This window comes from Cynocephalus volans, chromosome 5 (genome assembly GCF_027409185.1).
Source record: "Cynocephalus volans isolate mCynVol1 chromosome 5, mCynVol1.pri, whole genome shotgun sequence".
In the NCBI taxonomy this organism is placed as follows: Eukaryota; Metazoa; Chordata; class Mammalia; order Dermoptera; family Cynocephalidae; genus Cynocephalus; species Cynocephalus volans.
The window spans coordinates 41,823,303-41,884,594 of NC_084464.1; the positions used below are offsets into that span (position 1 = coordinate 41,823,303).

The window sequence follows — 61,292 nt, forward strand, 5'->3', positions numbered from 1 at the left end:
ATCATAATAAATAATAATGCATTGTATATTTCGAAATTTTTAAAAGAGTAGATTTCATATGTTTTCATTACAAAAATCCAGTCTAGTTGTTAAGTAATGTATTCCGATGTAATACAAGGGAGGTGAGGATATGCTTTGTATGTGAGGTGATGGATTTACTAATTAGCCTGATTTAATCATTCTGCATTGTAAACGTATATCAAAATGTCACATTGTACTACATAAATATATACAAATATTATTTTTAATTAAAAATACAATTTAAACACCAAGGTCCAAGGTTTGGATCCCCATACTGGCCAGCTGCCAAAATACATATATATATATTTTTTGGCAATATATATATATACACACACACACACAATTATACACTATATATATACACACACACACACACACAATTTTAAAAATTAAAGGGCTTTTTTGTTCCTTTAAATACTTTGTTTTTCCCTGTCTGTTTTTCTAAAGTTAAAATCCTTCAGGTGGCTTCTTACTAGGTCAAGAGATAGCAGAGTTATGAAATACTTTAAAAATTACCCCCTGGTAGAGGTGACTTAAGATATTAAAGGAGTTGTACCAGAATGTAGATGCTCACAACCAGAGAAAATGGTAGGCTGGCAATATGCTCATAATCCCTCGGACAAAGAAAAACATTAAGGATAAATCTAACTTTAAAAACGGTTGATGCACAGTCAAAATAGGCATGTATCCCTAATATTTACCAGTCTAATGACCAAAAAATATTGTACAACTTCTGAGGCTGGGATCATGTAAAACAAGAATAGTATCCTTAGAAATATTTTGGTCTTGATTAGAAAATGCTGGGCTGAGAGGACTCATTCTCATTAGGGATAATGTTCCCTGTATTCTCTTGTCATTTTTCTAAGTGATGCTGAATCAGACCTCAGTAACTGAATTTCTCCTTTTGGGAGTGACAGACATCCAAGAACTGCAGCCTTTTCTCTTTGTGGTTTTCCTCACCATCTACTTTGCCAATGTGTCTGGAAATGGAGCCATCCTGATGATTGCCATCTTTGATCCAAGACTCCATTCACCTATGTATTTCTTCCTGGGGAACCTATCATGTCTGGATATCTGCTACTCCACAGTGACACTGCCAAAGATGCTGGAGAACTTCCTCTCTACACATAAAGCAGTTTCTTTCTCAGGATGCATAAGCCAGCTGCATTTTTTCCACTTCCTGGGCAGCACAGAGTCTATGTTGTTGGCTGTTATGGCATTTGACCGCTTTGTAGCTATCTGCAAACCACTTCATTACACTGTCATAATGAATCATCAGCTCTGTACCCAGATGGTTGTTGCAGTCTGGATCACTGGGTTTTTCCATGCCCTGTTGCACTCCACAATGACCTCCTACTTGAATTTCTGTGGTTCCAACCATATCCATCACTTCTTCTGTGACGTTAAGCCACTGTTGAAGCTGGCCTGTGGGAACACTGAGCTCAATCAGTGGCTACTCAATACTGTCACAGGGACCATCGCCATGGGCCCCTTCTTTCTGACACTTCTCTCCTATTTCTACATTATCGCCTATCTCTTCTTCAAGACCCATTCTTGCAGCATGCTTCACAAAGCACTGTCCACTTGTGCTTCGCACATCATGGTAGTTATTCTCTTCTATGTGCCTGTTCTCCTCACCTACGTTCGTCCTACCTCAGAGAGCTCCATGGACCAGGACCGGATCATTGCTATCATGTACAGTGTGGTCACTCCTGTACTAAATCCACTGATCTATACTTTGAGAAACAAGGAAGTAAAGGGGGCCTTGGGTAGAGTAATCAGAAGGAATCTGACTTGAAGAAATCTAAAAAGCACTTATGAGGCACAAATAACCAGGCAATGAGAATGATGAGATGTGAAATTGTACTGCTTCTCAAATTGTTCAGAATATGTATAAAAGAGGAAACTAGATAAAAGAAAAATACATGGGAAGATCTAGTCTAGTTGTTACACACTGTATTCCTAGGTAATATAAGGGAAATTTGAGCAAGTGGAACACTAGCAATAGAACCCTAATGCTGAATTTGTCTGGGGAATATCAGCTGATAAAATTAATTTCTTATGTGTTCTTGTATAAAATCAGGCACACAAATATGCCTATGTTACCCATGTATTGAGTAGATAAATACTATTTAGGTATATTTATCTGTATGGTACCTCTAGATTAACACATTATAATGCGATCAATAAAATCATGCTTTTCTATTTTGAGAATTCTAATTTAGTGTCATGGTTACTCAATTGGAAAAGTCAATGCTAACTCACATATGAGTTAAGAAAAATTTTTAAGAAGCATGTCAGGATTTCTTGTTTTGGTCAAATGTTTTCATCACAAAGAAATGATTAAGTTTTGTGATGACGGCTAACTACCTTGATTTGATCATCACACATTGTATACATGTATTAAAATATAATTCTGTACCCCATAAATATGTACAATAAATACATTTCAATTAAAGATAAATTCCTTAAAGAAAAGATTTCTTGTTCTCCAAACAGGGGTGCAAATAAGTAATTAGAACAAAGGACATTGTAATCACTAATTAACAGAAATAGAATAACCAGTGACTCATCTAAAAAGTTCTAGAAGCTCTATCTCAAGAGATCTTTTAGAAGTCAGCTGGCCTTACTGTCAAAGATTACTGTAAAACATTACTAAGACTGGAGGTAGGTTGAAAAAGTTCTCAAGAATCTCTATCTCATTAATATGGTTTTTTCCCCTCAGTCTTTGGGTCATGAAAAGTGATGGCTTTCAAAACCCCAGTTCCTACTTTTGCATTTTCTTTTCCTAGTTCTATAATTATTTTTGACAGATTTTAATGTGATAGAATGTGATTACAGGTAAAATATAAAGAATTCATCAAAAATTTGTTTTGTTTTCCTTACTTGGCACCAAGCTCATATTAAGCGAAAGCATAGAAGTTGTAATTGCTAAAGTATTCCTGAAGCTAATAGACAAGAGGTGCTAAATTCCTCACTTTCTAAGTTTCTGCAAGTGTCTGCTTGCCTTGAAAAGATGGTGGATGTGAGAATTTATAAATATTTAGAGTTTCAGACAAAAAAGACTATGAAGAGATGTGTTGAGCTGGCAAACTAACTGTTCAAAGTCTCTGCATTCACTTTTTTAAACCCAAACAATTTGATTTTGACCTCTCTCATTCTTCCTTTATCTTCCAACACTACCTTTTTTTGGTTCCTCAATTCCAATTTAGTTCATTAAAATGTGTGTGTGGAGAAGGCACCTCCCACTCTAAACTGTCTCATACTAGGAGTAATACATCATTTCTGCTCTCATTTCTCTTGGTGAGAACTTGTAACAATCCAATCTGCATACAGTTTGTGAACTGTAGAGGAACACATGGGGTTCTGGTAATCTATTGCTACATAATACACTAGGATCCTAAAACTTAGTAGCTTAAATCACTTATTTAATTAAATTGCATGCTTCTGTGGGTGGGAAACTGGGAAGAACACAGCAGAGACAGGTTGACTCTGCTCTCTAAAATCTGGGGCTTTGACTGGGATGTGAACATCTAAGCATGGAATAGCTGGGAGCTGACACAGTCAGTATCTCTTTCTCTTTCTCTTCCAGGATTCCTCAAGTGGCCATCATGTACTTCGTCAGCAGTGAAACGTCAGAGCAGAATTTTTTAGGGGGGCCAACAGACCAAGGCAAAAGGTGCCAGTTGTCTCGAAGTCAAAGCCAAGAATCATCCTTAACATAACTTCAACCATACTTTATTGGTCAGGGCAGTCAAAGGACAACCTAGCTTCATGAGGAAAGAAAATAGTTTCCATCTCTTCATGGAAAGGGTGTCAAAGATTTTCATAGCTATTTTTAACCCATCATTATCCAACATCTGACTACTAATAATTTATAATGTTCTCACATTCAAAGTACACTTACTTCCCCTCCCAATAATTACAAAATCTCATGTTATTAAGGATAAGCTCAAAGTCTGGGTCTTTTCAACTAAATCAGGACAAGGTACAGATGGGGCTTCTTCGGTATGTTTCGTCAAGTATAATTCCTCCTGCTCTGAAGACCTTTTAGTTTCTTTTTTCTTTTTTTGTTCATTCTTTTTAAAAAATTTATCTGAAGACCTTTGAACTAAGGAGTCAAGTTATCTTCCCTTCACACACTCAATACATGATGATAAGATGGATATAGGATTCCCATAGAAAATATCATTCAAGAAGGTAAAAATGAGAGGCACATAACAGTCACATAACAGTCATGAAATCCATCTGGGGACACTCTTCTTATGCTGTCCTCTATAGACCAAGTTGAAGAAATGGAAATGGATGATACCAATGAAATTATTTTTAAAAGTGTTTTAGGGTCTTAGGATGTTTATTTGGGTTTAATCAGTTAGACAAGTACCGTGCTCACAAATCTCCTTGATGCAAACCTCTCTCTGGCTTGGGCTGAAAGTCAGGGTATTGTGAAACAACATCCCTAAGATTCCTAGCTGTCTGTCTTCATGCCAGAACCATATTGTTTTATTTACTGTAGCTTTGTAACATATTTTGAAATTAAGGAGTATGATTCCTTCCACTTTGTTCTTCTTTCTAAATATTGTATTGGTTACTCAGCATCTTTCTTGGATCCATATGAATTTTGATCGTTTTTTTCTATTTCTAAAAAAAAAATGCTATTGAAATTTGGATACAGATTGCATTGACTCTGTGGAGTACTTTGTGTAGTATGGACATTTTAACAATATTTTTAAAATTTATTTATTTTTATTTTTATTTTTTTACATTCTAAGATGTAGAAAAGAAGTTGGGGTCGGGGGATAAGGTGGGAAGAGGAGGAAGGAGGGGTGCATAGTTAAGGCCTGTAGCATCCCCCCTCATTCCAGCAGGAAAGCCCAGAGGGCTTCTGCAGTGGCTCAGTGGTCATTACTGGGCTGGGTGCAGGCATTGGGGTACAGGGCTGAGGCCCTTGTCTCCCCACCTCCCCAGCTCAGGATCCCAGGGTACTTCCAGTGGCACTCAGTGGTCATCACTGGGCTGGGTGCAAATGTTGGGAGGTGTGGCTGAGGCCCTTGGCCCTCCACTGCCCTGGCTTGGGAGCCTGGGTGCTTCCCACAGCAGCTAGGTGCTCATTGCTGGGCTGGGTGTGGACAACAGGGGGCTGTGGCTGAGGCCTCAGCCTCCCCAGCCCAGCTTGGAAGTTCGGGGTGCTTTGGCTCCTTCCAGGTTTTGTAGGTGTTCTTTGGTGGTATTAGATCTGGTTAATATCAGAACTTTGTCTCTGATCTGTAGGATTTTTTATTTTACTTTCAGTTCTGTGTTGGGTTATTTGCTATTTCCCTCACGTAACTCTGTACTGAAGCTAATTTGTTGTCCTTTGCTTACATCTAGAATGGGGAAACTTCCTATGAGAACCAACACTTGAGCCCTGTGGTTGAGCTAAATTGCTACTTTGCAGCTGATTCGCCGGGGAAAGATTTTTGTGCAGCTCAAATTTTAATAGTTGACCTTATAAGCACTTCTGGGTCTTGTGAAGTCTGGTACACCTGGATTGTATGGAAACTCTGGTCTGGGCCTGAGTCTTCTCAGCAAACTGTACATCCTGCAGTTCTGCCTTTCTGACCAGTCTCCACGGAGTGGTCCTGTACTAATTGGAGGGCAGATCAACTGTCCATGCTGTGCCTCAATGTTCTCCCAGTGGGCCCATCTCCCCTACCGCCTGCTCCCCAAGCACTTCCCACAGGACAGGCCATGTGCGAGTCCCTTCCAATGACACACTGGCCTCTGAGTGGCTCCTTTTTTCAGTTGTCTGTGGCTCCTTGCTCCTATGTGGGTCCATGGGAACCCTGTTAGTGGGTTCCACCAAGGCCCTCTTCTTCCCTACAGCCTCCAAGCAACTTCATACAAAGGGCACAGCTGTGGCTTTTGCTGGGATCTTTTGCCATGTGCTCACCAGAGCCAGACTTGAAGTGGTTGGTCTCAAAATGGTCTGAGCAGTCCATCCTTTCTCTCATCATGGCTTCTCCTGCCTTCATGAACTCCGACGGTTTCTCCTCCTCTTCCCCTGAGCTCTAGCCCGTTTTAACAATATTAATTCTTCCAGTCCAGAACATAGTATGTTTTTCCATTTATTTGTGTTTTCTTTAATTTCTTTCATCAGTGATTTACAGATTTTACTGAACAAGTCTTTCACATATTTGGTTAAATTTATTTCTAAGTTTATTCTTTCCAATGCTATTGTAAATAGGATTGTTTTCTTAATTTTATTTTTCAATAGTTCATTATTAGTGTATAGAAAATCATCCGGTATTTGTATGCTGATGTTGTATCCTGCAAATTTACTGAATTAGTTCTCACAGTTTTGGGGGGGATTCTTGAAGATTTTCTGAATATAAGATCATGTCATAGATAAGTGGGACTACACTAAACTAAAAAGTTTCTTCACAGCAAAGGAAGCAGTCAATAAAATTAAAAAACCACCTACACACTGGGAAAAAATGTTGGCAAACCATCTATCTGATAACTGGTTAGTATATAAAATATATAAGGATCTCCTACAACTCAATAGCAACAAAAAACAAACAACCTAATTTAAAATTGAGCAAAGGATCTGAATAGACATTTCTCAAAAGAAGACATGCAAATGACCAAAAGTATATGAGAAAATACTCAACAACACTAATTGTCAGGTAAATGCAAATTAAAACCACAATAAGATATTACCTCATGCCTGTTAGAATGGCTTTTAGTAAAAGACAAAAAATAACAAGCACTAATGAGATTGTGGAGAAAAGAGGAACACTTGTACAGTGTTGGGAAGAATGTAAATTAGTACAGCCATTATGGAAAACAGTATGGAGGTTCTTCAAAAACTTAGATATTAAACTATGATGTGATCTAGCCAGTCCACTCCTGGGTATATATCCAAAGGAAGTGAAATCAGTATGTGGAACAAATATCTGCACTATCACGTTCATTAAAGCATTATTCACAGTAGCCAAGATATAGAATCAACATATATGTCCACCAACAGAAAAATGGATAAGAAATTTATATATAAACACACACACACACACGCACACACATACATACATACATAATAGAATCAGCCTTTAAAAAGAAGGAAATCCTGTCATTTGTGACATGAATAAGCCTGGAAGATATTCTGCTAAGTGAAATAAACCAGGCACAGGAAAACAAATATGATATGATCCCACTTACATGTAGAATCTTAAAAGTCAAACTTACAGAAGCAGAGAGTACAATGATGGTTTCCAGGTGCAGGGAATGGAGGAAATGGAGAGATATTAGTTAAAAGGTACAATGTATCAGTTATATAGGATAAATGAGTTCTGGATTTCTAATATACAGTATGGTGACTGTAGTGAGTTGAATGTCCCCACAAGCTCATTAAAGTCTGAATTGTGTCCCCCAAGTTTTATCTATTAGAAACTTGGCCCCCACTGTGACTGGTGGGAGAGTGCGAAATCGTATTATGGTAATTGAAAAGTGGAGCCTTGGGGAGACGTTTGGATTGTAGGACCATGCCATAATGAATGGGGTAATAGTGGTGGTTAGGGGCATGGTTCTTAGGGTCTTGAAAGAAGAGCACATTAAAGGTTAGTCTCTCTCTCTGTTCCACCATTTTGCAATGTGACACCCTGCTGTCACTTTTGCCACCACCAAGGCCTTCACCAAATGTGTTCCCTGGACTTTGGACTTACCAGACTCAGAAACTGCAAACAATAAATTCATTTTCTTTATAAAATACCTAATTCCATGTATTTTGCTATAAGCAACAGAAACAGACTAATACAGTGACTACAGTTAATAATATTGCATTGTACCTTTAAAATCTGCTAAATTAGTATATCTTAAATGTTCTCCCCACACACAAAACAAATGGCAACTATGTGAGGTGAAGGGTATGTTAATGACTTGATCACGGTAATTGTTTCACATTTTATATGTATGTCAAAACATCACATTGTACACTGTAAATATATAAAATTTTTATTTGTCAATTATACGTTAATAAAGCTGGGGGTAAGAAAACTACAGTAAAAAAAGAACCTCTGAGCTTGAGGATATACCAATAGAAATTTAAAAACTGAAAAAACAAAGAAAACAAAGAAGAATAAAATAACAAAATAATAAAAGCAGAATAGAATATCCAAAGACTCTGGGACCACTTCAAAAAGTTGAATAAATGTAATAGGAATACAGAAGAAAAAAAAGGAAAGAAACAGAAGAAATATTTGAAACAATAATTACTGAAAATTCCCCAAAATTAATGTGAGATACCAAACCAAAGATCCAGGAAGTTTAAAGAACTCCGAGAAGTATAAATGCCAAAAAAAATAAAATAAACTACCCCAGGCACATAATTTTTAAACTACAGAAAATCAAAAATAAAGAAAAAAATCCTGAAAGAAATCATAGGATAAAAATATCTTACCTACAGAAGAGCAAAGATAAGAATCACATCTGACTTCAATTCAGAAATTATGCAAGCAATAAGAAAGTGGAGTAAAATATATAGTGTTGAAAGAAAAAAATTTACCAACCTAGAATTCTGTATCATGTGAAATTATTCTTCAAAAGTGCATCCATGTTGCTGCAAATGGTAGTATTTCACTTTCTTTTAATAGCGGAGTAGTATTCCATTGTGTAGATATACCACATTTTCCTTATCCACTGATCTGATGATGTGTATTTAGGCTGGTTCCAACTCTTGGCTACTGTAAATAGAGCTGCAATAAACATGGGAGTGCAGGTATCCCTTTGAAATGATGATTTCCATTCCTCTGCAGTTGGATACTTAGAGAAAATTATATTAAGTGAAATAAGTCAGGCACAGAAAGAGAAATACCACATGTTCTCACTTATTTGTGGGAGCTAATAAAAATAAATAAATAAATATACAAACAAATAAATGGGTGGGGAGAAGAAACAACAATTGCAACAATTTCTTGAACTTGTTAAGGCAAGTGAACAGATATGATGTTGATGTGAGGGAGAAAGAGGAGGGAAAAGGAACACAAAAATCAACTACACTGTATATTGATAAATTAAAATTTTAAATAATAGAAAATAAAGAAATTATTCTTCAAAAGTGAAGAAGAAATGCTTCCTCAAACAAAAAATTGAAAAAACTTATTGCCAATAGACCTGCCTTGCAAGAAATGTTAAAAAAATTCTTTAGAGAGAAAGAAAATTATATAAGTCAGAAATCTGGATCTACATAAAGAAGGAAGAGCATCAAAGAAGGAATAAATGAAAGTAAATAAAAACTTTAATTTTTCTTCTCTTTAGTTGATCTAACAGATAATGGTTTGTTCAAAGTAACACTAGCAACAATGTATTTGACGATGTATATGTATATGTCATGTATATGTCATCTATGTGTGTACTCACATGCTTGTGTGTGCTTAGAAGTGAAGTGAATGACAGCAATAATAAAAGGGACAAGAGTGAGGGATTAGGGTTATTTTGTTATTACATGATGCTCATACTACCTGTGAAGTAGTATATTGTTATTCGAAAGTGAACTTTGATTAGCTGTAAATGTATATTGCAAAATCTAGGGCAACCACTAAACAAAGGTTAAAATATATATAACTGATATGCTAACACAGAAGAGAAAATGGAATCATATAAAATGCTCATTAAAACCACAAAAGGCATAAAAAGTGTAGAAGACAAAAATAGAAATAAAAAAACATGAACAACAAATAGAAAATAGTAACAAACATGGTAGGTATTAATCCAACCCTTTCAATAATCACTTTGAACATCAATGGTCTAAATGCACCAATTGAAAGACAGAGATTGTCAGAGTAAATTTAAAAACAAGACCCAACTACATGTTGCCTACAAAAAACCTACTTTATATATAAAGACACATGTAGATTAAAAGTAAATAGATGGAGACATGGGGTTTTCCAACACAGCAGTGGTGGTGCTGCAGGGTGGCTGGTGCCGCTGTCAGTGGTGATGCATCGGCAGTGGAGTCCAGTTTCTTACCAGCTGCTACTGACCCTATGGCTCGACCTATAAGATACACGGGCCAGGTGGAGAACTGCATCTGTCCAAATCGTATTCTTCAGGAAACAGAAAATGCTTTCTGTCCAACTTGCTAGATAATATCAGACAAGAATTAGCCAAAAACCAAGAAATTAAAGTACAAAAAAATTCCAAGATGAGGCCAAGAAACTGGAAGAGTCAGATGTGCTCCAGGAAGCCAGAAGGAAATATAAAACCATTGAACTGGAAACTATGTGGACCAGCAAAGTGATGAAGAAGAAACTTGGGGAGTTAACGGGGATGGTGAAGGAGAGTCTTGATGAAGTCAGAAATAACTACCTCCACTGGAAAATGAAGGAAGGTATGGAAGAAGCTGCCAAGACAGCCAAGCAGTTGACCAAGACAGTGTCCAGGGGTAGGGAGAAGTTGGGCAAGACCTTGGCCTTCAAAGCCATCTCCCAGGGGGTGGAGACCATGAAGAAGGAAATCAACTATACTACCACAGGCCCAAGAGACTCAGGAAAAGGACAGAGATTGCTGGAGAGAAATTCAAGGAAGAGAATATGTTTGAGACTAATGAGGAAGCCCCGGGGGGCGTGCTGCACAAGGACTCCAGGTGGTACCAGCAATGGAAGGACCTCAAGGAAAAAATGTGGTATTCAATCAGTTCTTCGAAATGAAGATGAAGTATGATGAAAGTGACAACCTGCTCATCTGGGCATCCTGGGACCTGACAGCCAAGGTTACTGATTTTCTGGGGTTTCTGTTTTCGAAGACGGAAATGTTGGAGGTGCTCATAGAGATCCTCCTGGTGGACCTGGCCTTTGACAAAGACTGGTTTCTGCAGCAGTGTGGGAACGACATCATCCCCAATGTCCTGGAGGCCATGATTTCTGGAGAGCTTGACATTCTCAAAGACTGGTGCTGTGAAGCTACCTACAGCCAGCTGGCCCACCCAATCCAGCAGGCCAACGCCCTGAGCCTCCAGTTCCACTCCCATATCCTTGACATTGACAACGTCAACCTGGCCATGGGCAAGATGATGGAGCAGGGGCTGGTGCTGATCATCAGCTTCCAGGCCCAGCTGGTGATGGTGGTGAAGAACCCCAAAGACAAGGTAATCGAGGGCAATCTGGACAAGGTGCTGTGTATACAGTACGTGTGAGAACCCTGCTGAGACCAGGTCAAGCTCAAACCCTCCACAGCCTGGTGGCTCCTGGACATCTTCTCCTCCAGCACAGAGCAAATTCTCTGAGCATGGTAGCTGACACCAGAGCTCCAGGTCTGGATCAAGTGGCAGATGTGCAGGGGCAGCATCTGTGGCAACTCTAGCCCTCTGGAGACAAGACTGTGCAGTCTGTCCTGAGCTCTGCCAGGGCAGCTGCAAAACCAGCTGGATGGGGAAGGGGCCTCTGGCTATTGAGGGTCCCTGGTGGCTGGAGAAGTTCCCAAGTGCTGGACCATGCACCATCCCTCTGCCACTTGGGGGCTGTGGGTGGCTGTTCACCAGGGACACACAGGTTACACAGTACCAAGAAACCCCCAGGACCAGGAACTCCCCCTAGGGGCAGGGTGGTGGTGCCTGGGCCCTGCTACTCAGAGAGGCTCACTGACTGTGCTAAGCCAGGCCATCTTAGTTCCACTTTTTATTTTAACAGTGCTCTTATATACTGTACATAAGCCTGAAATTTTAAAATAATAAAATACCAAAGTGCAGAAAAGAAAAAAGTAAATGGATGGAGAGATATACACCATTCTAACTAATCAAAAGAAAGGAGGAGTAGCTCTATTAATTTCAGGCAGAGCAGACTTCAAAGCAAGGAAATTTATTAGGAATAAAGAAGGGCATTAATAATAAATGGGTCAATTCTCCAAGAAGACATTAACAGTCCTTAATATGTATGTGCCCAACAACAGTGTCAAACTACATCAGGCAAAAGCTGGTAGAACTACAAAGAAAAAGAGATTAATCCACTATCACAGTTGGAAATCTCAGGACCACTCTATTGGAAATGTACAGATCTAGCAGGCAGAAAATTACTAAGGACATAGTTGAATTCAAAAATACTATCAATCAACTGGATATAATTGACTTCTGTAAACTATTTAACATCAGAATACACATTCTTCTCAAGCTCATATGAAACATTCACCAAGATCTATCACATTCTTGGCCACAAAACACACCTTAATAAATTTAAAGGAACAGAAATCCCATAATGTCTACTGTCCCACAATGGAATTAAACCAGAAATAAATAACAGAAAGTTAACTAGAAAATCCCCAAAATTTTAGGTGAATTAATGATAGTAATGTTACCTTAAAAAAAAAAGACTCTTATAATTGTATATACACACCGAATTATTTACCAGTGGAATAATATGATGTCTTTGATTTCCTTTAAAATAATTTAGGTGGGGTAGAAAATAATGGGAGGAATTATATATGAAAAAAGATTTTGTGTGTTTGAAAATGTTTATAATAAAGAGCAAAAATAAATTAAAATTAGTATCTGACATTATTCTTCCACACTCTGCCTAGAGTAGATATTCAACATTTGCGTCTCAACTTCTGTGAACACCCTCAGTACATTGTGATAATTTCCTAGATTTCCTAACAGCTGGGATCAGGCACAGGAATTAGTTTCCACCAATGAGAAATACTCACTTGTGGAACTCAGTCTTCTCTACATGGGGCAGAGGAATCTGGTTCTTCTGGGGCATCAGTGACAGATCTACATTTAGTCCCAATTATCCTAAAAGCTGAGTAATGATGACAGTGGTATTTTCTTCAGTGAGGCCCTCTCAGTGTTCCTGGGTCTCATTCCTAGCAGGATAATTCAGAGTCTGACTCAACCTCCAATACAGTCTGTGAGCTACCAGACATGATTCAATAAATAATCAGCTTAAGTTAGTCAACCAAGAACACACCGAAAAACATCACTCCCATTCTCAATGACACATTCTTCATTTTAGTTACCTACACACAGAGTAGATGGAGCCTAGATGATTTTAACATAAATATGTGGTTATTATACTTGCAAGATTTCTTTTTATGACAATGGCTCTGTCTTATCTGAGAGGCTCAATGTCCAGGAGGAGCTTTTGTTGAATTGCAGTAATTGAATTCTAGGCCTCCCCTCACAAGGAGTGAAAGATCATCTTCTATTAAGAACAGTTGGATAAGGATATAATTCTGACTGATAAAGTAGACTGGTCCTACAACTAAAATCTCTAGCTATGTCATTTTATTCCTTTATTATCACCACTGTCACTCTTCTTTCTATCTTTGAGTCTCACATATTGGAAGAAAGCCTTTGATTATATTTGCTCATGCTGGGTGGAATATCACTATGCATCTGCTGTATAAGTGGCCATATTACCCTGAAGGGGTTAAAAATATACCACCTGGCATATTGACCGTTTTGAATTGAAGCCACTTGAAAAACAATAGGTTCAGGAAGATCATTCTGATATATTTTCTGCTTCTTAAAAGCAGGAGATAAAATTCCCATGTGAAAGATGCCTTCCCTACACTAGAAGGAAAAGCAAAATCCTCATACTCAAGAAGTTGAGACCAACAGTATATTGTACAGACCTTGTTAAAATAACCCATATCTTTGAAGCCTTCCTACATAACTTAGTAGCTTCTTCACAACTTACTGTCCAATCCAGTATATAAGTAACTGACTCTCACTGAGTCTTTGGTTCTTCATTTCTTTATGAGGGCTCCTATGCCCTGTTAAACTTGTATTAAATAAATTTGTGTGCTTTTTTCCTATTAGTCTGTTTTATGTCAACTTAAGTTTGGGGCCCAGCCAGGACCCTAAGAAGATAGATGTGGAGTTTTGCTGCTCCTACACACCTTGCTATGGACTGAATTGTGTCCCTGACCCCAAATTCATATGTTGAAATCCTAACCTCCAACATGAGAGTATTTGGAGATGAGGCCTTTGGGAGTTAAGTGGGATAGATGAGGACATGAGGGTGGGGCCTTTATGATGGGATTAGTGTCCTTAGAAGAAAAGGAAGAGATCTCTTTCTCTCTCTCTAATACTTTATCTCTTTGTCTCTCTCTGCACATACACTGAGGAAAGAATCATGTAAGCACACAGCAAGAAGGCAGCTATCTGCAAGCCAATAAAAGAGTCCTCACCAGAACCTGACAACGCTGGCACCTGTATCACAGACATCTAGCCTCCAGAACTGTGGGAAAATAAGTTTCTGTTCTCTAAGCGATCCAGTATGTGGTATTTTGTTACGGCAGCCCCTGACATTCATCACTAGGTACGTGCGTTAGATGGGTTTTTTCTCTCCTCCGGATCCTCTGTGTCAGTGATAAGAAGAAAAACAGGTGCTGACTGAACTTGGTCTTCTTTGGGACCAGAATAATTTCTATTCTGAGCAATTTTGCATTTTTGAGAACATGCCAACATTCATACTCTCTCTCCTCCACCTCTGTAAGCACAGCACATGTGGAGATAGTTTGGATTAGTTCTCTCCACCTTCACTCCTCCATCTTTCTATGTGAAGAGATTGGAATGCTAAGATTTCCCTGAGACAAGATTCCTGATAGAGAATTAGTTTCCATCAATTAGATACACATGCATAATATTTGTAAGGTAGAAGCAATATAGACATCATCTTTCTTTGGCTCCTGGCTATTGCTGCTAACGAAAGAGTTTGGATTACATCATACTTCCCAATTGCGGTGTTCCGTGCTCATTCTCCTGTTTCCTGGGTGTGAGAAGCAGTCGCAGTGTCCATGGCAACAACAGTATGAGGAGCAGCTCCTTGACTCCAGCATTGTGCCATTAATGGCCCTGAGATAGTACTTACCCTTAGATATCTGGACTGCTCTGGAGTCATTTCAAAAGTCCAGTCTAGAATCTGCCTCTTCATTTACTCCAACAATTATCAAGAATATAATTCCCTGGATTAAATCTCTTCCTCTCTATATACTTTCACTGAACTCTGACTAATATGCCTTAACTTTTACCTGACTAGTTGAGGAGGGGATGATTTATGCATCCTGTCATAAATGTCTGCCTTCTTCAAGATCAAAGTTTTTATTTTATTTATTTATTTTACTTTTTCTTAATTTATTAAGAATATTCATGACATACAAAGCTAATTGTCACCCAAAAAATGTGACTCGGGCTCCTGAAATTCTGAATGTCTACACTGGAAACATTATCCATGAGAGACTGGACAGAGCTATTTCTAGCCACCATTAAAAAAATCTTATTTCCTCATCACTGTTATTTTTTCTGTCTTCACCTCAGGCTGTCTCATGTGTGCTAAGTCTTTGCCACCTACCTGAAGCCCCCATCAACTTCTCACTCCTCTGGGGAGATGGCTGCTGCTATCTTGTATACCCTGGTAACTCCCACTCTAAACCCTTTCATTTACAGCCTGGGAAATAAGGATGTGAAGAGTTCACTGAAAAGGATTCGGGGCATGGAGAGTTCTCAGGATTAGAGATAATTTCCATAACCAAGCACTTTACAAAAAAAATCACTACCCATTTCACCATCATATTTACAAAGTGAGTCAGTTAACACCAAGCCTGTCACAGAGCATTCCATGGTCTATTGGAAAGAATGGCAGAGTGGATTAGCTGGAATTTAAATTGCCTTCTAACACTAATATCATTGAAACTTGATTATCCATTACCATTACTAAAAACATTTGATAATTATTAGCATTTCTGTCAGTGGTTTAATAAATAAGACCCTCACCATCACCTTTGCTATAGTCAATATCATCTGTGCTGTCATCAGAATCACTATACAAATTACCATCTTCAATACCTTCCCCATTAATGTCACCAGCACCATCAGCATTCGTAAGAGAAAGGAAACTGGTTGTATACAGTTTTTCCCCTTTTAATCCTTCACTTTTCAGAATTTTTTATATATTTTTGTGCTTGTGCTATGTTTGGGAGTTTCTAGGGAGTTTCTGATTCTATGGCTGAGGATTAGAAGATAGCTCAAAGTAAGAGGATTGTTTGAAAATACCTTTGTTTTGAATTAGAATAAAAGAACATTTCTATATAAGTTTATTAATTTTGTTCTAAAAAATAAATTAATCAAGCATGACTCAATAAATGGTTCTTCTTTCAGAAACAGACTGTCAAAGGGTGAGGCAGAAAAAGGCTTTGTTGCATTGCATTATAAAGAGAAAGCACACAACTAGTTCAGTCACTATGATATGTTCAGCTTGACTTTCTAAATATACAGTGTATTATGTCAAAGCAGAGAGAGTATGTATTGTGTTTATTTGCACAACCCCCTACAGTTCATGCTGAAGCCACTAGAAGCTGTAGGATGGGGCATCAGAGAGGAAGGAGCTAAACAGAGGGGTTCTCAGAGGCACACTTGACCGAGGTATCTGTGAGCCATGACCGATAGCTAGACTGTACACGTGAAGGGCAAGACTATTTGAGACTTACCAGGGAGCAGCTGATACAGGATTGAAATAAAATGGACATGAGTGGTAGATTGGGCTTGAGGAAGAGCATTGCCAGAAGAGTGTGCCGTATGCCTTGCTGAAGTGGAGAAATCTCATTAACGCCTCAGTAATAACCCACCATCCAGCTGAGACAAGCCAGCTGAAAAGCCAGCCTTAACAGTAAAGACCCCACACTTGAGTAAGACCCATTCTAGATCTGGCTTAATGGCCTGAAACTAAGCCCTGACAATGTCATAGGAAAGAGAGAAATTGGAGGTTGCGTCACGCCAAGTTAGAGAGGCTTGCAAAACACCTTGTGCTTTCCACAGGTTGATACTACCAAAGCATAAAATCAAGCCTAACCAAGCTCAAGATGATCCTCCTTGAACTGGAGGATCAAAACCCCACATCCTTGGCCAGCCCATGGCTCACCTGGGAGAGTGTGGTGCTGATAACATGAAGGCCACAGATTTGGATCCCTATATCCTATATAGGGATGGCCAGTTCACTCACTTGGGAGAGCATGGTGCTGACAACACCAAGTCAAGGGTTAAGATCCCCTTACCGGTCATCTTTTTTTTAAACAAAAACAACAACAACAACAAAAAAAAAAACACATTCTTTGGAAAAAGATAACAGAAATCAAAACCTACATTCAAAAACCCACATTCTTTGGAAAAAGAGAATAGAAATCTCTACAAAGGCCTATATTCAATTTAAAAAAAAGTCTTACAAAGACATGGGAAAACATGATTAGTATTCAAGAAGTCAGTAATAACTCAACCTGATGTGGCCTAGATGCAGGAATCTGCAGACAAAGATGTTACAACAGCTACTTACAATATATTCAAAATCTTAAAGGAAAATTCATTCAAAAATCTAGGTGATTCTAGGCATTTATCATCAACTTTCATCAATGGATAATAAAAATATTAGGTGAAAGGTTAATTGGAAACTGAGTAATAGATGAATCAGGCTAACACCACCTGAACTCACTGGCCAATAATGTAAATAGCGTCTCTGAACATTGGACAATCAAATATTGTCTGACTCATAATATGATGCAATAAAAATAGCATAGCAATCTTGGCATATCCTTACTGCAAAAAGTTAACTGAGATCCAATCAAGCTTCCATCTCACTATCAATTTATATAAAAAGCTAAATATAGGGACAAAAGTTAAACAAAGCCACAAGTAAGAAATAAGCCAACTTAGAATATGGAACATTCTACCAGACAGATAAAACAATCACTCCAATAAGTCAACAGCATTTAAAAAAGGTGGGGGAGGAGGTCTGCTGTGTTATAAAGAAACTAGAAACACAACAACAAAATGCATTGTGTAAACCTTATTTAGATCTTAATTTTAAGAAATTACGTAAAGATCAACAGACACATTTGAACATGGCTTGTGTATTTCTGTCCAAACAATCCTGGAAGATTTCCCAATGGAGGTGTCCAAAGTCCAAAATAAAATCTTCACTACACTTCTTCAGTCAAGTGTTTCAGTTCATTTAATGTGGAGAAACCGTCTCAATGCCTGATGAACCTCTTTGTTTCTGAGGGTGTAGATCACAGGATTGAAGATGGGGGTGACCACAGTGTAGAGCAGGGCGAAGATCTTGGAGAGGAGCTGGGAGTGAACAGCAGAGGGGGCAATGTACAAGACCATGAGAGTTCCATAGAATGTGGATACTACAGCTAGGTGGGAGGAGCATGTGGAAAAAGCCTTTCTCTTGCTGGCCCCAGCTGGAACTCTCAGCACTGCCACCACAATCCGGGCATAAGATGTCAGAATCAGTCCAAAGGGAACAGTGAGGCAGACCACAGACAGAATGAATGTTACCACCTGGGCCACTCTGGGATCTGAGCAAGCCAGGTCCATCAAAGGTGTGAAGTCACAGTAAAAGTGGTCAATGTGGTTCGGGCCACAGAACCTCAGCTGAGCCATCAGAGCCACAATCAGTCCACCTACAATGAAGCCAGAGAGCCAGGCTGTGACCACCAGCCCCAAGCACCTTTTGGGCCCCATCAAGAGTGGGTAGTGGAGTGGGTAGCAGATTGCCAGGTAGCGATCATATGCCATGACAGCCAGCAGGAAGCACTCGGCTGTGGCTAGAGAGCCAAAGACAAAGAACTGGAGCAAACAACCAGCAACAGAGATGGCTGCCTCTTTCAGGAAGCCCTCCAGCATTTTTGGCACCACTGTGGAGGTGTAGAGGATCTCCAGGAAAGACAGATTAGCCAGAAAGAAATACATGGGTGTGTGGAGCTCCTGGGAGCTAACCACCGCTACAATGATCAGCGTATTCCCTGTGATAATAGAGGTGTAGATGACACTGAGCACAGTAAAGAAAAGTAGGTGCAGCTCAGCGATGTCATCGAAGCCAAGGAGGACAAATCCAGTAACAGTTTGGTTTCCTACGGAGACAGTTTCCATGTGCATCATCCAAGTTTCTGCTTGGCAGTAATCGGGGGAGAAATTTTAGTGTCTCTATATGTTTTATACCAAGCCGAAGATTAATAATGCAAAAACAAACAAACAAAAAAGTCAGTCTCCAAAACAAGAATCACACAAATCTTTATCTGTCTCCTTTTTTGTTACTTCTTCCCCAACTCCTATCCTTCCCTGCATTTCTTAATTGTGCATATTTTTCAAATCTAGTTATATTATCGAAATTCATAATTTCAGTTTTTCAAAGCACTTCACCCTATTAATTCAATCTACTACCTCTACCATATAATAAATTTTATCATCTTAATCTGTATAATGAGCCATAGACTCCCTTGTGTTCACCAGTGTAATATCTTCCAAACGCCTGCTAGACATATCCCACAACAGCTAACTCTTCTATGTTCCCCAACCACAACCAACTCCTGAATGAGTGGCTTAAAAATTCTAATATCCATGGTCACTATGTCATAGCAATTTTTATCTCAACCCCCTCTTCCACTCCTTATCTCCCAATCAGTTCAATCTCATCAACTGTTCCTTGAGAAATGGTTATCTATTTTTTCCTCTCTATCCCATGCCTATATGAGCACAGTCACTCACTCTGTGTAGCCTTCTAGTCTCTAGTTTTTCCTCTCCCTTATCAAAATACTTGTTTCATTCAGTCATTCAAAAGTTTATAGTGGCAATGTGATAAATAATAATGCCAGGGGAAGGGTATGTACTGTGAGAGCAGAGAAAGACCAGATCCAGACAGGGGTTGTAGAGCAGAGGGTGTGGGGATTAAGGAAGATTTCTGAAGATGGTAACATGTAGGCTAAGTTTTGAAGGCCAGGTAAGAGTTGGTCAGGCAGAAGACAGGGGCCCAGGCAGGGTATTCCTGGCAGGAAATATATGAAAGCAAAGGGCTATAATTCAGCAGGGCACTTTGGAAGATCTGAAAATGGGTCTCATACCTGCAGAGAGGACTTGATGTGCCAGCCGGAGTGGTGCGCGGTCTTCATTAAAGTCAATGAGAGTACATGGAATGATTGCGAGCAGAGTAGAATGATAGGGGGGAAAAGCAGATAATCATATATTCACAAATATAATTTTAACCGTGTTATTTTCTAGGTTATGGGATTAATAATCACGTATTACATTTATTATCCATAAAATACAAGTTATCTTCCATATAAACAGCCTAGAATGTCAGTTTTCTAGGAGGTAGAAAACTGGTGGGAGACTTTTAACTGCATACTATTTTATGCTTTTGCCTAAAGCCAAAACTGCCTTTTGCATGGAATCCCTTTTTCCATACCTCTACTCATTACTACTGTTAAATCCTCAAAGACTCGGCTTAAGTTTTATATTCACCATGAAGCCTCCTTGATTAATGGAACCCTTTATTTCTTGAGCAGTCAAGCACTAAACACCTGGTGTATAGAAGATAAGTTAGTTGGTGAGAATACTAGGCCAAATAAAACCAGTCCATACCCTTAAGGAGCTTACAATCTTGTGTAGCAGATGGACACATGAATAGAAAATTGCAATACACTGAGAGAAAATTAATGAATTCAACCTGAAAGAAATAGTACTGGGAGGAAGTGATGCTGAACTGACCAGTGATTGCTGTGGAAAATGTAAAGAATAGAGGTGAGGGCATTTCAGGTCAAAGGAAAACCATGAGTAGATACTGAGGCAAGAAACACCATAGAATGTGAGGAGCAGAAAGAGGTAGTTGGGGGTAAGTAGTCAAAGGTAACTAAAAGAAACTCACTTGTGAAGGAGCATTAGGATTGAGGTGAAGAATAAGGAAAGATAGAGATAGAGAGGTGGGCGAGGACCAGAACTTGGGTCCCTATCGTGTCACGAGGTGGACCTAGAGCTTTATCCTGTAGGCAACAAGTCACACCTGAAGGCTTCTAAACAGTAGGGTGGCATGGTCCAACCTGCATTTGGATAGTATTATGGAGGCTAGATCCAAGGCAACAAGAATGAAAGAAGGGATGGCTCCTCCCAGTTAATACCTGATGTGCAAATGCATGTTGCCTTGAACCAATCATTTATTATTTTATTGCATGCACATTCTCTTTTCTGAAAGACTACAAGTTCGTTTAGCACAGTAACAAAAATTTTATGTTACAGTACTGAACAAAGTCTTACAAAAAGATAAGGTCTCAATAAATATCTAATGTTTAAAACCATCCCGCCACCCCCATAATCTAAACCCATGTGGATTGATCAGAGAGGAGTTCTGTGCTTCACATACCATAAAATCTCACAAGTTCTGTTACTGTCCTCTAACTCCTGCCTCTAGAAGCTATTTCTTTGCCCTCTGCTCCCATCTGCATTTCCTTGTGATGTGAATTTGACCCTCCCTCTATGGACCTCCTTTAACTCTTAGATTATTTTATCTGCCCCAAGCCCAGTCTGAGGCTTCGATTCTTTCTTTGGCATTCCTTCCCAGGAGAGAAAGGCGCGTGCAAATTAGGCTAGAACACCTCCAGTATAAATAGCTCACTACCATGACGTCCCCAGGAAATCAATCCATATTTGGGTCATACCGGCTCTTAGCAATCTGTTGCTATAGTGAGCCGAGATTGCCTTCCTGTAGTTTTCACTTGTTCATCCTTCAGTTCATTAATAAAGACCTTCTTTTCTATGGCAGCCCTTCAGCTCATTGAAATCAGAAAGAGGAGGAATAGAAGACAGGGTACTAAGGACAAACATAAGTTTCATGATTTTGTTGTAAAAGTGACGTGTACCAATCCTGATCCATTTTATGACTTTGTTCAAAAAAAATATTTTATCATCCCTCTCATTCCAACCATCTGGAGAATCTATTTCAAGTAATATAGAATGAGAACAAGACCAGGTCAGGGGAATCAAAGAAAATAAGTTCCATTGGCTTATGAATGCACGAGGATAAAGAGGGGCACAGTCAGAGGCATATGTCCCTGGGTGGCCATCTGTAGGGAACTACAAAGAGTCAAGTCTTTGCATCCCTGCCCTTCACCCAATATGGGAGGAGAGAGAACAAATTACAATATATCCAGGCACCATTTGCCTTCATTATGCCATTGAACAAATACTAAACCATGCTGATTTGTCCAGGCATGTGGTTAGAAAATAAAAGCTTACAGGGGAATGAAAGCACAGAATGAAATATAAATATTACAGGAAGCTGAAGGTATTAAGCATTTTTCAAATGAGGCCACGGTGGTGTAATCCACCTGTACATGAACTAGCCAACCTCAGATGAAAGAAAACTTCCACTTCTTACTTCCAAATCAGATTCCTATTTTGAGTGGATGTGTGTGTGTATGTGTACTCACAGAATGCAAACAGAGTTTGTGTTAATATGGTTGCATTCCATCTCCATAAACCACACTGTGTTTTGGAGTGCTTAAAAGTCCCCCCATATTAAAACTATGTTTTTTTATTATATATATAAAAAATATCATCCTGGATTTTCAGAACACCACACTCCCAACCCCACTGTTCAAGGAAAGAGGGAGTGGGGAGTAAGAGAAAGTAAGGAAAAGGTAGTGGGATGTGAGAACTATAGAGAAATTAGAAAGACCTAGCTTCAGCAGTGTGCATGAGTGGCCATTATTCCCTTAGAAACGGAGCGGGATCATGGAATAGTGAAAGTTGCTAAATGTAGAGTTGGAAAACTCCAAGGAATGGAGCTGAATTTGGAGTTGTAAACTTCAAAAAATGCAGGAAGAGTTTAAAATCAAGATGAATTTCACTATATTAACTGGTAGAGAAATGAGAAGAATTCAAAATATCTGTCTACTATCTAAAAAAACACCCAATTACAGATTTAATCCTAGGTAAAAGCCACAGCCCTCATCCAACCCAGACTCTGAGACAGCACAGAGCCCTCAACTAAATCTATCACCACTTCTGGAAAAGCAATTCAAAGAACATTCTGAGAAAAAAATATTTAAAGAAATATATACCGAGCTGTAAGTTTTAATTTATATTTAGGAAATAAGAGCATTTTATTTTCTTATATATTTGTTATATATTTTATCAATGTCTAATAAACATGCTATTTTTATAAACAGAAAACAAAGAGTAAATAAATTTTAATTTAGTTTGTTTTTTAAAATTTGTTAACTTTCTTCAAATCTCTTTGGCAAATTATTCCATAATAAAACAGAAATTTGTACTAAAAAGGTTTTAAAAGAAAACAGCATGATGTTAAGCATATCCCAGTTTTGTCATTCCACAAGAAAGTAGAAGGGCAAATTCCCACCATGAAAAAATTGGTACGAGGTTGTCCTACTTCCTACTCCGTGAATATCTACTGTTTCCCATCTCCAGGAGATGGGATATAAAGGAAATAAGCTGGTATAGAGCAGGAAGTCTTGAGAATTGACTTTTTAAAGATCCAAAGAGGAAATAGCAACACTAGGATTCTGGAGAAAGACTGTGCGGTTTCCTGAAGTGTTTTTTAAAAAGAGACTTTTCAACTCTCTGAGTTAATTGAAATCTGTTACTGATTAAAAGAGGAATGACTGTAAAGACCAACTCTTTAAGTTTTTTAAAGGATCTGTGAACTAAGCTATAAAGAATTATACAAAAATAGGAAACTTACCTGAAATAGCAATCCTACTCTCTAAATACAACTGTGAAGATGACAATATGTGCTAAGATTTGCTAAAGACTTGAGAATGTTGGAGTGTCCTACCTTCAGCTACCTCCCTCCTTAAACTCAATCTGAAATAATACAAGACATTGATTAGAAATGCTACCCCTGTCACCCTCCACTCCTGAGCCATTCTCTCCTCCACCCCCATATCCTTTTCTAGCTCCCAGACTATTCTTTCCTTTCATTGTAGGCCCATCCCTTTATCACAAGGGAGGGCTGACGATCGCCAAGAAGCGAGAGGCCCCTGAGAACCAATTACAGATTTACTGGAGAGCAGCCTGAAATGAACAAGACATAGCGGCCCCCTAAGGAAATACCCTTTTTTCAGAAGAGGTTTTTGAACTGTTGGCTTGACCGAAAATAAAACAGAAACCAAAAGGCCATATGGGGGCCACCTTTCATCCCCTTGGGGACAAATGCTGTCCACTCCACCAGGCATCTCATCCCTCAATTCCCAGTCTCTTCCCCATAACTCACCACCAAATTCTTACTTCTCTGCAGCATCCTTAAATTCCCCCACCGCCAATAGAAGCCTGCCCTTGACTTTCATTCCCCAATCTACAGCCTCCAGGTCCTCTCACCATCCCAGGCCACTATTTCAATAGAGATCACCCTTAGCAGGGGTGTTTTATATCAGAGCCTTGCCAATGCTGAGCCTCATGTAAGGAGAAAGAAGCTGGCATGATGTTACAAAATGAATTTCAAATACTTATGTAGTGTTTCAGTATCCTCCATGCCCTAATGTCTTCCTGAGATCTTCATCTCCCACCACTCCCTTCTTTGAACCTTCCACAGAAATTAGGCTGATCTATTCCCTTCTCATATCCAGGAGCATGTTCAAGGCACTTCTGTGTCTTTTTTGAACTTAAACCCTTATTTCAGCCCCACTTTTTTTCTGCCCAACAGACCAACAGAGAAAGCTTGCTTCTCTGAGTTACTGTAGGTACACTGTCTGAAACCCACAGTAAGTGCCAACCTACATTTTTAATTTTTTACCTCCCCTTCTTCATTTATTCACCAGATTACAGGGTACAATAAAAGGAACATAAAATACATATGTCCTGAAAAAATGTTGTCAACATGACACATCTTTTTAAAAAATTTATCCTAACATTATGATTTTTAATTGACAAATAAAAATTGTATATATTTATGGTATATAACATGATGTTCTGAAATGTCCATATATTGTGTAATGACTAAATCAAGGTAATTGACATGTGCATTACTTCCCATACTTATTATTTTTTGAGGTGAAAACACTTAAAATTTATTCTTTTAGCAATTTTCAAGTATGCAATACATTGTTATTAACTATAGTCACCACATTGTACAATAGATATTTTTAATTATTCTTCCTGTCTAACTGAAATTTAATATTCTTTGACCAATATTGCTCCAATTCCTCCCTTCCCTCCAGCCCACAGCATCTAGTAATCATCATTCTATTCCCTATTTCTATGAATTTCACTTTTTTAGATTCCACATATAAATGATATCTCTGGTATTTGTCTTTCTGTGCCTGGCTTATTTCACTTAACATAATGTCCACCAGATTCATCCATGTTGTAGCAGATGACAGCATCCCCTTTTTTAAGGCTGAATAATATTCCATCATGTGTATATACCACATTTTCTTTTCTTTTTCTTTAATTGAATTTTCTTTATTTGTTTTTCTGTTGATGAACACTTAAGTTGAATTCATATCTTGGCTATTATAAAATAGTGCTTCCATAAACATGGGTGTGCAGATACCTCTTCAAGATACTGGTCTTGTTTCCTTTGGATATATACATAGACAGGAGAGTGCTGGATCATCTGATAGCTCTATTTTTAATTTTTTCAGGAACCTCCACATAGTTTTTCATAAGGACTGTACAAATTTACATTCTCACCAACAATGTACAAGTGTTTTCTTTTCTCCACATCCTCGCCAACACTTGTTATGTTTTGTATATGTTTTTGTCATTTTTAAAAAATGTTTATTGAATCATAATTGATTATACATATTCTGGGGGTTCAACATTGACATATATTGATCAAATCAATATTACTTGCATATATATTGTTACAAATTGCACTTATTCTTTATGCCCCTAGTCCAATCTTTCCCCATACCTCTTCCCCTCCCCCCACCTCTGATAACCCTAGATTTCTTCTCTCCTTCTGAAAGAGTAAAGGTTACTCTGTTGATTTGTTGCCTAGATGATCTGTCCAATGCTGAGAGGTATGTTCAGGTCCCCCAATATTATTGTAGAGCAGATGCTTCTTCTGTCTCTCTGGAATGGGCTTTGTGGAGAGAGAGCCTCTTCTTTTCTTTGATCTCTACTGGTGACTCTCCTTGTGTCAATGCACTCCAGTGGATGGTGGACCATCTGCATGGTGGTTATGAAGTCTAGCCACTTTCTCAGCAGCTGTGGTTACTGACGTGGCTGTGGTGGGCCACCCACATGGAGGTGATGTTTTTGGCATGCTCCTTATCTAGTTGCTGGTGGCTTCCAGCTCCATCCTCAGGACCCCAGGCAGGCCCTGTGGCACTGGTGGTGTGCCTGTTTGTGGGAGAAGGGTCCAGTATCCACTCCATACCTCAGGACCCTAGAAGGGCCCCAATGAGTACTCTGTTTTTTCTTTCAGTTCTATGTTGGATTATTTGCTGTCCCACCACTTAAGCTCTGAGCTGGAACTAATTTGTTGTCTTTTGCTTACCTTTAAAGTGGGGGGACTTCCTGTGGGGACAAGTACTTGAGCTCTGTGGTTGAACTAAATTGTTGCCTTGCTGCTGATACCCTGGGGAAGGCTTTTTGTGCAGCACCAGTTTTAATGGTTGACTTTATAGGTACTTCTGGATTTAGTGAAATCTGTTGCACCTGGGTTGTATAGAAACACTGGTCTGGGCCTGAGCCTTTCGTCAAACTGCACGCCATGCAATTCTGTATTCCTGACCAGTCTCCTCTGAGTGGTCCTGTGCTGATTGAGAGGCAAATAAGCTGTCTCTGCTGTGCCCCAGTGTTCTCCCAGTGGGCCCATCTCCCCCATCGTCCATGTTCCAAACACTTCCCATGGGATGGGCTGTGCTCCAGTCCCTTGCAATGACTCACCAGCCTCTGAGTGGCTCCTTTTTTTCATTTGTTGTGGCTCCTTGGTCCTATGTGGGTCCACAGGAACCCTATTAGTGGTCTTGCTGGCCTGGGGGGTCACCAAGGCCCTCTTCTCCCCTTATGCCTCCCAGCAACTCTACCCAAAGGGCACAGCTGCAGCTTTTGCCGGCTCCAGCTCCGTACACTCAGCAGCTCCAGCCTGGAAGCAGCTGGGATTCAAAATGGTAAAAGTGGTTTTTTCTTTCTCTTATCATTGCTTCTCCCACCTTCATGTACTTTGTCTCTCCTCCTTTTGCCCTGAGCTCTAGTGGCCCCAGCTTGACTGTCATTGCTTTCTAATAGTTGTAAATTAGTTGATTTGTGGGAGAGAGTGACACTGAGGACCATCTATTCCACCAACTTGACCAGAAATCCTTTCATGTTTTTGATAATAGCCATTCTAGCAAGTGCAAGGTGACATCTCATTGTGGTTTTAATTTGTGTTTCCCTGATGATTAGTGATGCTGGCCATTTGTATGTCTTCCTTTGAAAAATGTCTATTCATTTTCCTTGCTCACTTTTTAATTGGGTTATTTGTTTTCTTACTATTGAGTTGTTTGAGCTTCTTGTTTATTTTGAATATTAACCCTGTATCAGATGTATGGTTTGTAAATATTTTCTCCCGCTCCATAGGTTATCTCTTCACTCTGCTGATTATTTTCTTTGCTGTGCAGAAACTTTTTAGTTTGATGTAATGCCATCCATCTATTTTTGCTTTTGTTTACTGTGTTTTGTGGGTCGTTTCCAAAACATCATTGCCCAGACCAATATAATGGAGCTTTTCTCCTATGTTTTCTTCTAATAGTTTTACTGTTTCAGGTCATACATTTAAGTCTAACCCACTTGAAGTTGATTTTTGTATATGATGTGAGATGAGAATCAGATTTTATTCTTCAGCATATATAAATCCAGCTTTCCCCAACACAATTTTTGGAAGAGACTGTCCTTTTCCTATTTCATGTTCTTGGAATCCTTGTTAAAAATCAGCTGACCATGAATGTGTGGATTTATTCCTGGGATCTCTATTCTGTTCCATTGGTATGTGTCTGTTTTTATGCCATTACCATGCTGTTTTGATTAGTACAGCTTTGTAGTAGATTCTGAAATCTGGTAATGTGATGCCTCAGCTTTGTTCATTTTGCTCAAGATTTCTTTGGCTATTCAGGGTCTTTTGGGATTCCAAACAAGTTTTAGGATTGTTTTTTTCTATTTCTGTGAAAAATGTCATTAGAATTTTGATAGAGTTTGCATAAAATCTGTAGATTGCTTTGGGTAGTGTGGACATATTAACAGTATTAATTCTTCTAGTCCATGAACATATATTTTTACTTGTTTGTGTCTTCTTTGATTTCTTTATTCAATATTTTATAGTTTTCAGTGTACAGATCTTTCACCTCATAGGTTAAATTTATTTGCAAGTTTTCTTTTTGTAACTACTGTAAATGACATTTTTTTCTTGGTTTCTTTTTCAGATAGTTCATTGTTAGTGTAGAGAAATGTTACTGATGTTTTTATGTTGATTATATATCCTACAACTTTACTGAATTTATTAGTTCTAATAGTTTTTCAGTGGAGTCTTTAGAGAATTTGTACATAAGATCACATCATCTGAAAACAGACAATTTAACTTCTTCCTTTCCTTTTTGATGCTTTGTTTTTAATTTATTTATTTTAAATTGACAGATAGCATTGTATGTTTTTATTGTGCACAGCATGATGTTTGGAAGTACACACACATTATGGAATGGCTAAATCTAGCTAATTAACAAGTGACTTTTATTATTTTTTCTTGCCTATTTGCTCTATGTTAATAGAAGTGGTGAGAGTGGGCATCCTTGTCTTGTTCCTCATCTCAGAGAAAAAGCATTCAATTTTTCACTATTGAATTTGATGTTAGCTGTGAGCTTGTGATATATGGTCTTTGTTTTGTTGAGATACATTCTATATCTAATTTGTTGAGTGTTTTTATCATAAAAAGATGCTGAATTTTGTCAAATGCTTTTTCTGCATATATTGAGAAAATCATATGGTTTTTGCTCTTCATTGTTAATGTGGTGTATCACATTTATGGATTTGTGTATGTCAAACCATCCTTGTAGCCCCAACATAAATCCCATTTTATCATGGTGAATGATCCTTTCAACACGCTGTTGAATTTGGTAGGCTAATGTTTCGTTGAGAGTTTTTGCATCTGTGTTTACCAGGGACATTGGTCTATGAACCGCCTACTTTTTAAAATTTAATATTTAAATCATAAATGTGATACATCTTAATTGCAACCATTGAAATAAAACAGTAGTTTATCATTGTGATTTGGTCACATGTATATCCCACTTTTTAGCAATAATTCTACTTAAAAAGAAAGCACACATTCCCATGGGTCCCCTATCTTGCTAGGATATTTCACAAGCCATAGCCCAATGATATTACCTGATTATTAGTTCCCCAAACCCTACCCTGGCATCTTCAGCAACCTGCATCCAAGGAGTCTTTAATAACGGTACCTCATGGACCTAACTCAAAATGTTGTTTTATCTCATAAAAAAGCTTCTTGCATATTAGCAATCCACTTTCATCCAGCAGGATTTTACTAATATAAATCATAGCTCATTGTGGTTTCTGTCAAAGGTTTACATAGTCCTGCCATTTAGCTTTCTTCTTCACTAGATTACAAACTAGAAATAACTAATATCAAGGGCAGGTAGCATATCCTATTCATCCTTGTTTCTGTAGCTGTTGCATATATCACTAGTGAAAATGCATAGAAATGCATGAGTGGGAGAATGAATAAATAAAAATGTCCACTTGTGTCACAATTTCTAGCCTTCTGACAATAAATTAAACAATGTCAAGTTGAAAGAAAACTCCAAAGATTCCAACGGTAGACATGACTAGCAATATAGTTAATCTTCATTATTAGTAAATTCAGTATTTGCAAATTTGCCTACTCCCTAAAATTTATTGGTAACTTCTAAACCAATACTCACAGCACTGTACTTGCCCAGTCATTTGTGGACATGCTCATGAGCAGAGTGGCAAAAAATATGAGTTGGGCTGTGCCGTAATCCCCACCTGAGGTTGAACAAGGAAACGATCTGCCCTCTTGTTTAGGCACTCGTACTATAAACAAGTGTTCTTTTCATGCTATATTTAGTGTCACATTCTTCACATTTTATGGTTTTTTTGTTGCTGATTTCACTGTTTAAAATGGCCCCAAGTGTAGTGCAGAAGTTCTGTCCAGTGTTCCTAAGTGCAAAAAGGCTGTGATAGGCCTTGCAAAAAAAAGTGTGTGTGTTAGATAAGCTTTGTTCAGGCATGAGTTATAGAACTGTTGACTATGAGTTTGATGTTCATGAATCAACAATTTATATCAAATAAAATATCTTTAACTGGAAAAACACAATAAGGTTATTTATTGATCAGTTGACAAAAATGTGACCAGAGACTCACAGGAATTTAACCTTGCATTTCCCCTAGAGCACGTGGGGGGGGGGGGATTCAGTATTGGTTACTTTAGTCTTCAAGTTGACTTTATAGAACATAACTGTAGCGAATAATGAGAATCAGTCATATTTCCATTTTAGTAATGAAAAATCTGAGTCTCACAAACCAAAGCAAAGTATACAAAGTTATAGAGTAACTTATATAGGGTCAGTCATACAACCAGGATTAAAACCCTGGCCTTGTTCAGTGCTCTCTCTGCTATATCTTCAGTTCCTAGGATGCAATAAGTTAAAAGGATGTGAAAAATCTCTATAATGAGAACTACAAACCACTGCTAAGAGAAATTAAAGAGGACAGAAGAAGATGGAAAGATATCCCATGCTCTTGGATTGGAAGAATCAACATTGTGAAAATGTCCATACTACCCAAAGTGATATACAAATTCAATGCAATCCCCATCAAAATTCCAATGACATTTTTCTCAGAAATGGAAAAAACTATCCAGACATTTATATGGAATAACAAAAGAACATGCATAGCCAAAACAATTCTGAGCCAAAAAAAATAAAGCTGGAGGCACAACACTAACTGACTTTAAACTATACTACAAAGCTATAATAACCAAAACAGCATGGTACTGGCATAAAAACTGACACACTCATCAGTGGAATAGAATAGGGAATCCAGAAATCAACCCACACACCTATAACCATCTGATCTTTGACAAAGGCACCAAGCCTATACACTGGGGAAGAGACTGCCTCTTCAGCAAATGGTGCTGGGATAACTGGATATCCATATGCAGGAGAATGAAACTAGACCCATACCTCTCACCATATACTAAAATCAACTCAAAATGAATTAAAGAATTAAATATACACCCTGAAACAATAAAACTTCTTAGAAAACATAGGAGAAACACTTCAGGAAGTAGGACTGGGCACAGACTTCATGAATATGACCCCAAAAGCACGGGCAACCAAACAAAAAATAAACAAATGGGATTATGTCAAACTAAACAGCTTCTACACAGTAAAAAAAAAACAATTAACAGAGTTAAAAGACAACCAAAAGAGTGGGAGAAAATATTTGCAAAATGTACATCTGACAAATGATTAATACCCAGAATATACAAGGAACTCAAACAACTTTACAACAAAAAAAAAGTAACCCAATTAAAAAATGGGCAAAGGAGCTAAGTAGGCATTTCTCTAAGGAAGATATACAAATGGCCAACAGACATATGAAAAAATGCTCAACATCACTCAGCATCTGGGAAATGCAAATCAAAACCACATTGAGATACCATCTAACCCCAGTTAGGATGGCTAAAATCCAAAAGACTCTGAACGATAAATGCTGGTGAGGTTGTGGAGAAAAAGGAACTCTCATACATTGTTGGTGAGACTTCCAAATGTTGCAGCCTCTATGGAAAACGGTATGGAGGTTCCTCAAACAATTGCAGATAGATCTACCATACGACCTAGCTATCCCACTGTTGGGAATATACCCAGAGGAATGGAAATCATCAAGTCGAAGGTATACCTGTTCCCCAATGTTCATCGCAGCACTCTTTACAATAGCCAAGAGTTGGAACCAGCCCAAATGTCCATCATCAGATGAGTGGATATGGAAAATGTGGTACATCTACACAATGGAATACTACTCTGCTATAAAAATGAATGAAATACTGCCATTTGCAACAACATGGATGGACCTAGAGAGAATTATATTAAGTGAAACAAGTCAGGCACAGAAAGAGAAATATCACATGTTCCCACTTATTTGTGGCAGCTAAAAATAAATAAATAAATACACAAATAAACTGGGGGGAGAGAAGAAGACACAACAATTACAATTTCTTGAAGTTGATAGACAAGTGAACAGATATGAACTTGTTGGGAGGGAGGGGGTAGAGGTAGGAGGGAGGGAGGTTTCAGTAATGAGCCACAATAATCAACCACATTGCATATTGACAAAATAAAATAAAATTTTTTAAAAAAAAAAGAAACACAAAAAAGAGAAAGAGAAGGAGGAGGGTGCATCAGAGGAGCTTTTGATAATTTTTTGATTTCAGAAAGCATTGGCTGTGAAGCAGCCTTGTAGTTAGTGCATTAAAAATATTATCTTCAGAGAAAAAATACAACATTTAAAATACAATAAAACATTTTTTAAATTTAAAAAACTAATAGAAAAGAAAAGAAAAATATGTATAACACACTGTAATGATCACTCTTCAGACTCGATGGGGCTCTTCCGTTCCTGTCACAGACTCTGTACAGGAAGGATTTCCTCGAGCCCTCATTAGTGAACTCAGGAAAATTGCTGCTACCTTTTCCATTCCTTCCCTAACTCTCTTACCCCCACAAATGAAGGCTTTTCTTAAAGCCCAAAAGGAAATGTTTGTGTTCAATAACACCAAAAGATGTGTGTATTAGACACACTTCCCATTAATAAAGGCTGTTACTGATTGTAATGGGAGATCCTGAGGAGTACGGGACCTTGTGGGAGGAGCGGTGTTGCTCAGTGACTGTGGGTTGAAGAATACGCCATCTAAAAGACTTCTAGGGCCCATAGCCTCAGGGCTGACATTTCAGAGCTCAGGAGAGTAAACGTGGCCCCCACCGGCTGGCTCCCCGCCACACACACAAGCAGATGCAGACCCTCTTCAGGGAGCCGTCCACCCTGGCAGGGCTCTGACCCTGAGGGAATCGTGTGGCTGCTGTGCTCCTGATACCAATCATCTCTGTGAGTCACCTGTGTGTGCCCGGGTCTTGGGGGACAGTTCCCCTGAGCAGAAGAGACTCACATACTCTCCCTTCCCAGGGCAACCATCCCACAGCCTGAAGGCTCGAGAAATGAAAAATAAACTGGAGGAAGATTTTGAAGAATTCATCGTCTGTGGGAGCTTTTGATACCCTAGGCAGGATATGGTTCTGAGAGAACAAAGGGAGCTTCCCTCTGGAACCTTCTTCCTCAGTTGGTCTTTCTTACTATTTATCCTAAGACAAAAGCTGTGCCCTGTCTTTGGTCCCACAGAGCCAACCGATGCGTCATTCCAGTCCGCTTTCCCATCACTGGTGAGTGTTCCCCACTCCTGCCCTGCTGCCTAAAGCCTGCAGGGGTCAGGGTCTTTGATCATACAAAACAGATTAGAAATGGAAAGGTGGAGTGTAATGAATGATGGTAAGCCAGATTTTCCTTCTTATAGCCCAGAATAGCGTCATGTCATTCCTATTTTAGAAAAAGAGAAAGACAGAGAAAGAACTGGAACTCAGGAAAGTCAGAGTAAGGGCTCCAAAGGTAATCTGGATCTTCACCCAACAGAAGAATGGTTTCCAATGTTTCCCTCCCTATCAAGAATCATAGAATAAATGGGTACTGATGGACGAGAAAAAAATCCTTCATGAAGTGGGGGAGAGAGATGGGGAATGTGGAAGCACGTGGAGCCATTCATCTCTAAATTTTAGTCAAATGGCTCTGCACAGACAGCTGATCACCAGCGCAGTTTGATCTCCACCTTGTATTTGTAAAGATTAGCTGTTTTCATGTATATCTCCTTTGACTTTGTCCAGCTTCACAAAGGGAAGTGACACAACCAATCACTCTCCAAGTGACATCGTAAAGTTTATTTTGGTAAAATTATATATTTACTGGTTTAAAAAATAAATAAATGAAAGTATTTATATTACTTAGACACTTCTCAAGAGTCCTTATAGTAAGGGCCTGAGATGATTACCCCAAATTGAGGAAAACTTGACTCAGAGAATTAAGTGAATTTTCTAAGGTAGAGAGATGGTAAATGCAATTTCTTAATTACTAGCTCAGATTCTAGGCATAAACATTAGGGATCAAGCAACTATAAGCACAACCTCCTGTTGGAGAATAGACAAGGTAGGGCAAAGGAACCAAGACTTATTCACCAGCAAAAGTAATAATGGAGAGGCTGGTTTACTCTCCCTGCCACATTCTCACTTACTCCCATCCTGAAAATAAAATACAGGAAAAAAGTAAAAATAATATTTTATAACACTAATCCCAAGGTTCAAATAGAAAATATAAATACACCACAATCAGCTCTGCTGTTCAGATTCCTACACAGCTGAGAACAGATGTGGTGGTTGTTTGTGAAAAAGAGAATGCCAGAAAGCTGGTCAACTGAGTACATCTAGAAAGTTGTGCAAATGCCCCGAAGTAATAGCTGAATAGCTGAATGAAATGATATTAGACGCAGGTAATGTTGATAAAGAAGAGTCAGTATAAATCTCAGTGCAAAAAAAAAAAAACCTCAGTGCACATTTTCATGTCTGTCATATTAGTGACAAGGTTTTTCATTTATTCAGACAAGGTGGGAGAGAAAGGGACAATGTAACTTCTCACATTTCCTCTCCATCCACAGAGGTCTTCATGTGAGCTAGCTCAGTGAATAGAGCTCTTTTGGTTTCTTCACCAGCAAACTACCTGGCTTTATCCATTCCATGGCTATGTCACTCACTCCAGCAGTATCATAAAAGTTTGCAACTTGACACGGGGAGCAAAGAAGTACAAATAGGAGAAAAATAGAAATGTCAGATGCAAATCCATTCCTGCCTTCCTGAGTCTTGCAGCATGCTGAGAACATAGACGTGGAAAGGGATATAAGGTCTTATGAGACAGGGATGCTGAATTTACAATCCCACAGGAAAGACAGTTATTCACGAGAAAATTAAAGGCACAATTGCAAATGCAAGCCAGAAGGTAGACCTGGGTACCTGAAGTCTAGAGGGCTCCAGTTCTCACATCGCACATCACCTGGGTGACCCTCAACAAGCCACCTCCTCTCTGGGCTTCATGACACTTATCACAGATGAGGTTATTAGACCAGAATATCCAGGTCCAGTTTCCATTCTGACTAACTGCACGGCCCTCTCTGAACAATAGAAATTCAGGAATGTAAAGATCAGTGGACTAGAACAGTTGTCTAAGCTTTCATAAGTGAATCGAGACAGATGGTTGCTATTTTACAAAACACCGAGGACGATGCTCAGTATGAACAAAGGCACTGAGGCAGGAAGGAGCCTGGAGGTTCACTGTAGAATAAGGAAAACTGACTCTCAAACGCCAGATTCCCTGAATGTTAAATGTGCATCAGAAATTAATGATATATACAGTTTACAGAGCAGTGTCAATGTATAGGGTGTAAATGCGAAACGGTTTTATTCTTGCGATGACTGGCATAAACTATGTCCTGTCGACTCCCTCCGTTTCCAGTAGATAGCTGACTTCTGTTACATTTTCCTCTATGTGACCGAGATGGAGAAAAGAGAGAGAAAGAATTCACTCAAAATACAATCAGTGAGGCCTGGAGGGACTGCCAACCATCAGGGGAGCATCCCCGATCCAAAATCAGCCTTTCTTTTTATAGACAAGACAAGGAAGTTTTACAGGAAAAATCGGTGGCTTCAATCAGTAAAGTAGGACACAAGGACATGGGCAGTGTTACAAAAGTTGTCCATGGCTAAGATAGCTTAGTATACTAAGCTATACTTGGAAACTAGTAACATCAGTAAATTAAAGCGACATTCCAAAATACAACTAGTAAAGAGCTAAATTGGTCAAACTGGTTCATTATCTAAAGTATGACCTCTCCTTAAACAAAAGTTAAACTCTTATGATAAAATCTAAATACCATTATCTCTAAAGTTTTTCCCAACAGACAGCTTGCCCCTAGCAAACATCTTTTCCACAACTTTCCCTTTAGCAATTCTTAAAATCTCTTAACAGAACCAGTATGACAACTACCTGTCATCTCTAAAATAATTAAAATATATAGTCCCGTACCTAACCAGTGATTAAGAGTTGATTAGATGGGCTTTGGCCACACTACCTATGGGCTGTGGCCCCCTGTCCGAGGGCTTTTGCCCCATACATGCATTTACCTAAAAACCTTATTCTAAAATCAAATGAGAATCATGATTTCCAACCCACTACAGACTTCCCTAATGATCCTCAGTCAGATTCCCTAATTTGTCAGTCAATTTTAGTTTTTAAAAGTGTTCCTCTGGTTATTAAGACTGTTTGGGGTCTTTTTCCGTTTTCATTGAGGCATAATTTTGCACAAACAGGCCTGTCTATTTTTGAGTCTCAATCATATTTTCACTTCAAAGCTTTTTTTCTATGACCCCAGCCATCAGCCGGCACTATATTTCATCTAGCAGCATGGCAAGAGCCCGCTCTGTCCCTCATTACACCTCATCTTCCCTGCTCCCACCCCTTCTGGTGGTGGGGAGGCGAGGAGGGAGAGGAGCAACATACTGGCAAGGTTGCATTCTCCTCTTGGTTGGTGGAAGCTTCTTCTCTAGCTCTTTGTGTGATTAATTTAGATAAGTGGTGATCAGCTCCCCTACAACTTTACCACCCACCCAGCTTCATCGTCCAGTTGCCTCCCAGCTAGTGACCTCGCACTAAATTCCTGATACCCATGACTGTTCGTCCTGTGATCCAGTATTGCCCCTAATACCATCTACCTTCATGACCCTAACTCTGGGGTCCATATCCATGGGTGGTATCCATCGTCCATACCCCTCGGGAAGCAGTAGTTCAAGGAAGCAGGTCCTGTCTCTTCTACCCCAAAGGCCCCTCCACATCATCTCTCTTGAGGCTCCTTCTCCGTTAGCACACTGCTGGTCAGCAAGCCCAATGGCTGGGTGGACATCCAGCCAAAAATCCAGAAATCGGTCCCTCTCTCTCTCTGTACGTACCCCTCTTTCCTTTGACTTCAGGGAAGAAAAAAATTTGAAAACACACCTTCTTACCCCATTGGAAGGCCAGAAGTAGGGATGGCCTGTCTTCGTGAACCCTGCCTTCCCCATAAACATGACTCACTCCTTCATCCCAGCTCTCCTCTTAAATGATCTGAGACTGGAGGGTGCAGCAGTGGTTCTGTTTCTACTAGTGTAACACTTCACAGCAGCCCCTGCTGAGAAAGGAAGGTCCCCTCAGAAAGTGTGAATTTAGAATGAGTTTGGGGAAAACAGGAAAAATCGCACTGGCAAACCTAAAACTACATTTTTATAGCCAGATGGTGTGGGGACTGATTTTGGAGGCTCTGCAAAGAAATGCAGACTTGATATATAATATGTTACAGGGGGTCATTGTGCATCTAACAGAGGAACGATGAAATGAAAGGTGTGTCCAGGAAGATCCGATAGCAGGGAATTCAGCACACTTTGGTAAAAATAGAAGCTGGATACAATTAGGAAGCCACTTTGATTACGATACACTAATTCCTTCATTTGCCATTCAGTTTTACTGCTCTGTCTTCCAGGCGGTACCCTAGGCTTTGAGAATACAAGCATGACTTCAGGAAGCTCAAACCTAAGAATAAAAATACACGCATAAATATATCATGAAGCATTGTGACAAATGCCATAAATATGAAATAGACAGAATACTAGAGGGAAGCACCAAGGATGAAGGATTCAACGGTGAGAAACAAAGAAAGGTTTCACAGAGGAGGTAAAATTTAACATGAGTCTTCATGGATGAAAAGGAGTTTTTAGGTAGGAGAGGGTGCAGCATTTGCAAAGGCATAGAGGAATAAAATGAGAACTGTGAGGAGCTCTAATGGCCAGGTGACCAAAGCTGGATGGGGGGTGGGGATGCATGAGACTGAAAAGGAAGGTGGGATCCAGGTTGTGAAGGGTCTTACATGCACTTCTAAGGAGCTTTGTATATAGAAACACTGGAGCCCTCAAAACTGCAAAGATCAGGGTTTAAGTCATGTTTTCACTTCTTACTAAATATTCTGAGTCTCAATTCTTCTTCTGTGTCATGAAGTAATAATACCTGCCTTTCAGGGCTTTTGCGAAGATTAGATAATACAGGTGTAATGTATATTAACTTAAAATTCCGGAAATTGCAATAACTGTCATTTTTCAGTAATCAATAGAAAAACTGAAGCATAGAAATAATGTGAAAAAATTGGAAGACTCTGTTAACTGTATAAATGAAACTGATTAGTTCCAGGGAGCAGTTGCACTAATCAAGGTAAAAGATGATTTCATTTAAAACTGTGTCAATAGGAGCATAGAAAAAAGACCAAATTGAGAAAAATTTTCGAGATAAAATCAGCAAAATTTTTCAAAAGATTGAGACAGGGGTAGGGAAGGAGAGGGCGGAAGGAGTCATTAAACATGAATCCATATTTGTAGCCTGGGTAACTTGATGGGCGGTGGCACCAGGAGCCAAGGAGATGAGGCTAAGGGACCGGACCAGGATGGAAATGGGAGAATGGAATGTAAAGGATGAATGATTAATGTACTGTGTGCGTGTGCGTATGTGTGTGTGTGTGTGCGTGTGCGTGTGCGCGTGTGTGTGTGTGTGTGTACGAACACGCATGCATGAAAATAAATAGCCTGTAAATAAACACCCCAAAATATGAGTGATGTCTATTGCTGAATAGAAAAATTTCAGATGATCCTTATTTTCTTCTTAACACTTGTCCATTTTTCTAGTTGTTCTCAACTAACAATATATTTTTGACACCAAAATAAAATAATTTTACCAGTAAAATAAAACAATATCTTATCGGATTGAAAATGTGTTTATCGTAAGATATTTGGAAAGAGAAATTCACATTCAAAGTCACTGGTAATATGACGCCTTAGGAATATATACCAGATCATATTGGTTGTTAGGTTTTGTATCATATCATTTCTTCACTTTACATTGGGCTAGAACAATTTCCCATGTGTTTAGATGTATAGCGTATTAGCCTAACTCCTAGCGAAGAATATTTTTGATATTTCCATTTTTAGAGGCATTTCAAAGGAAGAATCCTTTAAAAATTGGAAATCTATGTAAAACTCATGTCTTGATAATGTCAACACTAACATCTTCGTTTATCCCAATCTTAACTTTAACCCTGCAAGACTAAGTTTCCTCTGAGGTTTGCTTTTTTGTCACTTTGGTTTAAATCAATAACAGCTGTTCTCCCTTCAACAATCTTAACCCATCCCGAAATTGCCACCTGGAAATTCCAGACTGAATTCACCCTTTCACTCTAAAATGCATTCCCCTCTTTACCTTCCTTCAAGCAAGATCTCCCCTGCTCTGCCTGTGATATCCAGAATCCAAAACTCTCCCTGAAGTTCCTATACTGAAACCTGTACAAGGGAAACTCACTCTCACTGCATCCCTACCTTCTGAGACCTGATGTTATAAGACAGAGCTACTGACTCAGAGGCATGTGTACAGGACAGAAAGAAAAACGTTAATTAATTAATGTTTTAACATTAACATTAACATTCCATACCTTCTGCAAACCTGACAGTTAAAGAATCTTAGGGCTAGAGAGAGCTCAAGGGTATATACTAAGCAGTCCTTCGAGATATTAGATTTAATCATATGAAATTGCTATCTTTGTGTGTGAAAAAAGTTTATATCAACATATGGTTCAACCTATACATGGCGGCAGGTATGTTACACGCTCAGTCTAGCTAGAGCCATTGATGCAGTTCTCTCCTCTAATCAATTGGAAGAAAATTCCCGGGAAATACGGCATTTCAGAACCTATTTCAATGAGGGAAGAGAGACGGCCTTGAATAGTCAGTATCCTACTTTTAAAAAAGTAGAGTACTCTCTGCTTTGGAAAAGCTGAGAGGCAGCCAAGGAGTGAATTAAAGGGAACAGTGAGAGATTGGGAGTGTGTGCATGTCAAACAGTGGGACAGAGATTAGAAGGTAAACACGTAACTGAGGACATCTTAAGATCTTCATATACCCCACTCCTCTCCTTTTTCAGCTGATCCACCAGGCCAAATGGAGAGAGTCAACCGCACATTGGTCACTGAATTTGTCTTCCTGAAGTTTTCCAGCTCCCCACATCTCCAGCTTCTCTTCTTCTCCCTCTTCCTTCTGGTCTACCTCTTGTCCCTGGTGGGCAATGCCCTCATCGTGCTTGTGGTGGTCCTGGACAGGCGCCTCCACACTCCCATGTACTTCTTCGTCAGCAATCTCTCCTTGGTAGAGCTCTGGTACACCACAGTCACTGTGCCCAAGATGCTGGCCAATTTTCTGAGTTCCCCAGGGGTCATCTCAGTTCCCAGCTGCATCACCCAGTATTACTTCTTCTTCTCCTTGGCTGCCACCGAGCTCTTCATCCTCACCACCATGGCCTTTGACCGCTATGCTGCTGTTTGTCGCCCACTCCACTACCCACTGTTGCTCAGTCCCCAAACTTGTGGGACTCTGGCTGGGGTCCGCTGGTCTGTGGGATTCCTCTGCCCCATGTTCCCCTCATTCCTCCTCACACAAATCTCCTTCTTCACCCCCAACCGTATCAACCACTTCTTCTGTGATGCTGATCAGATTTTCCGTCTCTCCTGCACGGACACGTATGCCATCCAAGTTGTGGGCTATGCCTTTAGCACTGTCATTATCCTAGGAGCCCTGTTCTTTACCACGGCTTCCTATGCCCAAATCCTGGCCACAGTTCTCGCCATGTCCTCAGCTGCTGCCCAGCGCAAGGCCTTTTCCACCTGCACAGCCCACCTATCTGTGGTAACCATCTACTTCGGCACTCTCATATTCATGTATGTCCGCCCAGCAGTAAAATATGAGTCAAACATTAACAAGATTGTGGCCATCTTCTACTCAGTCATCACCCCACTTCTCAATCCTCTTATTTATACACTCCACAACAAGGACGTCAAGGAAGCTCTGAAGGTGTTGGTGTTCCGGATCCAAAGGGTCTGCTACCCAAGCAAGGAGACGCGGTGATGGTGCCACATGAGGAGCTGGATGAAAGCAAGAAATCTGGAGGACTGTTCAACATAAAATCATCCTTAATAGTTTTCTTTTTCCTGTGCTATGTAGCTTTTCAAGCATTGAGCTTATTTATTTTATTTTTATGGGTTATTTGTAGCACATTTTATGTGAAAGAATTGCTTCTCTTGCTACTCAGTGTGTCTATATGCTGCCTGTTCTTCAATTGTTCAGCTTTTTCTGAGGGAAAAGAAATGAATAATCTCATGTTACTATTAGTGTAGGGAAATGGCACAGGTTTTGTAGTCCCTGCATCTGGACTGGATACTCTCCCACTTGCTAGTATCAGTTAAGCAAGACACTAAGACAGTGAAAGTTCTAGGGAAGTAACCAAAGAACAATAAAATCGTTTTACTTCCATCAGAGGACAGTTCTGATGTTTAATGGATCTAATAACATGTAAAGCAATGAACAAGTATTGGCTTATTTCATTATTTTAGTCTCTATCTAGTATATTTACAAAGATCAGACTTCTGCCAAAATACTTTTTTTAAAAAAAAGCACTTTTTTTCTTATTATAAAGACAAAAGATGCTTGTTACAAAGAAGTAAAATAATGCAGAACTGCATGATATAGAAGGGAACATCCTCCAGCTTAATCAAGGAAACTTTTACACTTTCAGTAGCATCCATAATGGTGACTGCAGGACTTTCAACTATTCACAATATCCAAGATATGGAATCAACCGAAGTATCCATCAGTGGATGAATGGATAAAGGAAATGTGGTACATATGCACCATGGAATGCTATTCAGCCTTAAAAAGGAAATCCTGACATTTGCAACAACATGAATGAACCTGGAGGAATTATGCTAAGTGAAATAGACACAGACAAATACTGTGTAATTACAATTGTATGTGGAATCTACATAAGTCAAAGTCAAAGTCATAGAATAAGAGAGTAGAATGGTGGTTGGCAGGCACAGGGGGTAGGTGGGCAGAAATGGAGAGATGTTGGTCAAAGGGTATAAAGTTTCATTTAGGCAGGATGAATACGTTCTGAAGATCTGTTGTATAGCATGGTGACTATAGTTAATAATAACGTATTGTATACTTGGAAAGTGCTAAGAAAGTAGATCTTAAACGTTCTTATCAACAAATAAAAGTATGTGAAGTGAAAGATACATTAATTCACTCGATTCAATCATTTCACAATGTATACATATATCAAAACACATATTGTATACCATAAATAGACAATTTTATTTGTCAATTATATCTTAATACAGCTGAAAAAAGAATGTTATGAGATTATAATTTGAACGTCTTGGTTAGGAGTTGCATACAGTCATTTCAATCAAAAAGAAAATGATTAAACAATTTGAAAATTTTAAAAAATAAAGAAATAAAGATTTTTTCATTTCTATGGTTAAAATGTCTACCAGATAAGCCCAGTCTACATAAAAACCTTTATTCCAAAGTGCTCCAAACATGAAACTTTCATTTTAAAAAAATTAGACTTCTCCTGAAAGCCAGAAAAATTCTACACAATAGACAAGCACTTCATTTTATACCCCTATTTCTTGACAAAATCTTTTTTTGTTCAATGATGCACAGCCCTGCTTCTGGTAACTTCTGATGACTATTATGGCTGTTGACTTTCAGAGCTGGTGGAAATGTCTGCAAGGCCAGAGCATGCTGGCGTAAAGGGCAAGGAACGACAAGAGTGTGGGAGCCTCTTTTATCACTAAGTTATCAAAACCAGATGCATTGCTAAACATCACGGAAGCTTCATCTTTGCAGTGTGGAGCTTTTCTTTCAAAAGTTCTGTTTAGGAAAGAAAAAAAAAAAAAACTTACCATTTCCAAAACCTCAATGACCTTCATAGTTTCCAAAGAAAACTCATAAAATAAAAATTCTCTGTTAGCATCAGCATGAGCAGGGTGAACAGAAAAAAAGAGCTGGAATATTGAGAGATGTGTGCAGTTTCACCCAATCCACACTGAAGAGAAATGGCATGGCAGCTGTTCCTTGATGATCTACTTTAAAATGTTTAAAGAAATATCAACTACTCCAGACTAAATTTCCATTTGGTGGGGGAGTGGGGGAGGGGCGGGCATCTGGCCGGTGCTATCAACACGGCACTCTAACCAGCTGAGCTAACCAGCCAGTCGCAAAGAATAAATTTCATCTTTAACAAAGGAATTGCTTCCAGTTTTTCTTCAGTTCCTGTCCACAAACCACCTGCCCCATTTCCACGGCTCCTGGCTGCACTAAAGCTTCTCCAACTCAGCCTTCTTTTGTTTGGCTTTCTGGAAGCAATCTGTCTGCACGAAAAAAAAAAGGGGCGGGGGGGGCGTTCAGTGAATCAGCAAATCCACAACTGTAGGCATCCTAGCTTTTTCAAGTTGAGTTCTCTCTCACGTTAAAAATCAAACAAACAAACAAAAACAGATATACCCAAACACTGTTTTGATTCAGAGTAAACAGACCTGAGATGCTCTTTCAATTTGCCTGGCTTTATATTTCTATTCACAAGGATTTTTCTGCACTAAAAACACTGTAGCTTTTGTATTCCACTATATTCATTAATGCAAATAAACTAAAATACATAGTTTTCATCACGCTTTCTTACTTTTGACGTTTCAACTTAATTACAATATAAAACAAATAAAGCTAAAATGAAATATTTATTTAATTCACTTTTTTAAATAATTTTTACATGCTTTAAAGAAATTTGATATATCTACATAAAATAAGAAATTGTATATTTATTTTAAAAATACAAGATCTTTTTGAATTATGACACCTAGGCAAAATCAAACTGGTTTTATAATTTGTTCAAAGTTTAAACAATTTTACGGTTTAACCAGGTAGACACCCATTTAGGTACAGTTCAGAAGAATAACTTGTCTAAAATTCAGCTATTGCTGCACATGCTGTCTGGTTGCCTCCTGTGCCTTCCTAGAAATAACGGTTTACATTTCTGATACTGTCACCATTTTTTCATGAATTTATTTTTTAAATACACAGGATTTTCATTAAATAATAATGTAAGAACACAACGTGTACCAGTGGAGTACCAAGGGTCAGGCCATGGGGTCAGTTTTCCCAGGTGCAGGCAATAAGAGTACTTCTCCTGTAGACAATTTTAAAACAATAATAAAATCAAATAAAGTTAGTCTGCTTTTTATTATATTCATGCATTGACAGTTCTAAATAGTGTCAGTAACAAAATACTCCTCCCTACCCCACAAAAAATCTTTTGTCTATGTTGCAATCGCTGCAATTACTGTTGAGTTTTAATAACATATCTGTAAGCTTCAGATTAGCACATTGCTATTACTTAAATTTTAGTAAACATTATATTCTATTAAGAAACTAATTCAGAAAACTCCCTGTTAAACAGTTGGCCTGGGACATTTTGGACTCAACTACCAGCTACCAGCTTTAGTTCATAGGAGAATGAGTTTGTAACAATTTGTTATCTCCAGAACATTTCAGGACTGAGTTCATTTCTCCAGCCCCTGCAGTACTACCTATGTTCTACCCTGAAACAATAGATTCTAAATAAACAACGAAAGTACCGTGACTAAAGACAAAAAAAAAAAAAAAAAAAAATGGAACTTGACTAACTTCAGTTCCATTCTCTGTTGCCTCTTAGAGTTTTTATTTGTGTTTAAAACTTAAATTAGTGAAGCAATGCAAACTGTGAGGTGTATTTTTTTTTTTGTTTGGTAAGTACAAATTTTAGTTCATATGTAAAATGAATATGAACATTTTCATTGAAAAATATTTTACTGAATAAAAATTTTAAAATTAAATTTTATTCTTAATTGTTCTTTTTGAACATTTATTGAACTGGAGAATTATTACTCATTACTACACTAACATGTATATATAGGTTTTTCCTTTATTCTAAAAATTATGTAATATAATTTTCAAATATTATTCTTTACACTTTTCTTTTTTATTGTTTGGCCTGAATACATATTCAAAATCCAATAAAAGAACATTTCACTGCCTGTGCTTCCTTTCTGATCATTATGATTATTAATTTCATTTCATTTTTGTTCCTGAAAATAATTTTACCATACAAAGAGGAGACATAAAAAATGATCTATTCTGGGTGTCAAAAATGCTAGGTACACCATAACCGTTGTTCAATCAGTTGTCTATTTTATATCAAAGACAGTGTCAAAAAGGAAATACAAATGGAAAATCAAATAAACTAAAGAATTGTTGCTACCTGCAAAACTTACAACACTTTAGATAACTCATGTAATATCGTTTTCCCATCTTTTAGCAAAAATAAGATGTTCCTTTAAACAATTCTCTCTCCCATCAAAGTGTTGGAATTTGCCTGGTACATGGTAGCTCAGATAGTTCCAGTGTCTTAACACAAAGCTAGGAATTCTCATCTAAACTATCTCATTGTGCAAAACTTTTTCTTAAATTACATATATTTTTATTGTAGTAAAATAGATGAAACACAAAATTTGCCATTTAATCATTTTAAGTGTATAATTCAGGGGCAATAATTACACTCACAATGTTGTGCAGCCATCACCCCTATCGACTTGCAAAAGTTTTCATCACCCTAAACAGAAACTCTGTATCCATTAAGCAATAACTTCCTATTCCCCTCTCCCTCTTGTTCCTGGTAACCTATAATCTACTTTTTGTCTGTATGAATTTGTCTATTCTAGATATTTCATATAAGTGGAATTACATAATATTTATCCTTTTGTGTCTGGTTTATTTCACCTCGCATACTGTTTTAAAGGTCCATCCACATTGCAGCATGTATCAGAACTTCATTCCTTCTTATGTCTACCTATTTTGCCATTTTAAAAATATTATTCCACAAAACTTTAACAAAGAATGAAAATGACTCACTTCTGTCCACATATTGATAAACAAACAATCCTCAGCAAGAACACTGTAAAACAATGTAGATACCTGAGTCACCAACAATGTGGCATCACTATTGGGTTGATGAGCAGCCACTAGCCAAGCTATCTGAGAGTTGACTGGATTTGTCAGCCATCAGCAGCAAGTCTTCTAACTACTGAAATGTTTAAAGTAATATAATAAGCATAAACAATATTTTGAGATATCTAAAATAACTCTAATGTAAAACGAAAATTGTATACGTTTTTAAAATCAGTGACAAAGTTAGAGGTACTGTGGTTTGATACCAAAGTCATGATTTAAGAGACCATTACATTTAAATAAATTTTAATAATAAATAAAGATGATTTTCCTCATTTAAGTTTATGAACCCTTAGAGCCAAGTTAAGAACCCCTGCCTTAGAACATATTTTAAAAGGAAAGAGAAATATTTCAAGATTAACATGCATGTTCTTGACAATCTGACAAAACTGGCTCCAAATTTCAAATATTCTAGTTAGTAACTATATGCATTTCTGCAAGTGTGCTAACCTCCACTTCCTCGTTTTAAAATGGGGTTCTAATAGTAACTTCCTAAGGTTGTGAGAAGTAAATGATGCAAAGTTTATAAAGCATATAGCACATTCTAGCACGTAGAATCACTCAAATATTCACTACAATTATCCCTCTGAGTTTGATATTAGTGGGTAAATACCACAGAACCATTTCCGAAAGAGGCCCATGGTAAAATTATTCAATACAAAGACATACCCACAGAAACAGCAGAGAACAAATACTAAAAAGCCTCTAAACTAGTCGAAGGCCTGAGAGGACGGTGCACGGGCTGCGGATTACAGCTCACCACTGCCCTCCTGTGGCAGCAAGCCTACACTGTTACAGTCTCCTCATGACTGCAACGTACAGGTGCGATTTTGTTCTTAATTTGTAGCTACTTTTGCAGTAAAAGATTAAATAGTTAGATAAAAGATAAATAATTAAATAAAAGATTAAATTTTTTTTAAATTTGGCCTAATATACTAGCGCTAATGTGCACATGAAAACATCCAACCCTGGGAACGGGGGAGACCAACAGAGTTTACTGTGAGTACACATGCATAATTCTTTAAAATATGGGTAAAGAAACATGTCTCAGTTTATGCCACAGATGGATACTATCATAAAGGAAACACTGACATTCTAATATTAAAAGGATGAGAAAAGAAGCTAATGTTAACTGAGCATTCACTTTGTGACAAATGTTTAGTACAGTATCAATTCTTAATGAGTACATTTTATTACACTTCACTTTTACACCTGAGTTTAAGTAATTGCTCAAGGTTAATGGAGCTAGTAAGTGTCAGAGCCAATATCTGAAAATAAATCTGTCCGATTCCAAATAGTATCCACTTTCTACTATCTCAAGTTGCTTCTTTTGTTTTCAAAAGACATCATAGCGTTCGGATCCCCATAGTGGCCACCCCTCCCCCCCAAAAAGATACAAAAGATGTCATAGCCAATGTCAAATAAATACCCAAATGTTAATGGTGTGAGACATAGCTACCCTGGTTTTACTCAACCCCTGACTTCCAAGTTAGTAAAAATAGTTTCACGCTCACTTCCTCCACTTCCTCTCCGTTCAAATACTCTTCAAACCCTTAAAATCTCACTTTGACCCTAAGAGTCACTGACGGTTTGCTAAACAAGAGATATTCCAAACTCCCTTCTCTCTTGCCACCTCCTGCTACAATGGCTTGAAAGACATGTAGTCAATTTCCCAATCCCCTTGCAGCTAGTTGTGGTGAAAAAGGAAGAAGGGGAAAACTATTGGTGGGATGCTTGGAAAGCTTTGCTTTTATGACATAAAATACAGAAGCAACTGGAATCTACACATGCTCCTTCATCCTGACTTTAATGCAAACATAATAACGGTAGCTGTAGCAGGAATCTTATGACCATGACACAAAAGGCATGAGGATGAAAGGCCAGCACACCAAAGACGAGAAAGCAGTTATCAAGCACAGGGATCCTTGAAGGCATTATTGAGCAACCAAACCAACACCAAATACTAGACCTTTTTTTAAGCCATTATTAGATTTTCTACAATTTGCAATTGGAAGCAAGTTGGGCTAATAGAGACTTCCTATCATTCCACTGAATAATTTCTCCCGAGGAAATAACATTGACCTAATTAGTAAATACAGCAGACGCTTTTCAAGTTTTACCATTTTTTTGTCTTTCTATAACACTCAATGTGGACCACAAATTGAGAATCCTTGTTCCAAGGTTTGTCAGGTTCCCCAGGTTTGCAGATTCAACTTCCAGCCAGCATGTCTCCATTTCAACTGAGGCTGAGCAAAAATAGCTCAGGTCTCCTCTGATATATCCTAATTGTGAAACTGAGACACGTAGAAGTAATAATGTAATATTATTCAAAATATAATGATTGCCAGGCAACTATTGTCCACAACAAGTGCAAATACAGATTCTTGATACAGATGTACCAACCCACAAGAGGAAAACATAATAGTCTGGAATTAAAGGACTTAACTGCTTCAACAAAACCTAGGAATTGAGGGAGGGGAGGGAAAGTATAAATAAAACATTCTAATGATCTTACCTATAGAGAAAGTAAAACATTCTGGAAATATCATCTGCCCGTGAGAGGAAGCAAGAAAGGAGTAAAGCAGTTGGATGAGGGAAGTGAGTGTTCTCTTGTTTTCACATAATGATTGAGAAATTTGTTTATAAGTGTTAGAGGAAGGACAGTAACCATTACTGGAGTGGAAAAGTACAGTAGAAATTTGTAATGCTCCAGAACATTGGGGAAAAAAAAAAAACAGTGACCTTTTGGAACCAGAGAATAAAAACAGAGGAGGATAAAAAGAAACAACAAAGTAAAACAATTAATTCTTAAAAAGTGAGATATAAGAAATAAAATTTAATGAAACAACAAAGTATTTATTATAAATGAGCTAAATTATATTATTATAATGGAGCTAAATTCTATAAACAAATTAGAGATCGAATACTGCATTTGTAAAACATACTGCTTACAAAAACTATGCTTAGGGAATATAACATAAGGATAAAAATTAAAAATAAAATATCCAGCAAATGCAAACAAAAAGAAAGCTGAAGTGGCAATATTAATATAGAAGAGGTGGGATTAAAACTTAAAAGCAGTAAGAATAAAGAGGGGAACTATATAATAAAGTAGAATTTAAAATAAAAAGTTATTTTTAAAGACCACCATATTAAATAAATCATATGTTTGGTTAACATGGGGTAAAGTGAAAAATATGCAAGGTCAGATATGAGAAAGAAGTCATAAACCACATATTTGGAAAAGATTTATTTGTGTTATTATTATCATTAAAACACTTGGTGAAACTCTGATGGTAAGTTTGAAAATATAGAGGGTGTACATAATTTTCTGGTGAAATATAACTAGCAAAATCGACCAAAACTATTTGGAAAACTTAAATCAATTTCAACTGGAAAGATAAAGATCTACCACACACACACAAAAGCACTGGGAGCAGATCAGATTACAATATTTAATTTAATCTAGGGCATAGAAAATGATAGAAAGCCCTACCTACAATTCATTCTGTAAAGTCAATATTATTTTAATGCCCAAACCTACTAAAGATGGCATAAAAAAAGAAAAATATGTATAAATCTCACTTATAAATATAGTTGCAAATTTCAAATAAAATGTTATTGAAAAAATTAGCAGTGTAGTAAAATAATACATCGTGAACAAATAGGATGTATTCCTTGAATTCAGGACATCAGGAAATCTCTCAACATAGTCATTACATCAACAAATTAAAGAGGAGTGTCGTATGATATCAATAGATGCAAAAAAGTTGTTAGATAAAATTCACCAGTGGCTTATCCAGTAAAAACTCTAAGTAAGTTTTAAATAAGAGGAAACTACTTAAATAAAATGAAGCTATGGACTTAAAAATATGAATCTAAATAGTAAAGTATTAAAAAGTAATTCCATTAAAATTGGATTTTACAATTTTTACAATTTTTTCTATAGCTACTCCCAATATTTCCAATATTGTAGAAGTTTAACAAAAGCAGCAAGAAAAAGTAATCAGTGTAATATTTGGAAAAACATATAAATTGTTTTTAGCCTTGTTTTATTATTTTTTCACTTGATTTTATAATTATGAAGTCCAAAGGATTATATAAAATGCTAAAATTAAGTGATTTTGGCAGGTGGCTGGATACAAGATATATACAAACATTAATTGCTCTCTTTTTTCCTTAGAAATAATAGTAAGAAATGAAGATGGAGGGGTTTAGTATCCTAATTTCCAATTAAAACTTTGAAAACTTGGGAACAAGTACAGCACCCATTTAAACAAATTTTTAAAAACCCATAAGATTATATTAAAGATCTGAACAAAGGGGAAAATATACTACATTCCTAATGAGGACACGTAATATAACAAAAATATAAGTTCTCCAAAATTAATATATAAATGTAATGTAATTCTAAATAGAATCCCATGTGAGAGAATTTAAAATTGGACAAAATCATAGTAAAATTTGTCTAGAGTATTGTTCTTGTAAAACTCAATAGAATCATGCAAAAAGGAACAGAGGAAGAGAGCTTCACTTAGCAAGTAATAGGGTATACTATAAATTTATATAAAAAGAGAATTGTGGCACAGCTTATAATATAAACAATAATGAGTAAAACTAAATGAAACTCAGAATCCTCCAATATATATGGACATTTAATGTGTGACAAAGGCGTTATTTTATTTCAATGCAAAATAATATGAAAAGATAGTTTATTTAATAAATGGTGATAGCATCACTGATTAGCCACCTGCAATAAAGTAATACTAAACCCCACCTTTACCCAAAAACAAAATGAACATGAATTATAAATAAATATATAAATGTTTTTTAAGAAGAAAAAAATAAAAGAACAAAAAACCTAAATATTTTCTTTGTATTATCAGAAATTGGGAAGACCTTTTGTATGATAGAAAACAGGAATCTTAGAAGCTGTTGGAAGAAAGGTAGACAATACTTGATTATATAATCATTTTTAATTTATGGCATGTTATGCTGAAAACAAATTCAAAAGAAATATGATACTTTGAGGAAACTATTGGTAAAGCAAATGTCAGATAAAGGATTTATATCTATCCTACACACACACAAAAGTTAAATTCATAGAAGAGAGTAGATTGGTGTTTACCAGAGGTGGAGGGAGAGGGGTGGGTGTTGGGGAGATGTTGGTCAAAGGATGCAAAATTTTAGTTACACAGGAGGAATAAGTTCATGGAATCTATTATACAACATGGTGACTAAACCTAATAACAATGCATTGTATACCTGAAAATTGCTAAGACAGTAGATTTTTAAATGTTCTCACCACTTAGGATTGTTTTGGTTCCTCAAGATCTTTTATTGTTCCTTATCAATGTTTGATTGCTTTTTCTATTTCTGTGAAGAATGTCCTTGGTATTTTGATGGGGATTGCATTGAATCTGTAGATTGCTTTGAGTAGTATCCTCATTAATTTCTTTCAGTGGTGTTCTGTTGTTCTCAATGTAGAGATCTTTCACTTCCTTGGTTAAATTGATACCTAGGTAATTTATTTTTCTTTTTTTGAAACTATTGTAAATGGGCTTCCTTTCTTGATTTCATTTTCTGCTAGTTTGTTATTGGAGTATAAAAATGCTATTGATTTGGGGGTGTGGGTTTTGTACCCTGCAACATTACTGAAATTGTTAATCAGCTGTAAGAGTTTTTTGGTAGAGCCTATAGGTTTTCCTATATATAAGATCATGTCATCAGCAAACAAGGACAGTTTGACTTTGTCCTCTCCAATCTGGATGCCCTTTATTTCTTTCTTTTGCCTGATTGCTCTGGCTAGTACTTCCAATACTATGTTAAACAGGAGTGGTGAGAGTGGGCATCCTTGTCTTGATCCTGTTCTTAAAGGAGAAGCTTTCAGCTTTTCCCCATTCAGGATGATATTGGTGATTGGTTTGTCATAAATGGCTTTTATTGTATTGAGATACTTCCCTTTTATACCTAATTTGCTGAGAGTCTTAATCATGAAGCGATGTTGAATTTTGTTGAATGCCTTTTCTGCATCAGTTGAGATAATCATATGGTTTTTGTCCTTGATTTTGTTGATGTGGTGTATCACATTTATTGACTTGCATATGTTGAACTAACCTTACATCCCTGGGATGAATCCCACTTGATCATGGTGTATAATTTTTTTGATGTTTTGCTGTAATCTGATTGCTAGTGTTTCATTGAGGATTTTTGCATCTGTGTTCATCGAGGATATCAAACTGTAGTTTTCTTTTGTTGTTGTTGTTGCTGTGTCTTTATCTGGTTTTAGTATCAGGGAGATGCTGGCTTCATAGAATGAGTTTAGGAGAATTGCTTCTGTTTCAATTTTTTGGAAAAGTTTGAAGAGAAGTGGTGTTAATTCTTCTTTAAAGGTTTGATGAATTCAGCTCTAAAGCCATCCAGTCCTCGGATTTTCTTTGCTGGAAGATTTCTGATTATTGCTTCACTCTCACTGCTTGTTATTGGCCTGTTCAGGCTATTTCTTCTTGGTTCAGTCTTGGTAGTTTGTATGTGTCCAGAAATTTATCCATGTCCTCCAGGTTTTCATATTTGTTGGTGTACAGTTGTTTATGATAATCTATAATGATTCTTCATATTTCTCTGGTGTCAGTTGTAATGTCTCCCTCTTCATTTCTGATTTTTGTTATTTAGGTCTTCTCTTCTTTCTTTTTTATTAACCTAACTAATGGTTTGTCTATTTTATTTATCTTCTCAAAAAACGAACTTTTTGTTTCATTGACCTTTTGTATCATTTTTTGGATCTCCATTTCATTTAATTCTTCCCGATCTTAATTATTTCTTTCCATCTACTACTTTTAGGATTGGATTGTTGTTGTTTTTCCAGTTCTTTGACACACAGTATTAGGTCATTTATTTGAAGTCTTTCCATTCTTTTGCTGTAAGCATTTACTGCAAAAAATTCCCTCTGAGTACTGCTTTTGCAGTATCCCACAGGTTTTGGTATGATGTATCTTTATTTTCATTCTTGGGCCCATAGGTCATTCAGTAGTCTGTTTTGAATAACCAAAGCAATCCTCAGCAAAAATAAATAAATAAATAAAGCTAGAGGTATAACACTACCTGACTTCAAATTGTACTACAAGTTATTGTACCCATGACAGCAGAGTACTGGCATAAAAATAGACACTCAGATCGAAAGAACAGAGTAGAAAACCAGGGAATCAACCCACATATGTACAGCCAACTGATCTTTGACAAAGACAACAAGAACATACATCAGGGGAAGAACTGCCTCTTCAATAAATGGTAATGGGAAAATTGGATATCCATATGCAGAAGAATGAAACTGGACCTGTACCTCTCACCATTTAACAAAATACACTCAAAACACATTAAAGACTTAAATATAAGAACTGAAACCATAAAATTACTAAAGGAAAATATAGGGGAAACCCCCAGATAATAGGACTGTGCAAAGACTTTATGAATAAGACCTCAAAAGCACAAGCAACAAAAGAAAAAATAAATAAATGGGATTATATCAAACTAAAAAGCTTCTGCACAGCAAAAAAAAAAATCAACAGAGTTGAAAGACAACCTATGGAATGGGAGAAAATATTTGCAAACTATACAACCAACAAGGGATTAATACACAGAATGCACAAAGAACTCAAACAACCATAGGGTAAAAAAACAAATAATCCAGTTTTAAAACGGGCAAAGGAGATGAATAGACACTTTTCCAAGGAAGACATATAAATGGCCAACAAGTACATGAAAAAATGCTTAGCATCACTAGTCATCAGAGAAATGCAAATCAAGATATCATCTCACCCCAGTTAGACTGGCCATTATTAAAGACACTGAGAGGGGCTGGTCCATGGCTCACTTGGGAGAGTGCGGTGCTGATAACACCAAGGCCACAGGTCCAGATCCCTATATAGGGATGGCCGGTTTGCTCACTTGGAAGAGCCTGGTGCTGACATCACCAAGCCAAGGGTTAAGATCCCCTTACCAGTCATCTCTTAAAGGAGAAAAAAAAAAATCATTGAGAACAACAAATGCTGGTGAGGATTTGGGGAAAAGGAAACTCTTTTACACTGTTGGTGGGACTGTAAATTAACACAGCCATTATGGAAAACATTATGGAGGTTTCTCAAACAACTACAGATAGAACTACCATATAATCCAGCAATCCTACTACTGGATATATATCCAAAGGAATGGAAATCATCGCATCGAAGAGATACCTGCATTCCTGTGTTCATTACAGCTCTATTTACAATAACCAAAATATGGAACCAACCTGTGTCCGTTGATGGATGATTGGATAAAGAAAATGTGGTATATATACACCATCGGGTACTACTCAGCTGTAAAAAAGAATGAAATTCTGCTATTTGCAGCAACATGGATGGGTCTGGAAAAAATTATGTTAAGCAAAATAAGACAAACTAGGAAAGAAAAATACCACATATTCTCATTTATAACTGAGTGCTAAGAAAGAAGGAAATGGGGGGGGCCACAACAACTCATTGAACTTTTAGAAAAAGAGAACAAACCTAAGATTAGTAGAGATATAGGGGGGAAGGGGGCATTGGGAAAGAGACAGATTAGGTAAAGGTCATAAAGAAAAATCATGATTTGTAATAATGAATATGCTAATAAGAAAAAAGTAAAAAATTAAATTCCACAGTATAAAGATTAAAAAACTGTTAAAATATGTGTATATATGTAAATGTAGATGTATTCCTTTCTCATAGTCTAAAGACACAATATTAAGATGTCAATTCTTCCCTATTTGATCTACATATTCAGCACAATCTCAATAAAAGTTTAAATAAGCTAAAAAAAAATAAAAATACATAAATGTTCTCACCACAAAATAAATAAGTGTGCGAGGTAATGGATACGTCAATTAGCTTGACTTACTCTTTCCACAATATATGCATATATCAAAGCATCATGTTGTATACCATAAATATGTACAATTTTTATTTGTCAATGGAAAGTAAATAAATAACTAAATATTATACACACACAGTGGAATATTATTCAACCTTAAAAACAAAGGAAATCTGTCATTTGTGACAACATGGATGAACAAGGAGGACATTATGCTAATTAAAATAAGAAAGACACAGAAAGACAAATACTCCATGTTCTCACACGTATGTGGAATCTAAAGAAGTCGAGCTCATAGAAACAGAGAGTAGAGGTGCAGTTACCAGGGGCTGGGGGAAATGGGAAGATATTGGTCAAAGGGTACAAAGTTTCAGTTATAAAATGAGTAAGTTCTGGAGACTTAATGTACAGCATGGTGACTATAGTTAATAACAATGTATTGAATACTTGAAATTTGCAGAGACTAGATCTTAAGTGTTCTCACAACCACAACCACAACAAAAAGGTCAGGACATAGATATGTTAATTAGTTTGATTGTGGTAATCATTTTACAATGTATACATGTGTCAGAACATCACATTGTATACCTTAAATACGTATGATTTTGGTTTGTCAATAATACCTCAATAAAACTGGAAAAAAACCTACTTCAGCAATTGCTGTTAAGCTTTAAAAAGAATACCTGGTAGTAAGCTAGAGTTAATATTGTATTGTATATTTCAAAATAACTAGAAAACTGGTTTTTGAATGTTCTTATCACAAAGAAATGATTAATGTTTAAGATGATGGACATGCTAATTACCCTGATTTAATCATTACATAATGCATACATGTATCAAAATATCATGTGTACAAGTTGTAAATATGTGCAATTAAAATGGAAAGAGAGAGAAGGAAGGAAGGAAGGAAGGAAAGAAGACTGATCTGAGGAGAAGTTAGGGAAAGAGAGAAGCCAACAAAAATACAACAAAAAAAAAATACTGCATTTAAAGATTGTGTGTGTGCATGTGTGTTCACATTTATGTATCAAAAAGAAAAAGACTTTAAAAGCTTAAAAGGATTGAGGCTTTTTAATCTATAAAGGCAGAAGTTATAGCATAAAATAACAACACAATCAAGATCAAATATATCATATAAAAAATGTAAATGGGCCAAACTCACCTATTAAAAGAAAATAGAATCTCAAAACAAAATTCAACACTACTGCTTAAAAGAGAACAGATCTAAAACAAAATGACTTATCAAGATGAAAAATTAAGGACTAATCAAATATGCATTAGGCAATTGAAATAACAAAAATTACAGGAACTTTACTTTTATTGTAAGATGAGTTTACTTCATATAAAAATATTAAATGGCAGAAGAGCACTTTGTAATGCTAGAGGATAAAATTTATAATGAAGATATAGCAGAGATGAATATGTCCAATTAAAAAGTATCAACAGTTATAAAGCAAAAAGGATAGGAGATAAAATGAAAAGTAAATATAAATTCATTAAGTTTCCAGTCTTTTTAAACTATTGGAGAACCAAAATATAATTAAAGTCTATTTATATAATTTATCACAGTATTAGATCCAATAAGAAAATATATAATTAATATGGAACTCTGCTCACTTCTGTGTGGATGCCTATGCAACATCCACCAAAAGAAAAACTAAAAAAAAAGATCATGTATCTCACAGACAAATTTGAATTGCAAAAGGAAATTTTAAAATAAAAAGAATAAAGAGAGAAAGAAAAAGAGTATAGTACTCTCATCACAATGCAATAAAACTAGACATTTAAAATGAAAAATAAAACACCTACCACTGCAAACTTTAGAACTTTCAGGTGTATCATAAGCACTATACGCATGACACTTCTTCCAAAAATGGGGAAATAGAAGGTACACAGCATCACCGGACCATAATGATATCAAACTCCAGCCAGTTACATGCTGCCAGTTTCTTCATTAGGGCTCAGTCCTAATGTCTGAGAGTCATTTAGCGTGATTATCAGCTCCATCCTCTGGGGTTTTGATTCTACCCTCTGAATCATCCTTCCTATTACAAATAGCTTGTGTCACAACTAAGTAAACTTACCATGCTTCCTACACACAATAGTTCAGGTTCCCAAAGGCTTCCCATCATTTTATACTGTCTGTCCCTTTCAGTCTAAGTTGATACAATTCCTTTAAAAACTGTATAGGATTTTTGTGAATAAATATAATCCATTTCATTGCACAAATGGCACACCCAAAACTCTTCAACAGAAGTGCCTCTCTTCTCTGGGCTCCCTGTTACGCCGCTCTGAAACACCACCATTAAGATTCTCAGGAGCACTATTATTTGAGAGAGAGAATCTGCAAGACATGCCTTCAAGATCTTTAAGTCACTTTATCAGTTTGGTAGGGTCTAGGAGACATCACCCTAAATCTTTCAGTGGTTTTAACAAAAGGTTTTTAAGTCACACTCCAGACATAATCTTTACTCTGAGACATTTTCCTGATAGCATTATGAAAGTGATCCTTGCCCTGAAACCCTTTCCTACTTTGAGAATTTCATTTTGAAGACAAAGGAATAAAATGCATAGTTTTGCAGATGTTCCTAGCTGATAATGGGGTTACTTTCCGATAAATTTGTTATAAATTGAAACTATCTTAAATAGAAAATGCCTTTAATTCACCTAACCCATCGAACATCATAAGCTTAGACTAGTTTACCTTAAACATGCTCAGAACACTTACATTAGCTTACAATTGGGCAAAATCATCAATATAGTCAACAACACTGTATTATGTATTTAAAAATTTGTTAAGATTGTATATGTATATCTCATGTTGGTGTTTTAACAACACACACACACACACACACACACACACACACACAAAAGAACACAAGGAAACTTTTAACTTTTGGAGGTGATGGATATGCTTATTACCTTAATTTGGTGATGATATCACTAGAGTATGCATATATCAAACTCACCAAATTGTATACATTAAAACATGCAGTTTTCATTTTATATTAATTATACCTCAGTAAGCTGTTCAAAAAAAACTCATCTAACACAAAGCCTATTTTTTGATAAAGTGTTCAAAATCTCATATGATTTATTGAATACTGCACAGAAAGCAAAAAAAAAAAAAATGGTTGCATGAGTACTCAAAGCATGGTTTCAACGGAATGTGCATTGCTTTTGCACCATTGTAAATTTGAAAAGTTGTAAGTCAAACTATCTTAAGTTGGAGATCATCTGTATTTTGAACCCACCAAGTCCTGGCTGCCGATTTTTTAACATTTTTTCTTAAAAACCGAAGAGTCCTTCTTTAGTTCATCCCCTTCTACCTATGCCTTTGATATACAGTTAAGAGAACCCAGTTGACACTTTCAACACTCTGGAAATCTCCTTAGCCAGACCCATCAGCTCATTAGGCCCATTTTTTATTTCCACATTGCTATATGTTATAGTTTTGCTCAATTTTCTGCCACTATATAACAAGGATCTCTTTTTCTCCAGTTTCCAATTATGTTTTCCTCACTTTCCTTTAACATTTTTCCCACTGTCCTCATTAACAATCTTCCAAAGGCTCTTCCATGTTCCCTTTGCTATTTGTTCCCAAAGCCAACACCACATGTTAGGTTATTTTTACAATAGATCCCACTTCCAGGTATCATTATATGTTCTGTATACAATCACTGTATAATTAGCTATCTCAAAACTTATTAGCTTAAAACAAAAAAATTATTCTATGATGTCTTGTTATATATGCAAATTCTATGGGTCAGAGATTTGACAGGCAGATGTCTTAGTCCTTTCAGAATGCTACAACAAAAATATCATAGATTGGGTGGCTTAAACAACATTTAATTCTCACAGTCATGGAGGCTGGAAAGTCCAAGATCAAGGCACCAGCAGATTTGATGTCTGATGAAGGCCTGCTTCCTAGTTCATAGATGGCCATCTTCTTCCTGCATCCTCCTGGCAGAAGGGGTGAGAGAGCTCACTGGGGTCTCTTTTATAATGGCAATAATCCCTTTCATGTGGGCCCCACCCTCATGACCTTATTATGTCCCAAAAGCCCTGCCTCCTAATACCAACATATTGGAGATTAGATTTCAACACATCAATGTGAGCAGGAGTTGGGGGAGAGACAGCATTCATTCTATAGCAGCAGATCAGGATATCTTGTCTTGACTCTACAATGTATAAGTCTTCAGCTTGGATGACTCAAAGACTGGGGGTGACTTGACAGCTGGGATCTGGAATCATTTGGCTAGAATCATCACTCACATGTCTAATACTGGTCTAAGATAATTCAGAAAGTATGATTCCTCACTAGAGTACCTACCTGTGGCCTCTCCATGGCTTTAGCTCCTCACAGCACAGTAACCTCAGAGTAACTGGATTTCTTACTTGGTGGCTCAGGGGTCCACGCATGAATATTCCAGGAAACAAGGCAGAGTGGCAACACCTCTTATGACCAGCCTCAGAAATCATGTAGTGTCATTTTCACAATGTTCTATTGGTTGAAATAATTAAAGCCCACCCAGATTTAAGTGAGTGGGGGAAGTCACTTCTTGATGGGTAAGCTGATGTTATAGAAGAGTATGTGAGTGAGGAAGAATACTTATGGGTATCTTTAGAAAGTACAAGCTGACACAACCCCTGCAAAGTTAGACATGGCCATATGTCATGCTCAGGCCAGTAAAATGTAGTCAGAAGTGATACAATTTAATTGCTGATGATTGACTCTCCAGCCCACTTTTCCCTGCTGTGAAAATTATAGAAGCAAGTGTTGATATGGGGATGCCATCAAGTCAAAGCTGCATGAAATGCTGAGCCAGAACATCTATCCTAGTGAGTCATCTGAACCCACAGAAGATTCCACATAATTAAGAAATAAATTGTTTTGTATTAAGCTATTAAGATTTTGGATTGCTTGCTATTGCAGCATAGCCCAGCCTACCTAATACACTCCAAAACTCAAGTAACAGGAAGAAGAGTGTGAAATGTATGCAGCCTCCTAAGACAAGGACAAGGAGAATAACTGACAAGACAAACATCCCGCAGAGCAAAGTCAAGGATTTACATATAAATATGTATATATATATATATTTTAAATAACCCACTTAAAAGAGTTGCAGTAAACATGACTCTTTGCCCTTTATTTTTTTATATAATTATTGCTTTATATGGTTGTCTTTTAAGAAAAAAAGAGTTACAAACAACAATGATATTTATACTGTCTTTTATATTTACCTAAGTACTTACCCTTAGTAGTGCTCTTTATTTCGTCATGTGGATGTGATTTGTAGTATAGGTTCTTTCATTTCAGAATGAAGAGCTCTTTGGGGGATTTCTCATAGGACAGTTCCGCTAATAACAAATTCTGTCAGTTTTGTTTATCTGGGAAGTCTTAATTTTTGCTTTATTTTTGATGGTGAGTTTTGCTGGATATAGAATTCTTGGCTGACAGGTTTTTTTGCAGCATTTTGACTATATCATTCCACTGCTTTGCCCCCATGGTTTTGATAAGAAATCATTTCCAATCTTTGGAGAATCACTTGTATATAATGAGTCACTTCTCTCTTGTTGCTCTCAAGACTCTCATGCTGTCTTTAACTTTTGACCACTTGACTATGATGTGTCTAATTGTAGATATCATGTATTTATCCTACTTAGAGTTGCTGGAAGTCTTGGATATATAGATTAATGTTTTGTTTTGTTTTATCAAATTGAGTATGATTTCTGCCATCATTTTAAAAGTGTTTTTTTCTTTATCTTTTTCTCCTCCTCTTCTGGGATAACCTATTGTGCATGAGTTGGTGCCCCATAGTCCTTTGAGGTTCTACTCATTTTTCTTCACCTTTTTTTCTTTCTGTTCCTCAGAATGTATAATCTCAACTGGCCTGTCAAGTGTACTGATTCTTCTGCCTGCTCATATCTGTTGTTAAGTCTCCCTAGTAACTTTTTTTTTTCATGTAGTGAATTTTTTTTTTTTTTTTACAACTCTAGAATTTCTATTTGGTTTCTTTTATAATTTCTGTATCTTTATCAATATTCTCTATTTGGTGAGATGAATTCTCATACTTACCCTTAGTTCCTTAGACTTGATTTCTTTCTGTTATTTAAACGTATTAATATGGTTGATTTAAAGACTTTGTCAAGTAAGGTCAATATCTGAGCTTCCTCAGAGATAGTTTATATTGGCTGCTTTATTCCTGTGAATAAGTCATAATTTCTTGTTTCTTTGCATGTCTCACAATATTGTTGAAACTGGAATTTTGATCAATATAATGTGGTAACTCTGAAACATCAAATTCTGCTCCCTTCTCAGAGTTTGTTGCCGTTGTGTTATTGCTGCCACTTTTCCAAAGTGAGTTTTCTGACCTAATTCTGTAAAGTCTACAGTTTTATCATGTGTGTACATCTCGGCTCTGTTCAATTAGCTTTTTGTCAGATGAGCAGAGATGTTCTTAAATCCCTGGAAGTAGTAAGTCTCCTGCTCTTTCTCAAAGGGTTCT

At 37.4% G+C, this 61,292-nt stretch overlaps 3 protein-coding genes and 1 pseudogene across 3 annotated transcripts; 3 read left to right on the forward strand and 1 right to left on the reverse strand.

Annotated features, from left to right (window-relative positions):
• Nucleotides 1–889: 889 nt before the first annotated feature.
• Nucleotides 890–1,819, forward strand: LOC134378836 (olfactory receptor 12D2). Its single transcript, XM_063098138.1, has one exon. It carries the CDS (start codon nucleotides 890–892, stop codon nucleotides 1,817–1,819), a length of 930 nt encoding a protein of 309 aa, XP_062954208.1.
• An 8,115-nt stretch (nucleotides 1,820–9,934) lies between these two features.
• LOC134378978 (mitochondrial import inner membrane translocase subunit TIM44-like) lies at nucleotides 9,935–11,281 on the forward strand (annotated as a pseudogene).
• A 6,708-nt stretch (nucleotides 11,282–17,989) lies between these two features.
• Nucleotides 17,990–18,919, reverse strand: LOC134377605 (olfactory receptor 11A1). Its single transcript, XM_063096094.1, has one exon. It carries the CDS (start codon nucleotides 18,917–18,919, stop codon nucleotides 17,990–17,992), a length of 930 nt encoding a protein of 309 aa, XP_062952164.1.
• Nucleotides 18,920–39,957: 21,038 nt separating this feature from the next.
• On the forward strand, nucleotides 39,958–40,917 carry LOC134378979 (olfactory receptor 6N2-like). The gene has a single exon (XM_063098255.1). The coding sequence runs from the start codon at nucleotides 39,958–39,960 to the stop codon at nucleotides 40,915–40,917; it is 960 nt and encodes a 319-aa protein (XP_062954325.1).
• The last annotated feature ends 20,375 nt before the right edge of the window (nucleotides 40,918–61,292 follow it).

What these genes read in the sequence shown, in the direction of transcription:
- LOC134378836 (XM_063098138.1), top strand. Translation starts at nt 890, where the DNA reads ATGCTGAATCAGACCTCAGTAACTGAATTTCTCCTTTTGGGAGTGACA.
- LOC134377605 (XM_063096094.1), bottom strand. Translation starts at nt 18,919, where the DNA reads ATGGAAACTGTCTCCGTAGGAAACCAAACTGTTACTGGATTTGTCCTC.
- LOC134378979 (XM_063098255.1), top strand. Translation starts at nt 39,958, where the DNA reads ATGGAGAGAGTCAACCGCACATTGGTCACTGAATTTGTCTTCCTGAAG.